Below are 70,497 nucleotides of genomic sequence, written 5' to 3' on the forward strand. Positions count from 1 at the left end.
TGAGCCCTTTGTATAGTATCAGCAGGGCCTTAATTAGAGTCAGGTGGTCACATTAACTGAATGGCCTCACCTGACTCTTTACAGCTTAATTAGAGTCAGGTGTTCTCATTAGCCTGGAGCAGCCCCTGCTCTAGTCAGTCAGAGAACAGAAAACTGTTAATCCAGTGGCCAGTATATCTGCCTTCTGCTATTCTGCTGTACCCACCTGGCCTGGGTCTATCACATATCCCTCCCCCCTGCTCAACACCAAGGGGTTGGGCAGCTTGGGACGCCAGACAGTGTACGCATGATAAGCCATCGGCATTGCCATGGCGACTCCCTGCTCTGTGCTCTATGAGGAACTGGAAAGGTTGGAGGGATAAGAACCACCTGGTTACCCTTGTGTTCTTTTCCTTGTTCCATTGCATCCATTGAAGAGGGGCATGATCAGTCACATGGATAAATCTGCGCCCCAGCAGGTAGTAACGCAACGTTTCCATGGCCCATTTTACAGCGAGGCACTCTCTCTCCACCACTGCATATTTTTGTTCCCTCGGAAGGAGTTTCCTACTGCGGTAGAGAACTGGGTGTTCCTCCTCCCCAACCATCTGCGACAGGATGGCCCCTAACCCTACCTCGGATGCATCTGTCTGTAGGATAAAGTCCTTGTTGAAATCTGGGGCTATCAATACGGGGTTACTGCAGAGGGCAGTCCGTAAGTCCACAAATTCCCTTTCTGCTGCATCGGACCATCTGACTGGATCAGGACCAAGGGCCTTCACTAAGTCCGTTAGGGGACTTGCTCTTGTAGCAAAATGGGGGATGAAACGCCGGTAATACCCCACCACCCCTAGGAATGCTTGGTCCTGCTTCTTACGACTCGGCCGAGGCCAATTTTGGATGGCCTCTAACTTATTCAGTTGGGGTTTTACCAGACCTTTTCCTACCACGTAGCCAAGATATTTGGCCTCCGTGAACCCTACAGCACACTTAACAGGGTTCGCCGTAAGGCCAGCTCGCCGGAAGGTATCAAGGACCGCCCCCACTTTTTCCAAGTGGGTCTCCCAGTCTGGGGTATGAATCACCACGTCATCCAAGTAGGCCACAGCATAACTGGTATGGGGGCGTAATAACTTGTCCATGAGGTGCTGAAAGGTAGCTGGAGCCCCATGTAGTCCAAAAGGAAGGACCGTATATTGGAAGAGACCCTCTGGTGTAGAAAACGCCATCTTTTCTTTTGCATCTTCAGCTAGGGGAATCTGCCAGTACCCCTTCGTCAAGACTAAGGTTGTCAAGTACCGGGCATTCCCCAGACGGTCCACTAGTTCATCTATGCGGGGTATAGGGTAGGCATCAAACTGGGATATTTCATTTAGTCGACGGAAGTCATTGCAGAACCTTCTGGTGCCATCAGGTTTGGGCACCAACACTATTGGGCTGGACCATTGACTGTGGGATTCTTCAATGACCCCCATCTCCAGCATTTTCCTGACTTCCGCTTTTATTTCCTCCCTTCTAGCTGCTGGCACCCGGTAGGGCCTCATAGTTACTCTGGCCCCAGGGTTTGTGATGATGTGGTGATATGTCCCAGTTGTGCAACCTGGCTTTGTCGAGAATACATCTTGATATTGGGCAATCATCTCAGTTACCTCTTTCTTCTGGGCTGTCGTTAGATAAGGAGACATCCTCACCTGTTCAGGATTTTTGTTCCCTGGGTGCAGCTCTTTTCTAATCACTGTGCATGCCTCTCGCGCATGCCATGGTTTCGGAAGGTTGACATGATATAGCTGCTCTACTTTTCGACGTCCTGGTTGTCGCACCTTGTAATTTACTTTCCCTACGGGTTCAACTATTTCATAGGGCCCTTGCCACTGGGCCAACAGCTTACTTTCAGCCGTGGGTACCAGTACCATTATTCGGTCACCAGTTTGAAACTGACGAAGCTTGGCTTGGCAGTCATAGTAGGTTCTCTGGGCCTCTTGAGCCTTCTCTAGGTGTTCCCTCACTATGGGAGTGACCCGGGCTATCGGATCCCTCATCTGTAGTACATGTTCTATTACGTTCTTCACTCACTGGGTTCCTCCTCCCAAATTTCCTTGGCTATGTCCAGGATGCCTCGGGGGTTGCGTCCATACAACAGTTCAAAGGGGGAGAATCCGGTGGAAGCTTGGGGGACCTCACGGATGGCGAACATGAGGTACGGTAGTAGGTTGTCCCAATCTTTCCCATCCTTGCTTACCACCTTTCTTATCATGGACTTGAGGGTTCGGTTAAATCTTTCCACCAGACCATCGGTTTGTGGATGGTAAACCGAGGTCCGCAGCATCTGGACATGGAGCAGGGAACACAAATCCTTCATCAATTTGGACATGAATGGTGTTCCCTGGTCTGTGAGGATTTCTTTTGGTAGCCCTACCCAGGCAAAGATTGCCACTAATTCTTTGGCAATGCTCTTGGAAGCTGTATTTCGTAAGGGGACAGCTTCTGGGTACCTGGTTGCATAGTCTAGGATGACAAGCACATACTGGTGGCCTCGGGTCGTTTTCTCTAGCGGCCCCACAAGATCCATGGCGATCCTTTTGAATGGGACTTCGATGATCGGCAGGGGTACCAGAGGAGCTCTTAGATGTGGACGAGGGCTGTGCAGTTGACATTCAGGGCAAGAGGCACAGTACCACCGGACGTCTTCATGTACCCCCGACCAGAAGAACCTGCGTAAGATTCGCGCCTGGGTTTTCTCCACTCCCAAGTGTCCTCCAAAAAGGTGACTGTGAACGAGACTTAATATTGCCTTCTGGTGTTTCCGGGGGACTAGGGGCTGGTGTACCTCTTGCTCCTGCATTTGCACAACCTGGTATAGGAGATTCCTCTTGATCACAAAATAAGGCCCTGGCCCCCGGGCCTTTCCCTCTACGGGTACCCCATCTATCTCAGCCACCTTCTTCCTGGCGTTCTCGTACCTTGGGTCTTCCACCTGGTCCCGTCCAAAAGTCTCTCTCTCTGGGCTTAACAGCCTGAACTCTGGGGGATCTGTCTCTGCCCTCTCGGCTGGCTCCGTGAGGTTGGGGTTGGAAGTCGTCTCTGACCCCTCCTCTGTCTCAGGGCCCTCCCCTTCAGTTGCCCATGTACGTCTGCCTACACAGGCGACCCTCTGTCCTTGTATCAGGATTCGGGTACCCAAGGCCTTGGCCGCCCTTCTTTCTCTTTTGGTCTTCCTGCCTTTCCCTGGGACAGGGAATAGCTCCTGGGACATTTCCGCAAAAAATGGGAGGTGACATTTTGCCGCGGAAACCCCCTGAAGTTCGGGGAGCTCCTCTCCCTCCAATTCCTCTGGTGGGAGCAAGTTTCCAAACCCAGGGAAATCTCTACCTATGAGCACGGGGTATGGGAGATTTGGGACTACCCCTGCTTTCACACTGGTGACATTTCCCTGAATTTCAATTTTTACTGGTATGATGGCTGGTAGTAGCTAACAGTCCCATGGACACAGGTTACCCCCGTACGTTGGCCTGCATTAACTGGCTGCGCTTCACTAATTTACCTGAAATCAGGGTGATAGCACTCCCCGAGTCTACGAGTGCCATGGTTTCTACCCCATTCAACTTTACCTGCCTTGTATATTTATGTGGGGTGACTGTGACCCCTACAATATTGAGTAGGCTGCATGGGTCTGCCCCGTTCCCCAGGTTACACTGCCTTGGCTCTATGACATTGGGGCACTGGGCAGCTATGTGCCCCAACTCCCCGCACCCATAACACCTATAATTGCTTCTAGTCATTCCCCTATCACGTGGGTTAGGGGATTTAGTCCCAGGGTTCCCCCCACTCAGCCCTTCCCCTTCCTTCTGGTTCCCGACTGGTTTTCGACCTCCCTCTTCTTCCACCTAGGACTTCCTGGGGGTTTGGCCGCCTGACCCTCCATGGTCGGGGTCAAATGTTTGTTTCGTGAGGGCCCTTCCTTGGGTAGTTGGGTTAATTCCCTGGCTGTTATCCGTCTTTCTACCAATGTGATCATTTCGTCACAGGTGGACGGATCGTTCTGGCAGACCCATTTGCGGAGATCTGGCGGCAGTCCCCGCATGTAATGGTCCATGACCAAAGTCTCTAATATCTCCTCCGGTCTGCATGCCTCAGGCCGTAACCACTTCTGAGCAAGGTGTATGAGGTTGAATAGTTGGGACCTTGGAGGTTTGTTCTCCCTGTATTTCCACTCCTGGAACCTCTGGGCCCGTACCGCTGCTGTCACCCCGGATCGTGCTAGGATCTCTGCCCTCAGCCGGGAATAGTCAGCGGCATCCTGAGTGGGCAGATCAAAGTAGGCCTTCTGGGCCTCTCCGCACAAGAAAGGGGTGAGAATGCTGGCCCACTACTCCAGGGGCCACACCTCACGCTGTGCAGTCCTTTCAAATGAGAGGAGATATGTCTCTACATCATCGTCTGCTGTCATCTTTGGCAGACAATCGTTGGCCCTCAGGGTTCGCGTCCCATCAGACACATGGGCTGGGTGGTGAGGATCTTCAGCTGGTCTACAACCTCGCACAGGAGGGCTCGATCTTGGGTCGCCTGGCTCATTAATAATTGGTTGGTTTCCTGCTGTAACCTCATGGACTCCTGTTGTGCCATCGCCTGAGCCCGGGTTGCCTCCTGCTGGGACGCTGTGGCTTGCACCAGTGCTCTCACCACCTCCTCCATGGTGGTACAAACATCAACAACAAAAACCCACAACCAAAAACCCCCGTGCATTTTTTTTGTTTTGTTTTTTGTTTTGGGTTTTTTGGGGGGGGTGTTGGTTGTTTTTTTGGTTTTTTTTTTTTAGTAAACACCTCTTTGTTCCGCCACGCTGTGAACAATCACGATCCCACTTTTGACACCAGTTGTGGCAGAGCTCTGACCTTGCTCCTGTGGGTCCTGTGCTTCTAGGCGGTTTATGCTAGCCTCAGTGGCTCACTGTGACCCTCCACATAGCCCTTCTCTCTCTAGGGCCAGGGTTACAGTCTACTGAGCCCTTTTCATCATAGGCTGCAAGGAGGTTGGTGAGAGAACTCCCACAGTCTCTGTTCAGCCTCCTGTCCTGACAGGGACCTGACTTCCCCTTCCAGGAGATGTTCCTGTAGTGGTGGGTTGGGGGGAACCCGGGCCCGCCCTCTACTCCGGGTTCCAGCCCAGGGACCCTAATGGTAACAGTTGTTGGCAGCCAACCTTTCACTGCCAGAGTTGCTACATTTCCCTGGGCCACTTCCCCACAGCTCTCCTGCTTCTCCCTTTTTCATCCTTACCTTAGGGTTCCTTTAATTATGGTTTTAGGGTGTCTTCAGTAACCAGCCCTTCAGCCGCACTTCCTCTCCTCTGGCTCCCTGAGTCCCCTGCCTGACTGGAGTGAGCCCTTTGTATAGTATCAGCAGGGCCTTAATTAGAGTCAGGTGGTCACATTAACTGAATGGCCTCACCTGACTCTTTACAGCTTAATTAGAGTCAGGTGTTCTCATTAGCCTGGAGCAGCCCCTGCTCTAGTCAGTCAGAGAACAGAAAACTGTTAATCCAGTGGCCAGTATATCTGCCTTCTGCTATTCTGCTGTACCCACCTGGCCTGGGTCTATCACAGAGGGTACTGGGCATGGGGGTTTGTGGGAGTCTCTGGGTGGTGTGGCACTGGGCGTAGGGAGTCAGAGGGGTGCTGGGCAGGGGCCTAGCATGGTGCAGCATGGGCCCACCCCCAAGGGGAAGAAGCACGATGGCAGCAAAGGGCAGGCTGGGCAGTGTGCGTCTGGCAGCTCCCGGTTCGTAAACAGTGCTCTTGTCCTGGGCTGGGTGAAGTGGGGCTGTCCCTGCCATGCCACGACTCATCTCCCATTGCCCCCAGCCAGCCCCTCACTCTGAGGACTGTGCCCCCCTGTCCCATGTCTCCATTTCCCCCATGGGGAGCCAGAAATATGTTTAGCACTGGGCCCACAAAAGGTTAATCCGGCCCTTTTTGGGGTGCAGGCTCTGGGATGGAGTTGTGGGGCAGAAGGGTTGCAGGCTATGGGGAGTTTGAGTGAAGGGTACAGGCTCTGACCTGGGGCAGGGAATTGAGGTACAGGATGGGGTTCAGACATGTGGGCTCTGGGATGGAGTTCGCAACTCAGCACATTATAGAAGAGAAAGAAGCTGCAGTGATTTCACATAGATATAGAAACTGATAGAAGACTCTTACATATTCAAAATGTGAGATGCATAGTTTGAGGGATGGAGTGTTTGTACAACAGTTGTTTAAGACTTAGGGCTTGGCTACACTTGAGAGTTGCAGCGCTGGTGGTGGCTTTACAACGCTGCAACTCACTCACCGTCCACAATGGCAAGGCACATACTGCGCTGTATCTCCCTGGCTACAGCGCTGGTTGTACTCCACCTCGACAAGAGGAATAAAGACTATAGCGCTGCTGATGCAGCATTGCCCCACCAGTGTGACCACCAAAAGCGCTGTTACTGGCCTCCGGAAGTGTTCGGCAGTATCCCAGAATACCTGTTCTAGCCACTCTGCTCATCAGTTCAAACTCTACTGCCCTGGCCTCAGATGACTAACCGTCAGACCCGCCCTTTAAATTCCCCAGGAATTTGAAAAATCCCCTTCCTGTTTGCTCAGCCAGGTGTGGAGTGCAATCAGTGAATCTTTCCAGGTGACCATGCCTCCACGTGCCAAACGAGCCCCAGTATGGAGCAATGGCGAGTTGCTGGACCACATCAGTGTTTGGGGGGAGGAAGTTGTGCAGTCCCAGCTGCGCTCCAGCCGTAGGAATTACGATACCTATGGGCAGATATCAAGGGCCATGATGGAATGGGGCCATGACCGGGACGTGCTGCAGTGCAGGGTTAAAGTGAAGGAGCTGTGGAGTGCCTACTGCAAAGCCCACGAGGGAAACTGCCGCTCCGGTGCTGCCCCCACGGCCTGCTGTTTTTACAAAGAGCTGGATGCGATACTTGGGGGTGACCCCACCTCCACTCCGAGGACAACCATGGACACTTCAAAGTGGGGGGAGGAGGAGGAGGAAAGCGAGAGTGAGGGTACTGGGGTGGGGGGAGACACCCTGGAGTCCCTGGAGGCATGCCGCCAGGAGCTCTTCTCAAGCCAGGAGGAAGGTAGCCAATCGCAGCAGCCGGGACTTGGTGGAGGACAAACAGAGGAGCAGGTTCCCGGTAAGCGGCTTTTATTTTCCTGATGGAAATTTTTCAGGAGAGGAGGGTTAGGGATGCATGCATGCCTAGATGCGGAATAGCGCATTGATCTGGTCTATCATGTTACGGTAATTGACCTCAGTAATCTCTTCAAAAGTCTCATCCAGAGCATGGGCAATGCGCTTGCACAGGTTTATTGGGAGAGCCACTGTGGTCCTTGTCCCAGTCAGACTAACGTGTCTGCACCACTGTGCCGCGAGGGGTGGGGGGACCATTGCTGCACACAGGCAAGCTGCATAGGGGCCAGGGCGGAATCCGCATTGCAGTAGAAGACCCTCCCGTGCTTCCTAGGTGACCCACAGCAGCGAGGTATCTTCCAGGATAAACTCCTGTGGAAAATGTTGGGAGAGTGTTCAGTGTAGGTGCCCCCTGCAGCTGTTGGCTCTCCCCAATGCACAGAAATCCAGAGGACAGTACAGCCCTGAAACAATCAGTCCCCCTTACTCACCGTTTCGGGGCTCCCGTGGGTTATGTGCGCTCTCTTTGAGATGGGAAAATTATGCTTTTGTGAAGACCGTATGTGCCCTCATTAAGTGCGGGGGAATTACTCTGTCTGGTATAAACAATGATGCCTCTGTTAAGTGTTGTATTTTGCCTTTACAGATGCAACCTTGAGATCTTGGCTGTCTGTGTTATCACCAGCTGAGAGACTACAAAACCTCAGGAAGAGGCCGCGAAAAAGCAAAGACAACATGCTGCAAGAAGTGATGCACCAATCTCTCACAGAGAATCAAAAAGCGCAGGAGTGGAGGGAGAAGGAAAGCAGGATCCGCAAGGAAAACACAGCGCACAGGAAGCAAAGCACGGAGTGGCTGATAAGCATCCTGGAGCGGCAAGCGGACTCTATCCAGGCGCTCGTAGCCATGCAGGCGGAGCACTACCACCCCGCCCCCCTCAGCACCCCTTGTCCCAAAGCTCTTTCCCTTGTGCCCCCATGTCAGCTCCAAACTTCCTTCTTCAACATCCGGGTTTTTACCACCACCAGCTGCCTCCAGCACCTGTATGTTCACCAACCAGCCCTGAGAACTACGACCCTTACCCTCTGCACTCAACATCCATCACCATGCAGTATAGCCATCCTGAAGTGCAGCACTCATTGCACAGCACTCCAGACAGGACATATGCAAATCTGTGATTGTACAGTTCTACACCCCACCCCCTTGCCCTTTCAGATTCCAAAAAAGTTGTGTTTCTTTCAATAAAGTAATTTTCTTTTCAATAAATGAATTTTTGGCTTTGAAAACAGTCTTTATTATTGCATAAAGTTAAAGATACCTTAGCCCAGGAAAGAAACAGGCACTGCAAATCAGCTTAGCAAACACAGATTCTTACTAACATTGTAACCACTGCACTTCACTCCCATGCAAGGCACCAAACATTACTGTTGGTTTTCAGCCTCAAATTCCTCCCTCAAGGCATCCCTAATCCTTGCAGCCCTGTGCTGGGCCTCTCTAGTAGCCCTGCTCTCTGGCTGTGCAAATTCAGCCTCCAGGCGTTGAACCTCGGAGGTCCATGCCTGACTGAATCTTTCACCCTTCCCTTCACAAATATTATGGAGGGTACAGCACGCGGATATAACCGCGGGGATGCTGCTTTCCCTCAAGTCCAGCTTCCCATACAGCGATTGCCAGTGGCCCTTTAAACGGCCAAAAGCACACTTCACAGTCATTCGGCACCAGCTCAGCCTGTAGCTGAACCATTTCTTGCTGCTGTCAAGGCTCCCTGTGTACGGTTTCATGAGCCACGGCATTAACGGGTAAGCGGGGTCTCCAAGGATCACAATGGGCATTTCGATGTCCCCTACTGTGATCTTCCGCTTTGGGAAAAAAGTCCAGGCCTGCAGCTTCCTGAAGAGGCCAGTGTTCCGAAAGATGCGTGCATCATGCACCTTTCCGGGCCAGCCCACATTAATGTCAATGAAATGCCCACGGTGATCCACAAGCACCCGGAGAACCATAGAGAAATACCCCTTCTGAATAACGTACTTGGATGCTAGGTGGGATGGTGCCAGAATAGGAATATGCGTCCCATCTATCGCCCCTCCACAGTTAGGGAAACCCATTTGTGCAAAGCCATCCACAATATCCTACACGTTCCCCAGAGTCATGGTTCTTCTTAGCAGGATGCGATTAATGGCCCTGCAAACTTGAATCAACACGATTCCAACTGTCAACTTTCCCACTCCAAACTGGTTTGCGACCATTCGGTAGCTGTCTGGAGTTGCCAGCTTCCAGATTGCAATAGCCACCCGCTTCTCCATCGGCAGGGCAGCTCTCAATCTCGTGTCCTTGCGCCGCAGGGTGGGGGCGAGCTCCTCACAGTCCCATGAAAGTGGCTTTTCTCATCCGAAAGTTCTGAAGCCACAGCTCATCATCCCAGATTTCCATGATCCCACCACTCAGTGCTTGTTTCCCGAGCCCAAAAGCGGTGTTCCACGGTGCTGAGCATGTCTGTGAATGCCACAAGCAATTTCGTGTCATACGCATTACACGACTCGCTATCATCGTCGGACTCCTCACTCACTTTGGATCTTAAGGAATAGCTCAACTGCCAAACGTGATGCGCTGGCGAGACTCGTCAGCATACTCCTCAGCAGTTAGGGCTCCATTTCGTGCAGACCGAAATGGAACACAGAATCGCGCTGCACAGAAACCGTGGAAAGATGGCGCCAAATGTGGATGGAAACACAGGGATTGCTGGGATGTGAAGCGATGCATCACGGGGCGTTGGGACAGGAACCAGAATGACCCGCCTCCTTCCCACAACCCATGGCACCAGAATAGGAAGAGGTGGTCTGTGGGATAGCTGCCCATAATGCACCACTCCCAACACCGCTGCAAATGCTGCAAATGTGGCCACACTGCAGCGCTGTCCCCACACAGCTGTACGAAGACAGGTTTAATTCCCAGTGCTGTACAGCTGCAAGTGTAGCCAAACCCTGAGAGGAGCTGCAGTGTCTAAGCTTTGACAGTCTAGGAATTGGGCTGCCTGTGCCTTTAAGAACCCAGCCCCAGGAACCCGCCCTCTGCTCCCGCACTGACATGCAGCCTCCTGTGAGGAGAACAAAAAAAGCCTCTGTACCCCCCCAGGGGCTGCTCCAGGCACCAGCGCAAGAAGCAGGTGCCTGGAGCGGTAATTCGGTGGCAGTACGCCAAAGGTGCAGGACTGGTGGACCGAGGGATGGCTCCAGGCCCCAAGCAGCCAAAAAAAAAAAAGCTGCGATCGCGATCTGTGGCAATTCAGCGGGAGGTCCTTCGCTCCAAGCGGGAGTGAGGGACCCTCCGCCAAATTGCTGATGAATCCCTGAAAGTGCCGCCCCACTCCCGAGTTGCCACCCCAAGCACCTGCTTGATAAGCTGGTGCCTGGAGCCGGCCCTGGGTGGACCTCCCGCAGGTGCGCCGCCAAAAGCCACCTGCCTGCCCAGCTTGGGGTGGCAAAATACATAGAGCCGCCCCTGGCACCCCCTACATGCCTAGATTTGCGAGCACAGCAGGTGGCTCATCCCACGAGGTCACTGTTCCCCCCTCCCCCTCCCTAAATGGGGGTTTTGTCCCCGCACAGGATCTGACAGCATCTCCCCCCCGGCTTAACCCCAGCTCCCACCCCTGATTCCCCCCCTTCAGCCCCTCTCCTGCCACTACCTACAGGACCTTGATTCCCCTCCGCGGCCAGTAAATTTCTGCCCCCTGCTCAGATCCTGACAGCTCCCCTCCCCGCGCTGCGATTTGCCCCCCTTGAGCCTTTTAAACCCCTCCAAAGAGGAGGCAGCAAATCATAAGGAGACGTGAGGGCAGAGAGCGGGCAGTGGCAACAGCGAAGGCTACTGGGCATGCGCAGTTCGGGTGAGCCTGCTCAGTGCACCCAACGTAGGGACTGGGGAGCGGCACCAGGAAGTGACTCGCTCTCGCTGCAGTGACTCTGGGGCGCTGTGGGGAGCCCCGGCGGCGGCTGCTGGGACCCCGGAACGGGGAATCTCCAGCACTGACAGTCCCGCTGCTCCCAGGAGCCTCTCCCAGGGCAGAGCCCCCAGCCCGGCCAGGACCCCCCTTCCCGCCCCCAGCCCCTGCTCCCAGGGCGGGCACCGCTTGGAGGGAAGGTAAGAGAGACCTGCCCATCCCCCACCCGCAGGGAGCGGTGCCCCCGGTGCCACCCGGGCTGCAGGGGGAGGGTTTGGCCCCAGGCTGCTCCCAGCGGAGCTGGCTGCGATTCCTGCCCTGTGCCCAGGGAAGCTGCCGCCAGCTCCCATTGTTTGCAGGGCGGGTGGAGCCAGCGCGCGCCCCGGGGGAGGGGGGGCCTGGGACAGCGACACGTGGGGGCACAGAGGGGAGGGGCAGCCGGAAGGGGCTGAAGATGGGCGGGGGGCTCTGAGTGCCAGAGGGCATTGCGGGGTGATGGTGAACAGAGATGTGCGAGTGGGCAGGAGGGGGGAACACGGATGCAGGGGGCGGGATGGGGATGTGGGGCCGCTGAGGGAATACCCAGGAATCAGGGGGCAGGGGGAGAATTGTGGGGCTCAGGCGAACAGAGCTGGAACAGAGGGAAACTGTGAGTGGGGGGAGAAAGAGAAGAAAAGGATGTGTGTGTGTGGGGGGGGGGGCTGTGGGGAGCCTGAAGGGAGAATATGAGAGCAAGCGAGACTGGCGGGGGGGGGGGGGGCGAGGAGAGAGAACCAGAAGGTAGGAGAAGGGAGAGGGATGGTGAGAGATACAATGGCAGCTCCCCCAGCCCATGGGGGAGGAGAGGGGCAGGGGGCTACCGCACCCAGCAGGCAGTGGGGAATTCCCCCCCCCCCAAATGGTCAAACAAGCATTGGCGGTGGGAGGGCAGGGGACTTCCCACTAAGGGCTCAGAATGTACAGGGCAAATATCCTTTCCTCCACCCCCTCCCCACATCCTGCTCCCAATTTAGTCTTTTTGTTTTTTAAGACAGTCTCATTATTTGTGGGTCTGACTCCTGCGTGTTAAATGTTTGCGGTTGACAGGACTAAAGAGGGCCCTGCTCTGATTTCTGTGCAGGATTCTGTGTTAAACCCGAGTAACTGCTAGCAATAGCAGTCAGCGAGTCCAACTGGTATTTATTTTGGTTGGTTCAGGTTTGGGTTCAGTTCCATTCAGTCTGTTCAGTTTCATTTCTGGTTGTAGTCACCCAAAGAAATGAAAATAAAAGTTCAGATACCAGTTTAAATCCTATTTCAATCTTAGTGGAGGTAAATTCAAAAAAGAGAGCTGCAACTTAAAATGTAAAATATTTGATTATTGGCTGTTTGTTTTTTAACTTTACCATTACTTGAGTTTTCCTAGTGCTTTTGTGTTGTGAAATGAACAAAAAAAATTTTCATGCACAATTTGTTTGAGCAACATAAGTCTTTGCTTGGCCATATTGGACCTCTGCAGTGAAAGGATACATCTGTGGCCTGGAAATTTTCTTTCAATGCTTACTTGTGTTAGTGGAACTGCCAGTACAATTTTTGCTAGTTGTTTCAGCTTGGGCATGACATTTTTTAGATGTTCCCAGTAGTCTGGTATGTTTTCTTTCTTATGGAGATGTGGCCCATCTGTGAATGAATCAGAAATTGGCCCATTCCTTTTTTAGGCTTTTCTTTGTCCAGATATTGCTTCCTTTTTAGAGATTTCAAAAGCTTTCAGAAGATGTTCCAATTCATCTTTCAATTTCAGATGTGTTGGACAGTCATTCTATGACATCTTTATTTCTGACTCAAACATTTCCATCTTAGAATATCAGGGTTGGAAGGGACCTCAGGAGGTCATCTAGTCCAACCCCCTGCTTAAAGCAGGGCCAATCCCCTGACAGATTTTTGCCCAAGATCCCTAAATGGCCCCCTCAAGGATTGAACTCACAACCCTGGGTTTAGCAGGCCAATGCTCAAACCACTGAGCTATCTGTCCCTCCCTCCTGTTATGGTGTAATGAAATTTTGCCTTGACTTTGTTCTCTGCTGAAATAAGGGTTGATACCTAGGATCAAGATATACATATGAGAGAAACATACCTATCTGGGGTGGGGGATTGGAGGTGGGTATCAGACAGTGTCCTTGGGAGTGGGCCATGTGGGCAGCTTCAGTGGGGAAGGGAGTTTGGAGCATGAACCCTGCCTCAAGTGGAGCAACTGGAGGTAGAAGCAGCCCCAGGGGCTGGGGAAGGTGGGAGGAGGCCTGTCTAAGGGGAGAAGGTTGGGGAGCTATTACCTTTGTCCTTGGGCTTGAAGAGTTATTATGAACTTCAGGGCCCAGGGAGCATCCCCCCTCTTCTCTCCCCAGGGTGGGCATCTCAGAGATGGTTCCTCTACCTCTGGGGCCCCCTTCTGCCTTCCATGTTGTGCCAGTAGCTCCCAAGCTTCCCCTCTCACTAACTGCGCTGGTGGGATGCCCCCCTTCTCTTCTCACTATCCTGTGGCTGGCCGTTCTGGGAGCCATCGCCAGCCCATTGTCTAGTTTCTTTTCTGCTCTTAAAATGAAAATAAGATCACTGTAGGTTTTTTTAAATATATTGAGCTTAAAAAATGCTGAGTATCTATTTTAACTGGTAATAGTCCCCACCCAACCACACCTCCTTTTTTTGTTCAGTTCAGGTTCAATCAGTAAAACAAAATTATGGTTCACTTTTGGTTCCGGTTCCAGTATGTAATACTGGCCTGGGGACAATGTCAGGGGGGATCCCCCTGTGATGGAGTAGGGAGTGAGGTGCATTGACCTGGGAATGTTGTGTGGGAGTTTTACTGGGACTGTCTGCATTGGTGATGGGATATCAGGGTGTGACTTCACTTGAGGGACAATACCTGAGCATGTAAGCTGAGCCCAGGAGGGGGGTTGGGGCCAGATGACACCTTTGCCTGGGAAACTGGACAAAGGCTGGAGGAGAAGCCGGGGGGAGGTTGGATGAGACTGCTGGAGGGGGTTTCAGTTGGGAGTTGACTGGGGAAACGGAGGGATTCCCCAGGCTGGGGTCTAAGCTCCCTGCCCCCCAGATGGACCTGACTGAGGGGGTCCTGTTGTCTGCACCTACAACTCTGATTTGGACTGTGTTCCTGTCGTCTGATAAACCTTCTGTTTTACTAGCTGGCTGAGAGTCGCGGTGAATTGCAGGAAGTGTGGTGGTGCAGGGCCCTAACTCCCCCACACTCCGTGACAACTGGTGGTAGCGGTGGGATGTACTGCACCCAGTGGACGGCACTTTCTGCAGAAAGTGACTGGGGAGCAGTAAAACGAAGGGGGAATGATGAGGACCAGGTGTGCTGAAGATTCAGAGAGGAGTGGTTTCGGGGAGCGGAGGAGCTACGCTTAGCCCCTGGGAGTGTTCGGCCAGCGAGAAGGACTGTTGCAGTAACGGGGTCCCCCTGGGGACTGCAGTGAGCAGGTTTGGGGCGGAGGAGTCTGCGGCTTGACCCTGGGAGAGAGGTGGTGATCTGGAGAAGGGCTGGCACACTAGAGGTTCCTCCTGGAAACTGTGGGGAACTGAGAGCACCCAGGCCTACGAGTGGCCAGCGGAAAGATGTATAACCATCTCCTTAAGAGGGACTTGGTCGAGCTGTGCAAGCAGATGGGGCTGCGCATTGGGAAGCTCACCAAAGAACAGCTGATTGCCCAGCTAGAGGAGGAAGATCGCTTGGAGGAGCCGGTCCCTGTCTCTGAGGGAAGCAGTCCGGCAGATGCAAGGCGGGCACCAGTGTCAGTCCCAGCTGGGAGTGGTCAGATGGCTGGTGAGGACACCCCAGGACCCCTCCTACCTATAGCTAGGGGAGGGGCTGGGAGGAGCCCAGCGAATACTGAGGGCACTGTGTCCCTTGCTGCCAGCAGGGGATCCTCCCGTCGGAGCTCCCCCTCCCTGGAGCTGAGATGGCTGGAATGGGAGAGGGAGATAAAATTGAAAGAGCTGAAATTGAGGCAGCAGGAACTGGTGGAGAAAGAGAAGCAGAGACAGCATGAGCTGGAAGAGAAGGAGAAGCACAGGCAGTATGAGCTGGAGTTGGCAAGGCTGACTATCAGCGAGCCCCCAGCTGCGGTGAGTGAGGGGGGACCCAGGACTGCATGGAGCTTTGATAAGTGCATCCTGTCCCAACGTAAGGAAGGGGAGGACATAGATGACTTCCTGATTACCTTCGAGAAGGCCTGCAAGCTGCACCAGGTTGACCTGGCAGACAGGCTCTGGTTTCTCACCCCCTTACAGGACCTCAAAGCCATGGGGATGTACAGCCAAATGGAAGGGGTGGAGGCAGGGGACTATGAACTGTTCAAAAAGGCCCTGCTACACGAGTTTGGGTTGACTCCCGAGACATACTGGAAAACCCCTGAGATGACATATCTAGAATTGGCCCTCCGAATGCAGGGATATGCCCACAAGTGGGCAGATGGGGCCCAGGTAAGGAGGACGTACTTAACCTGATTGTACTGGAGCAACTGTATGAAGAGTGCCCATCCGACCTGAGGCTGTGGTTGGTGATCAAAAAGCCAGAAGACCCGCAACGCGCAGGACAGCTGGCCGATGAGTTTGTGAACAGCCGGTCAGGGGGTGGCAGGGAGGAGTCCCAAAGGAACAGGACCGCCATGATGCAGAGAGAGAGTCACCATGGGACCTCCCAAAGGGGAAGTATGAGAACCCACCCCCCTCCCCAAGGGGAACATCTGGCGTTAGGACCAACCGACCGGCTCGAAGGGACCAATGGGACATGAGCTGCTATTACTGTGGCCAGAGAGGCCACATATGGACCCAGTGCCCCAAGCTCAAGGACAGACTGAACAGACCGAACCCACACCGAACTGGGTAGAGACACAGCTGGAGGAGGGGCAGGCTTCCCAGGCAAGGGGGGCTGTCAGCTTACCAACTGCTCAGGAGGGAGGAGTTTCCCAGACCAGCTCCCTTGGGATCTGGATGCTCCGGACTCAAGGTTCTCAGTTTACAGGGTGGGCGCGGGGCTGTCCTGTGGAGCAAGTGCCTTGTTCCCCTAGTGGTGGATGGGAGGAAGGTCAGTGGGTACTGGGACACGGGCGTTGAGGTGACACTGGCCCAGCCCGAGGTGGTGTCCCCAGATCGGGTGGTTCCCAACACCTACCTGACCCTGACAGGGGTGGGCAGGACCCCATTAAAAGTGCCCATGGTGAGGGTACATCTGAAATGGGGGGCCAAGAAGGGCCCCAAGGAAGTGGGGGTGCACCACCATTTGCTCACTGAGGTGTTGATGGGGTGAAGGGACCTAGAGGATTGGCCAAGCAACCTCCAGAACACCCTGGTTGTGATCCGTAGCCAGAGTTGGCAAGGGGTACTACACCCTGACCTCGGAGAGGGTACATCACCGGAAGCGCAGGACCCTATCCTGGAGGAGTGCCCAGGGACAAAGCTCCGGGGGGCGGCAGCTTCAGACCCAGCTGGCGAGAAGGAGCAGGTCCCTATCCCTTCCCCAGCCGCCGGGTTCCAGGGTGAGTTGCAGAAAGATCCCTCCTTGCGGAAGCTAAGGGACCTGGCCAACCTCAGTGTGACACAGACCATGGGGAGAGGCTGCCAGGAGAGGTTCCTGTGGGAGAAGGGATTCCTGTACTGAGAATGGGCTCCCCCCGGGGAAGTGGAATCATGGGGAATCCGCAGGCAGCTGGTGGTCCCCCTTAAGTATTACCGCAAGCTACTGTACTTGGCCCATGGCACCCCTCTTGGGGCACCAGGGAATCCGGCACACCAGGCAGAGGCTGCTACAGAACATTTACTGGCCTGGAGTCTTTACTACTGTCCAACAGTATTGCCGATCCTGTGAGAGTGGGGAAGGCCCAAGACAAGGGGAAAGCGGCTTTAAGACCTTTTGCCCATCAGAGAGGAGCCTTTCCAGAAGGTGGCTATGGACATAGTGGGGCTTCTCAGCAAGACGACTCAGTCAGGAAAGAAATACATTCTCGTGGTGGTAGATTTCACTACCTGCTACCCTGAGGCAGTGCCCTTCCATTGAAGCAGACACCATGGCAGATGCACTGCTGACCATTTTCAGCAGAGTGGGGTTCCCCAAGGAAGTCTTGACAGACCAAGGATCCAACTTCATGTCATCCCTGCTCCGGTGCTTATGGGAGAAGTGTGGTGTCCGGCACAGCTGGGCCTCAGCATATCACCCCCAGTCCAATGGGCTGGTGGAGAGGTTCAATGGAACGCTAAAAAATGATGCTGAAAACCTTTATGAACCAGCATCCACAGGACTGGGACAACTACTTACCTCACCTGCTGTTCGTGTACAGGGAGGTACCCCAGGAGTCTACCGGATTTTCGCCTTTTGAACTGTTATATTGAAGGAGGGTAAGGGGGCCCCTGGACCTGATGAGAGACGAATGGAAGGGGAAGGCCACTCCCGATGGAGAATCGGTGGTGGAGTATGTCTTGACCTTCCGCAAGAGAGAGACTTGCGGAGCTCATGGGCCTGGCCAAGGAGAATCTGGCCAGAGCCCAGAAGAAGCAGAAGGTCTGATATGACCGCATGGCACGGGCCTGCGCCTACACCACCGGAGACCAGGTGATGGTGCTCATCCCTATGAGAAAAAACAAAGTACAAGCCACCTGGGAAGGCCCTTTCAAGGTTGTCAAGCAATTAAATGAGGTAAACTATGTGGTGGAGCTGTCTAACCGGGTGCATCACCGCTGGGTGTACCATGTGTGGACGCTGGGAGAAGCAGGGAGATGACCCTTTAGTAGATCTATTCCCTGAGGCAGGAGCTGGCTCCCCCCAGAAACAATTCCCCTCTCTGATTGGTTAACCCCGGCCCAACAAGCGGAGATCAGAGAGGTGCTGCATCTGTACTGACAGCTGTTTTCCAACCAGCCTGGACTCACTAATCTGACTGTCCACTAGGTGGAGACAGGATTGCATCCTCCTATAAGATGCTCCCCCTTTCAAGTCACAGAGAAAACTGCTCAGGACCTGGAAAGAGAGATCAGTGACATGCTGGCTTTGGGGGTGATCCAGCCATCTTCCAGCCCTTGGGCCTCACCTGTGGTGCTGGTCCCCAAAAAGGATGGGTTGATACGGTTCTGTGTGGACCATCGGAAGCTCAATGCCATCACTGTATCTGATGCCTACCCCATGCCCCGGCCTGATGAGCACCTAGACAAATTGGGAGGAGCTCGTTACCTTACCACTATGAATCTTACAAAGGGCTAATGGCATGTGCTGCTGAATGCAGATACCAGGCTGAAATCAGCCTTTATTACCCCTCTGGGACTCTGTGAGTTCCTGACCCTGCCTTTCGGCCTCAAGGGGGCGCCAGCCACCTTCCAGTGCCTGGTGGATCAACTACTGCGGGGGAGGGAGAGTTTTGCCGTGGCGTATAGCGATGACATCTGTGTCTTTAGCCAGACCTGGGAGGACCATGTGTCCCAGGTTAAACAGGTGCTGGACCAACTCTAGGAGGCTGGGCTGACCATAAAAGCTGAGAAGTGCAAGGTGGGGATGGCTGAAGTATCCTACCTGGGCCACCGGGTGGGGAGCGGCTGCCTAAAGCCGGAACCAGCCAAGGTGGAGGTGATCAGAGACTGTTCCCCAAACCAAAAAGCAGATCCAAGCCTTTATTGGGATGGTGGGGTACTATCGAAGATTTGTACCCCACTTTAGCTCCATAGCCTCCGCCATCACAGAACTGTGTAAGAATCATAGAATCTTGGGGTTGAAAGGGACCTCAGGAGGTCATCTAGTCTAACCCTCTGCTCAAAGCAGGACTAATCCCCAACTAAATCAAGAAGGGGAAGCCAGACAAGGTGGTCTGGACCAAGCAGTGCCAGAGGGCTCTCTGCACGCTGAAGGAAGCTCTGATCAGCAGCCCAGTTCTGGCAAACCCAGACTTTGACAAGCACTTTATGGTGTTCACTGACACCTCAGATATGGAGCTGGGTGCGGTGTTAATGCAGGATGATTAGAACGGGGAGAGACACCCCATTGTGTACTTGAACAAGAAGTTGTTACCCCAGGAGCAAAACTACGCAGCCATCGAGAAGGAATGCCTGGCCATGGTGTGGGCCCTTAAGAAACTAGAGCCATATCTCTTTGGGCAACACTTCACTGTGTACACCGAACACTCCCCCCTGACTTGGCTACACCAGATGAAAGGAGCCAATGCCAAGCTCCTTATGTGGAGCCTGCTCCTGCAGGATTATAATATGGAGGTGGTCCATGTGAAGGGAAGTGCCAATATGATAGCTGATGCGTTGTCCCAGAGAGGGGGGCCTGAACTTCCCCAGGTCACTGGTTAGAGTGACCCTGCTCAGTTCAGTCTCGAAGCGGGGAGAGGTGTGACGGAGTAGGGTGTGGGGCGGATTGACCTGGGGCAATACCTGAGCATGTAACCTGAGCCCAGGAGGGGGGTTGGGGCCAGGTGACACCTTTGCCTGGGAAACTGGACAAAGGCTGGAGGAGGAGCCGGGGGGCGGCTGAGTGAGACGGCTGGAGGGGGTTTCAGTTGGGAGTTGACTGGGGAAAAGGAGGGAGCCCCCGGGCTGGGGTCTAAACTCCCTGCCCCCTCCTCCCCCCAGATGGACCTGACCGGGGGGGGTCTGTTTTACTAGCTGGCTGAGAGTCATGTAAATCGCAGGAAGTGTGGTAGTGCAGGGCCCTGACTCCCCCACACTCCGTGACACCCCCAAAATGACTCCTTTGATTCTGCTCTTTTCTAGGGTTTGACTCAGAGACTGTGTTCCTGGGAGGGTTTAAAAGTGTCTCATGGGTTTAGTCCCAGTGGGAGGGGTCAGGTCTGTGTTGTAATAATGTAACTGAGGGTTTTCCAAGGATGGCAGAGTCCAGAGCCTCTGTCTGCAAGGAAAGAGCCTGGGAGGAATCAGGGTGTGAAATGGACTAACACGAATTCAGAAACCTCCCCAGTTGCCCTTCTCACCCTGACAGGCTGCAGAATGACAACTACGTTTTGCTCCAGATCATCCCATCTTCCTAGGGAACGGGTCAGGGAAATGACTGTGGTGGATCCAGCTCAGGTAGGGGAGCTGCTGGGAAGGATTGTTGTAGAGGGGGAGGGGCAGGAAATACACAGGGTGAGGCAGGGATGAGGACAAGGTGTGATAATCCTGCTGGGACATGCTCAGCCTAGGGCCTGATTTATGAACAGGCCCATTGGGGGTGGGGTGAATATTCGCCCATTTCTGAAACAGGAGACAGCCCCCCTGGACAAGGCTGGGAAAACAGACCAGAGTGCTGAACCCACTAGGCAGAGACTGTGGTGAAATATAAAGGGAAGGTGCTGGAATTTCTGTCCCTGTCCCCTGCACGGAGCTCTGCTTTCCACATCAGCCTGTGCCTAGTAGGTGTGTGGTCAATGAAGAGACCCTGCCCTTCATCCTCTGCTGGGAGGGTCAACAAGCTCTCACCTTCTGTGTGTTTCTTGGAAACTCATGGTCACTCTTGAGTGGGGTGGGGCTAGAATTCTGCTCCTCCAGGCCTCCCAGAGCTGTTATATTTTGGTGCTACTTTCCCCACAAACAGTGGGATTGTGGCTGGGGCAGCAGGTACTGAGTGGGGGGCACCTGTTTTTTCAGATGCCAGTGACCTTTGAGGAGGTGGCTGTGTATTTCACCGAGAGGCAGGGGGCTCTGCTGGACCCCGGTCAGAGAGCCCTCTACAGGGATGTCATGCAGGAAAATTATGAGACTGTGACCTCACTGGGTAAGTATTCCTGTTCCCTCATGGGACCTGCATTTCTGCATCTGGTCAGGTTCTTCCCTGGTCAGTTAGATTAGAGGGAAATGGGTCTCATTGTTCACAGCTCCAGTTTGAGAGAGCCATTCGCCCCCATACCCCCTCCAACGGGATAGGGGAGTCATTAACGTAATGGACATGCTAGTTCATCTGCATCCCTCCAGCTTTCCCGGGGGCAGAAGCAGTGTATTATCCTTTGTGCATTCATTTTTACTCACACACAGGATCTCTGTGCACTTCCCTTCCTGGGACTGGCTCCTGGGACACTCTTTATCTCGGGAGAGCTCTCTATAGCCCCCATATTCCTCAACTGTATATAATTGTGATATTGCATAGAAAGCATGCCATGTGAGGTATTAGGGAAAAGGTTATGATCTATCTAAATATGTGTATCTTTAGTGCATATGAAGTTAAAGAGATTGTGTTATATGGTTGTCACTAAAATATGCTGTGGGTTCGGGAATTGCCCAGATACTGGCTCAACAGAGATAATGAAAAGGGAGGTAACCAACACCCGGGTGGGAGCTATTGAGCAGAAATCACCAGCCATTGTCCAGCAAGAGAGTTACAATTCAATGACTCACCTGCATGAGGCCACATCAGGGGAATTGTTCAGCCTGGCCCTGGAGACTCAGCAAGGCCCCCAGACATGCCTGGACTTGCGCTCCTCAAGTCTGAGGGTATAAAACAGGGTCTGAGGGTATAAAACAGAACACAGTGGCCACATGCTGGGCCTTTCTCCTTCACCCACCTACACTGCAAGCAACAAGGATGCTGAAGACTTGAGACTCCAACTGAGGGGACTGGCCCAGATTTCAAAGGTGAAATCTGTATACTGTGGACTGCAATATCCACTGGGGTGAGAAGAACGGCTTAATCTAGATGTTGCCCAGTCTTATAGGGTCGAAAGTTTAGCCTGCATGCTTATATTTTATTTCTTTTGGTAACTAACGCTGACTTTTTGCCTATCGCTTAATACCACTTAAAATCTATCTTTTATAGTCAATAAACTTGTTTAACTGTTTAACTTTACCAGTGAGTTTTCCTGAAGTTAATGGTACATTGCTCAGGTATCAAAAGCTGGAGTATATCCACTTGCCATTGATGAAGTGGCAAACCAATTAATAAATTTAGATGGTATATTCCCAAGGTGCAGTGCTGGGAGCTGAGGTGATTTGGCTCTGGTGCCTTTCTCTCTGTGATTCATGAGTGGCTCTGGGAGCATTCATGCAATCTAGCTGGGTGTGGGGGCTCCACATGTGGTTTTGCTGAGTGACAACAGCACGTGGAAGGGTTCCTGCTGGTCACTAGCAAGGCATTGTAAGAGACAGCCCAGGCTGGAGAGAGTTCAGGGGGGCACAGCGGTCCCACGGTCCCAGGCTACACCCAATGGGGGTCCCATCACAGATCCATCTGTGGGGAGGGCTCTGGAGGTTTACACTAGAACTGTGTGTGCCTCAGCAAGTGCCCCAGAGCACACAGATCCTGAACACTCCTAGTGAGGGTGTGACAATTCCCCCTCCCCCAGATATCGGTCTCTCCCAAGGGGGCTCAGTGACCATGTTCCCATCTGTTCAGACCCCACAAACCCCCCGAAAATCATGGGCTCAGTTTAAACTCAATGTGTGTCCTTTGTGACAAATACTTCACTGATCCTCAGTGCACTCACATCATGCCTGATTTCGCCCCCGAGCAGGATTCCCCATTCCTAAACCTGACCTGATTGCCCAGCTGGAAGCAGGGGAAGAGCCGTGGGTCTCGGATCTCCAGGTCTCTGAGGAAAGGAAGATCCCAAGAGGAACCCACCAAGGTGAGAAGTCAGTGATATTGACACACAAACTATATGGCACATGAAGGAAAAAGCTACAGGGGCTGCTAACAGGGAGTCTCGCAAGGGAGTTCTCCAGGTGAAGGAGGAGCAAATACAGCATCTGTGGGGTAAGTGACTGTCTGTAGTGTGTGTTTGTTTGTGTTTGGGGGTTACTTGCTGTGTGCTGAGCTTGTGTTTGTCAGTCTGGTTGGTTGGTTGGTTGATTGTTTGAAGGACCGTGTGCTGTGGCTGGCAGTTGGAGGCCGTGAGCTTCAAAGGAAGGTTTGAAAGCTCGAAGCCTCTGGTAATTGGCTGAGCCTTAATCAGTGGACGGGGTATTCACTCAGGCCAGAGCTTTATAAAGCCGCGCACAAGTGACCACAGAGCTTTGCGAACAGGGGCTGCTAACACGGAGTTTCGCAAGGGAGTTTGGGAAGGGAGCGGGAGTCCCTTGTCGGTCCTAACCCTTCCCCTGTAGTCCCCTTAAAACCTATAAACCAAACCACATTTCAAAACCTCTTTCTGTAAACCACCCTTCCATTAACTAAGAGACAATGGAGGCAGAAGCCCAGCAGCAGAGTGGGGGCTATCCAGTTTATTGCGCTGAGTGTTGCATGTATGATTACCTGCCCTGTGGGTGGGTGGCATATGTGTGCAGTCGGTGCAAGGAGCTCCTGGCCCTCAGAGACCATGTACGGACTTTGGAGGCCAGAGTGGCGGAACTGGAGGAGCTAAGAGAGGCAGAGAGGTATGCTGATGAGGCTTTCTGGGACACTGTAGAATTGTTCCACCTCCGCTCAGACAGCCCCTGCGTTGTTCAGGAGGAAGAATGGCCCAGGGAAGCAGAGCAGTCAATGGGAGCAGAAGGAAACCTTCCCTTAGTTGGGACTCTCCTTCCAGATGGTGCTGGGGTTGCCTCTCGCACAGAGGTTACCTCTCCGGGGGAGGGAACTCCAGTTTCTAGGAAAAGGCAGGTGTTAGTAATGGGAGATTCGATTATTAGAAACGTAGATAGCTGAGTTTGTGATGACCAAGAGAACCGTATGATGACTTGCCTGCCTGGTGCGAAGGTTGCGGATCTCTCGAGGCATCTAGACAGACTTATGTGTAGTGCTGGGGAGGAGCCGGTGGTCGTGGTACATGTAGGTACCAATGACATAGGGAAGGGTAGGAGAGATGTCCTGGAAGCCAAATTTAGGCTGCTAGGGAAGAGACTGAAATCCAGGACCTCTATGGTGGCATTCTCAGAAATGCTCCCAGTTCCACGCGCAGGGCCAGGTAGGCAGGGAGAGCTTCAGAGTCTCAATGCGTGGATGAGACGATGGTGTAGAGAGGAGGGGTTCACGTTCATTAGGAACTGGGGAAACTTCTGGGATGGGAGGAGCCTATACAGGAGAGATGGGCTCCACCTAAACCAAAGTGGAACCAGACTGCTGGCACTAAACATTACAAAGGTTGTAGAGCAGTTTTTAAACTAGGAGATGGGGGAAAGCCGACTGCTGCAGAGGAGCATGTGGATTGGACACAGACTTCTCTTAGGGGAGTCTGATGATAGAGAATCTCCAGGTTATAGTCAGGAGCAGAGGACTGAAGAGGATAATGTAAGGGCCGGATCAGATGATAAACAGTCACATAAAAAGAATCTGGCACATCAGAAAAGGGCAGACAAATAAACAGGGACAAGTTTTTAAAGTGCTTGTACACAAATGCTAGAAGTCTAAATAATAAGATGGGTGAACTAGAGTGCCTTGTGATGAAGGAGGATAGGCATCACAGAAACCTGGTGGACTGAGAGCAATCAATGGGACACAATCATTCCGGGGTACAAAATATATCGGAAGGACAGAACGGGTCGTGCAGGGGGAGGAGTGGCACTATATGTGAAAGAAAATGAAGATTCAAATGAAGTAAAAATCTTAAGCGAATCCACATGTTCCATAGAATCTCTATGGATAGAAATTTCATGTTCTAATAAAAATATAACATTAGGGATCTATTATCGACCACCTGACCAGGACAGTAATAGTGATGATGAAATGCTAAGGGAAATTAGAGAGGCTATCAAAATTAAGAACCCAATAATAGTGGGGGATTTCAATTATCCCCATACTGACTGGGAACATTTCACTTCAGGATGAAATGCAGAGATAAAATTTCTCGATACTTTAAATGACTGCTTCATGGAGCATCTGGTACGGGAACCCACAAGGGGAGAGGCAACTCTAGATTTAATCCTGAGTGGAGCGCAGGAGCTGGTCCAAGAGGTAACTATAGCAGGACCGCTTGGAAATAATAACCATAATACAATAGCATTCAACATCCCTGTGGTGGGAAGAACACCTCAACAGCCCAACACTGTGGCATTTAATTTCAAAAGGGGGAACTATACAAAAATGAGGGGGTTAGTTAAATAGAAGTTAAAAGGTACAGTGACTAAAGTGAAATTCCTGCAAGTTGCATGGGAGCTTTTTAAAGACACCATAATAGAGGCCCAACTTCAATGTATACCCCAAATTAAGAAACCCAGTAAAAGAACTAGAAAAGAGCCACCATGGCTTAACAACCATGTAAAAGAAGCAGTGAGAGATAAAAAGACTTCCTTTAAAAAGTGGAAGTCAAATCCTAGTGAGGCAAATAGAAAGGAGCACAAACACTGCCAACTTAAGTGCAAGAGTGTAATAAGAAAAGCCAAAGAGGAGTTTGAAGAACGGCTAGCCAAAAACTCCAAAGGTAATAACAAAATGTTTTTTGAGTACATCAGAAGCAGGAAGCCTTCTAAACAACCAGCGGGGCCCCTTGATGATCGAAATACAAAAGGAGCGCTTGAAGACGATAAAGTCATTGTGGAGAAACTAAATGGATTCTTTGCTTCAGTCTTCACGGCTGAGGATGTTAGGGAGATTCCCAAACCTGAGCTGGCTTTTGTAGGTGACAAATCTGAGGAACTGTCATAGATTGAAGTGTCACTAGAGGAGGTTTTGGAATTAATTGATAAACTCAACATTAACAAGTCACCGAGACCAGATGGCATTCACCCAAGAGTTCTGAAAGAACTCAAATGTGAAGTTGCGGAACTATTAACTAAGGTTTGTAACCTGTCCTTTAAATGGGCATCGGTACCCAATGACTGGAAGTTAGCTAATGTAACACCAATATTTTAAAAGGGCTCTAGAGGTGATCCCGGCAATTACAGTCCGGTAAGTCTAACGTCGGTACTGGGCAAATTAGTCGAAACAATAGTTAAGAATAAAATTGTCACACACATAGAAAAACATAAACTGTTAAGTAATAGTCAACATGATTTCTGTAAAGGGAAATCGTGTCTTACTAATCTATTAGAGTTCTTTGAAGGGGTCAACAAACATGTGGACAAGGGGGATCCGGTGGACATAGTGTACTTAGATTTCCAGAAAGCCTTTGACAAGGTCCCTCAGCAAAGGCTCTTATGTAAATTAAGCTGTCATGGGATAAAAGGGAAGGTCCTTTCATGGATTGAGAACTGGTTAAAAGACAGGGAACAAAGGGTAGGAATTAATGGTAAATTCTCAGAATGGAGAGGGGTAACTAGTGGTGTTCCCCAAGGGTCAGTCCTAGGACCAATCCTATTCAATTTATTCATAAATGATCTGGAGAAAGGGGTAAACAGTGAGGTGGCAAAGTTTGCAGATGATACTAAACTACTCAAGATAGTTAAGACCAAAGCAGATTGTGAAGAACTTCAAAAAGATCTCACAAAGCCAAGTGACTGGGCAACAAAATGGCAAATGAAATGTTATGTGGATAAATGTAAAGTAATGCACATTGGAAAAAATAACCCCAACTATACATGCAATATGATGGGGGGCTAATTTAGCTACAACGAGTCAGGAAAAAGATCTTGGAGTCATCGTGGATAGTTCTCTGAAGATGTCCACGCAGTGTGCAGAGGCGGTCAAAAAAGCAAACAGGATGTTCAGAATCATTAAAAAGGGGATAGAAAATAAGACTGAATATATTATTGCCCTTATAGAAATCCATGGTACTCCCACATCTCGAATACTGTGTACAGATGTGGTCTCCTCCCCTCAAAAAAGATATTCTAGCACTAGAAAAAGTTCAGAGAAGGGCAACTAAAATGATTAGGGGTTTGGAAAGGGTCCCATATGAGGAAAGATTAAAGAGGCTAGGACTCTTCAGCTGGAAAAGAGGAGACTAAGGGGGGATATGATAGAGGTATATAAAATCATGAGTGATGTTGAGAAAGTGGATAAGGAAAAGTTATTTACTTATTCCCATAATACAAGAACTAGGGGTCACCAAATGAAATTAATAGGCAGCAGGTTTAAAACAAATAAAGGGAAGTTCTTCTTCACGCAGCGCACAGTCAACTTGTGGAACTCCTTACCTGAGGAGGTTGTGAAGGCTAGGACTATAACAATGTTTAAAAGGGAACTGGATAAATTCATGGTGGCTAAGTCCATAAATGGCTATTAGCCAGGATGGGTAAGAATGGTGTCCCTAGCCTCTGTTTGTCAGAGGATGGAGATGGATGTTAGTAGAGAGATCACTTGATCATTGCCTGTTAGGTTCACTCCCTCTGGGGCACCTGCCATTGGCCACTGTCGGTAGACAGATACTGGGCTAGATGGACCTTTGGTCTGACCCGGTACGGCCGTTCTTATGTTCTTATTATGTTCTTAAGCTGATAATCCCCAAAATGTTGTGTGAGCCCCCTCAGTTCTCCTCATCCCACCCAGGTCAGGCTGTGCTCAGCAGGTGTCATATCATCATGGTAGATATCGCTCATGGCTTCCCACTCACCATGTTAGCTGTCAGGAGTTTTCTCCCCTGACTTCACTTCCCTGTGAGTGTTTGGATGGGATGTTGAAGCAGAATCCAATTTCATAGGCTCTCCAACAGTTTTTGTGTTGTGTTTTCCTTCTTTGTGCTAGCCCAGGCAATGACTCCTGCTCAGACACTCTCTCTTCCCTAGCAGGTGATGAAACAATGAGTGAGAACGAGGAGGGGGATCCACAGCAGGAAGGACTTGAGCAAATGGCACTCCAGGGGACCTTTCTGAGAAAAGCTGGAGGGAAGTTCTTCCAGTCCTTGGAACAGAGAAAAGTCTGGAGTAATTGGCACAGATCAGAAAGGAATCGGGGAAAATGCCCATGGAAGAAAATGGAGGAATCCATTGAATGTGGGAGAGGAGGCAAGGATCCCAAGGAATCTGCAGCCCAGCAGACAAATCAGAAGGAAAAGAAACCATATACATGCTTGGACTGTGGGAAAAGCTTCAGTCAGTGCTCAGGCCTTATTTGTCACAAGAGAATCCACACAGGAGAGAGGCCATACAAATGCCTTCAGTGTGGGAAAAGTTTCAATGCACCATCAGCCCTTACTGTACATCAGCGAACCCACACAGGAGAGAAACCCTTTAAATGCTTGGACTGTGGGAAAAGTTTCAGTCGGCGCTCAGCCCTTAATAGCCATGGGACAATCCACACAGGAGAGGGACGATATACGTGCCTTGAGTGTGGGAAAAGTTTCAGTGTACCCTCGGCCCTTATTACACATCAGAGAATCCACATGAAAGATAAACCCTTTAAATGCTTGGACTGTGGGAAAAGCTTCAGTCAGCGCTCAGGACTTATTAACCACAGGAGAATCCACACAGGAGAGAGGCCATATAAATGCCTTCAGTGTGGGAAAAGTTTCATTGTAACATCAGCCCTTATTACACATCAGAGAACCCACACGGGGGAGAGACCCTATAAATGCCTTCAGTGTGGGAAAAGTTTCAATGAATCATCAACCCTTATTGTACATCAGAGAACCCACGCTGGAGAGAGACCCTATAAATGCTTGGACTGTGGGAAAAGCTTCAATCGGAGCTCAAATCTTACTACCCATCGGAGACTGCACACGGGAGAGAGACCCTATAAATGCTTGGACTGTGGGAAAAGCTTCAATCGGAGCTCAAATCTTACTACCCATCGGAGACTGCACACAGGAGAGAGACCCTATAAATGCTTGGACTGTGGGAAAAGCTTCAATCGGAGCTCAAATCTTACTACCCATCGGAGACTGCACACTGGAGAGAGACCCTATAAATGTTTGGACTGTGGGAAAAGCTTCAGTCGGCGCTCAATCCTTATTAGACATGGGAGAATCCACACAGGGGAGAAACCCTATAAATGCTTGGACTGTGGGAAAAGCTTCAATCGGAGCTCAAATCTTACTACCCATTGGAGACTGCACATGGGAGAGAGACCCTATAAATGCTTGGACTGTGGGAAAAGTTACAGTGGATCATCAGCCCTTATTGTACATCAGAGGATACACACGGGAGAGAGACCCTATAAATGTTTGGACTGTGGGAAAAGCTTCAGTCGGCGCTCAATCCTTATTAGACATGGGAGAATCCACACAAGGGAAAATTGTGAAAATGCCTCCGCTGTAGAAAAAGCTTCAGTCAGAACTCACACCTTATTAGACATCTGACAATCCACATAAGAGAGAATCCCCATAAATACTTGAATGGTGGGAATGGCTTCAATCCCAGTCCAAATCTTCCTAAACATCAGAGAATTCACAAGGGACAAAATCTATAAGTGCCTCAACTCTGGAAAAAGTTTCATTTGAATATCAAACCTTGCTTCACATTAGATGATCCACACAAGAGAGAGAGCCCATAAATACTTGGATTGTGGGAAAATCTTCAATAATTGCAGGGAAAGATTCAATCTAAACTCACACATTATTCCCCATGAGATAATTCACAGAAGAAAGAGCTTGAATGTGGGGGTACCTTCTTTTGGTGCTCACACAGCATCAAGCATCAGCAAATCCAAACAGGGAGGACCCCTCTCAGATGTCCTTAGCATGGAAAAAGGTTCAGTTGGAGCTAACACCACACTGAACATCAGAGACTCCTCCATACAGGAGAGAAATTCTCTCAGTGCCTAACTAGGGCTAGTCTTAGTAAAAACTCCATTTCCTAATTCCCACACACATCATTGGCATTTGGCTCCTAGGTATCCAGCTGCCCATGTCTGGGGGGCAGGTTCCAGCAGCAGCTAACCCTGAGCTGATCATCCCCTCCTCCCTGCTGATGGGCTTTCCTGCCTCCTGGTAACCTGCTGAGGCATGGGAGAGAGAAATTCCTCCAGAAGCTCCCTGTGCCTGGATGAAGTTCTCTTTTCTCTCCTTTCCCTTCCCAGTCAGGATGCCCCTTCCATAGAGACTAGGAAATGGATACTTGGGCAAGGCTCCACGTTCACTCTGGACACCTGTCCCCACCCCCCATTTTCCAGTAGCCTGTGGGCTGGGCTCCCCCACTTACCTTGCGCTAATCCCTGCAGGGTGAGTGTCCTGAGTGCTGGAACTCTTCCCCTCCCTACATACCCTAAGGTGCTGGGTTCTGGGAGATCAAATGTGAAGGGACCAGGAGAGATGGGTTTTGGGGAAGACAGTGGGTGACTGAATGGTTGGTTCTGGTGGATGTGGGGAGCATAGGGTACTCGGTGCTGGGGAAATCAAGTGTTAGGGATCGTGGGATAAGAGAGGAGAGTCCAGGGAAGAGAGGTGCTGCTGCTTATCACGCACCCCCTCTGCCCCTTTTCCCTGCCCCCTCTTTATTCAGAAAGCTCCACTGAGAGGGGCTGATTTCCACAGGGACTTTTGTGGGATCCCACCTCTGCCTCCTCCTCCTCAGCCTCCGAGGGTCCATCTGTGTTGGGAAAGGTTGTGGAGATTAGCTAGCAAATCTCCCCTGAACACCCCCCCCCCGGTCCTAGTTTAGACTGACCCCAAACATCTTATATGTTCTCTTCCCACCCCCCACCCCCCACCCCGCATTAGCAGAGTGATTGTTAGAGTCCCTGAGTTCCCCCTTTGGGGAGAGATTGTCTCATTCCCACATAGTCTCACGTTGCTCCAGGTTATGCAAAAAAAAAAAATTTTACTTTTTGTACATTGACTCCCTTAGAGGCCAGAATTAGATTCTAAATTCTGGAGCAGGGATAGGAAAATGTGGTGTTTAGGTTCTGTGTTATTTGAGAGTGATGGGGTGAATTGAAAGGATCCCCCCCACACACACACACAGAGTTCATTGCCACACTCCTCTTGACACAGCAGCCTCTGTCCGAGCCCTGGAGAGTTTATCCTCTCCTCATTCTACCCCACACCTCCCAGCGTGGCACTTACCACAATGTTCTTTGCTCTCCATGCTTGGGAATCACTTTATTTCTTTGATCCTGACTCAGAGTCGTGAGGGCTAGAGATGAAAGTGTCCCAGACCTGGAGGGGGAATTCAGATGAACCCCAAAGCTCTGTTTGAGCTTTCTGAGCTTAAATCCCTGTTTCTATCTATTGGTAAAGTGGCTTCTGAGCTTTTTCCAGCCAAGTCCGGAACATTTGGAGATGGGCAGATTTGGACTTTGGTTTCTTTTTTTCTTTCTTACATTATGAGGCTGCTAAAACTTTTGTAAATGACAGAACCAAATAATGAGGAGGTGCTGAGTGCAGCAGGTTTAGCCAGTTCAGAAGAAAATGGATATATTTGTTTTCCTTCCTTGGGGAGTTACAATTCTGTGGGATTTCACTTTATGAACCTGAAAGTGTTTTGTAGCCCATCTCGTAGTGTTGATTTTTCTCTCATCCTGAAGGACATTTGGTCACCTACTTTGATATTAGTTTAGTTTGACAGGATCTAGCATAGCTTTTTTGAGGATTTTACGAGAGAAATGGTTGTTTCCCAGAAGAGTCCTTTTTATTTATTTTAACCTTTCTTTACCCGTTGTCATGAGATGTTTGTGTGTTTGAACAATGAACATTATCACTCTCTCTCTCTCAGCACGAACGCTGAGGGTGAGTGCTAGACTCGCACTCAGAGAGGCTGAGACTGAATGGGGCATGGAGTTACTGCCTGATCCCTCCAGAGATGTGAGATGCAGTGTGAAGGGGCAGAGGATGGGCGGTGAGGGGAACAGAGCTGGGAAACTACAAACTTTCCTCTTGAGAGCCAGACAGTGGAGGCTGAGAACTGTGAACTTGCTTCATCAATGCCAGAGAGACACAGGAATTGCCCTGTGAGTGCTGGGTGAAGCCATTCCTGAAATCTAAAATGCTACAAATGATGCCGCAAAAGGAATGAAGAGGGGAGGTGACAGCATCTCCCGATTGCTGAGAGGATGGGACTGGGCAGAGACAAAAAGGAAGCTGGAGAAGACAGCAGGCCACCAACCTTGGAGCCAGACTGACCCCCATCCTTGAGCCAGAGGGGGCTAAGGAGCCTGACAGCCCAGCTGGTCACCCCTCCCCATCTACCAGAGTGTCCTGTGTGGGGATGACAAAGACTCTCTGCCTTACTCACCTCACCCTGCATCCCACTAATCTCATCTGCTTGGATTCCCTGCTCTTGGAGTGTTTGCTCTGTGACTGGGTCCCATATCTCTCCTGGATTCTCTGCACTTTTCTACCAGTTTGTAAATGTTGCTGGTGCATGCGGGATTTGGATAAAGCAATGGGGATGAGGAACGGAGTCTCTCTTTGTTCGTCCTTTGGAATAATAAAGTAGAATTTAGTTTTTCACAATCCTTTTATTTTCACAGTCCTTTTATTTTGCATCAAATACACATCAGATTCAGAGTGGAGGTTAAATGTAAAAGCAATGCAAACATGGTCTGATACGAAAATGCACAGTGAGGTCACCCATATAACCTCACCTCTACCCTGTCATAGGCTCAATTGCAGGCAGTATACTCATAATTCTTAAGTGATTCTGATCTCTGAGCTGGGTTTCAGCCCAGGACTCCCACTCTCTCATCTTTACCACCTGCCTAATTCTAGCTCAGACCCTTTCCAGTCAATGGGGCTATTGGCAGTAGTAAAATTAAGCAGACACTGCCATGGAGTGATACCAAAGCCCCATACTCTTCTGATTAAGGTATTTTAGTGCTTGTGGGCCCAGACTATATTAAACTCATTTTTAAAGCCTATTAGATTTTGGGTAAGTTTTTCAAAAGCATCTTTTCCAAAATGATGTAGGGCTGGGTTTTTAAAGGTATCAGGCACTTGACGATGCAGATAAGGGCCCAGTGGGGTGTTCAAAGCAAGCTAGGCACCAGGGGCTAGATCCAAAAAAAGATTTAGGTGCATGGTCACTACTTTCACTTTAGGTACCTGAATGTGATGATTAGATGCTACCGATCCACAAAACACCACTCAGTGGCTGCCTAGCTGTGTAGGTGTCTAAAGCCCCTACACACCTAACTTTCTGAGGTTGAAATCACCCCGATGCCTAACGATCTGCTACTGGGCATGCTCACTGCTGCCTCACTCTAGGCAGCCAGACCCCTATTTCATACCTCAGCCCCAGCATACTCCTCAAATTAAGTGTTCCCTGGCCTATCTCACATGTGGGGCCTAGTTTGATAGGCCATTGAGTACTGGCCCAGCAGAAATTGTCTGCAGTCTATGGACAGCAGGACTTTAACTCCAGACAGATGGGACAATGAGTTTCTTCCTGCAGACTCAGTTGGATTGGCAGCAGTCATGGCTCCTCAGGAGAGGAGCTGCCCTTGGATTTCCTTCTGAGCCTCAGCCTGGAGCAACAGTTGGATGGTCCCCTCCCTGATACAGACTGGAGCTTGCTGAACTGAAGTGGGGCTCTAGGCAGTGGTACAGCTCCTGGGGGCTGGGATGAGTCTCGCACACTCTAGCTAAGAACTAAAGGAACTAAGGCCTGGAGCCATAAAGGGACCTCACAGCACCAAACTTTTAGGCAGCAAGAAAATCACTAGAACCCACAAAGCCTGAGTTAGGCACCCAGGCTCCCTGTACAATGAATGGGGAGAAGGAGGTGCCTGAGAATGGGATCCACAAAAACCAGCAAGCTGGGCAGCGCCACACCAAAGCTAGCCAATGGGAAATGCCAATGCGAGGGGTGTGTCTTAAGCCCCACCCCTCTCTGGAACTTAGTCTTAGTCTGGCCTGGAGGAAGATGCGTGTGTCGTCTTGGGATCCAGAGCTGGGAACCCCTCTCTTGGAGTTAGGTGCTTAGGTTATTCTGCACAAAAACAAGGCACCAGAGGAGGAAGAGGTCATGGTATTTACTGTATTTAAAATACTCGACCAGGATGTGGGAGTCCAGGATTCAATGTCCCCTTTCTCTCTCTCATGGGGAGAAAAGATCTGAACAAGGGTCTCCCATGTCTCAGGAGAGAGTTCTAAACCCTGAGCTATGAATAGGCTTGGTAAAAGTCACTTGTTATGTTTTAAAATAATTTTGATGGATAACATTGATGTTTAATTTTGCAGGTTTTTAATTTTTTTTGTCAGTTTAAATTTTCACAATTTCCTCAGTTCCGGGTTAATAGAGTCCAACAAAATGTACACAGTCCAATGTCCCCACAAAATAAAGGGTCTTCAACCCACCTCTGGTTGCCTGTGAGTGGCACTCCCTTGGCTCAGGGCTTATAATGTTTCTATCCTCTCCAAGGGAGGGAAAAGGGGTCAGTGTCCCCTCTATGAAAAAAGGTGGTTAATATGGGAGCCCGGACCCTCCCTTGCCATGGGGCACATGGTCAAATGCCTCTCCCATGATCCTCCAGATCCTCTCAGGCCTGGGGAGCTGCTGCTAGCAGAATCTCTCCTGCAGTCTGGACTGCTGAACCCTTATCCAGGATCTCCCAAGGTAAGTCTCTCCCCCTTCTGAGCTGTCTGGTTCTGGAAGGTGATTCATCAGTGCAAAGGTAATTCCTCTAGACAACCTGGGGGGCATGGGCGTGGCTGTGGCTCACTCAGCTCAGCACGGCTGTCAATCCACTTGTGGAGTCCAGTAATCTGGACATCTCTGTTCTAATGTCCAGCGGGGGGGATGTTAGGGGAACCCAGGCCTACCCCCTCCACTGGGTTCCAGCTCAGGGCTCTCAAGCTAGACAAGGAGAGTCAGAGTTTGCTGACTAACTGTGCCCTAATCTCCTTCCTACCTTCCCTAGGCCTCTGCAGGCATCCTACCCACAGCTGCTGGTCTCCTCTAGGCCAGGAGTCTCTCTCCCCAGGAGATGCTGGGGGAGAGGAGCTAGGGCTAGACCAGGGTAGGCAACCTATGGCACATGTGCTGAAGGCGGCACGTGAGCTGATTTTCAGTGGCACTCACACTGCCCGGGTCCTGGCCACCAGTCCAGGGAGCTCTGCATTTTAATTTACTTTTAAATGAAGCTTCTTAAACATTTTAAAACCCTTATTTACTTTACACACAACAATGGTTTAGTTATATATTATAGACTTATAGAAAGAGACCTTCTAAAACCATTAAAATGTATTTACCGGCACGTGAAACCTTAAATTAGAGTGAATAAATGAAGACTTGGCACAGCACTTCTGAAAGGTTACCAACCCCTGAGCTAGACCCTTAGTTCTCTCTGCCCCCAAGGGAGCCTGGAGCAAAGGGAAGTGGGCAGGGCCCTCCATGAGGACTTGCATTCCCAGCTGCTCCAGGGTGACAAGAAGGGACCCAAAGCCTGGCATGACCCTGGCTGGAGCAGAGGCTGGACCATGGCCTCATTAAAGGCCCAGGGTCACCACTGAACCAGGAAAAGAAGAACTTGACTCAAGCCTATTTCATTCCCTGCTCTGACTCTCCCTCCCCACAGGGAACACACCCAACCCAAAGCTCTTGGAGCAGCAGATCCTACAGCCTGTTGGAGCCAGCCCACCTACGTCTGAAGCTGCGGTCAGAGGTCGCTTATGTCAAATTCAGGGAGAGTGATGGTGAATCAGAGCAGGGCTGTGCTCTTCCTTATGGTTCTAGCTCTTTCCTGGGATACTGTGGAGTTGATGTGCTGTGGGGGAAGGAGGCAGTTCAGGATCAATGGGTAGGCACAGATGCTGGGCAAATGACCCCATCCCCATGGGGCTGAGACATTGTGCCCAAGGAGGAATATCTGATTAATTGATCACAGAGCTTTAGAAGGGAATTGTTGCACCCAGGACAATGCTTATATGCTGCAGGTCACAACTTGTCATTGTCTCTCTAGACTTGGAGAAGGTTCAGTGTCAGGGCTGGTCCCATCCTCTCTGAACCCAATATTCATGAACAGCTCATCAGGAAGGAGAGACACACACCCCCTCCCAGGCTCTAAAGTCCTTGGTCAGATGAAGAGAGTGACTGTGAGGATAGTCCCCGCCACAGGAATCTAGTGCCCATAGGACTCCCTTGGGATTCTCCTGTTTCTCTAGGAAGGAGCCGGTGATTCTTGTGCGAGGACCATCTCCTGGATCTCATGAAGGGACGAGGGCACTGAGGTTCTCATTCCCCAAGCCTGTCGGGTCCCTGTAGTTACCGCTCAGTAGAACCAGGCAGAGCCCTGGCTTCAAATCCGAGCTTCTTCCCCTGTCCCTGAAGGAGGAAGGGCCCAACACTGCATTTCATTGACTGCCCTGACCAAGGATGGCCCAGTGGGGTGTAGGCTAGGAGGACAGATTGGAAAATTGATCTTCCAGTCCTCCCGAGCGCTAAGATAAAATTGCTCCCATTCCTCATTATTGGGCTCAGCTCCAAGATGTATTGGAGCCTGTCTGTGTCTGGGGACTCTGCCTGCAGGTTTCTGAGCATGGCATTCAGGCGGTCTGCCAAGACCTTATGCAGAGCCTGCAAAGGAAGGGAGAGCCATGGGTCAGAGTTAGGGAAACTGGGGCCACACCCACCGCAGGATGGTAAGATGGTCCTCTGTGAAGCACTGGTGAGACCTCAAACACGTATCCTGGCCGCTCTCATTCATATCCCACTGAATGCAAGTAGCCAGGGTTCGTGGTAGGATGACAGCTGGTTCTTCAATCCGTGCCCTTAGTAGGCCTCTGCGGAGGACCTTGCAGGCAGCACAGTATGGAACAGCCCAGCTGCTATGGATGGAAGCTGGGCAAAACATGGCATATGGAAGGAAGGAAGGAAGGAATCCCCCCATTGGAGGGGTAATGTAATCGCCCCTGGAGGGGAGGCTCCAACCATGCAGACTTTTTCCATCTCTGCCCACCCCACCTCAATCTCTGTAGCTCCAGTAAATCAAGGGAGCAGGAGCCAGGGGTCACTCCTGCTCCTGGCATGGAGGAGCAGGAGGATGATCTACCAGGACGTGAGTGGTGTCCTCCATGCCCAGGGTGAAGACACCATGCAGGGCAGCTCAGAGGAGGTGAGTCTCCAGCTCTGTGTCCAGGTCAGGTTTCATTGTGCTGGCGAGAGAGAGGAGCCGGTATTAGACCATGCAGTGACAACATGGGCATGAAACTGCAGAGAAAAAGGCTCATACGGTGAGAATGGAAATGGAGGCACCGAGCCAGGGAACGACAAGGCCAAGGCCTCACAGACAGTCAGTGGCAGAGTTGGAATAATGCCTGTTCCCTGGATCCTGCTGCTCCTTCTGTACATAGGCACCAACCCCATGGGTACTCCAGGGCTCAACCACCCACAGAAAAATAATAGGGAGTGGTCAGCACCGACTAGTCGCAGTGGTTCTGCGGCCCCAGGGCTGGCCACTGATCAGCTGCTGGGTGGCCCCCAAGGCTGGCTGCCGAACAGCTGTTTGGTGGCTCCAGGGCTGGCCACCAATCAGCTGTTCAGCTGACCCTGGGGCTGGCCGTGGATCAGTGAGTGGCTGGCAGGAGGCACGCCGAGGGGGTGGAGAGGAGCGAGTGGTGGGAGTCTTGGGGGGGAGGGTGGAGTGGGGACAGGAAGAGGCGGAGGGAGGGCAGGGCCTTGGGGGAGGAGGCTGAGCAGGAGCGGGGACTTGGAGTGGAGCACCCACTGGGAAAAATAAAATCAGCACCTGTGTTCCTGAGCATGACCCCAGGAGGGAGCCTCTCCCCAAGGACATTGTAACATTACTAGAGTTAAACTAATAGCCCAGCCCTGGGTGGCGTGTGAACTGCCTACTGGGGGAGGCTAGCCCCTGCCCTGCCCATTCTGCCTGAGGCCCTGCCCCCGGCTGGAGCCCTGGGCCCCCCACCGCATCTGCTAGCCTCTGCCCCAGGCTAGCGCCCCCAGCCTGGCATGCGTGGCCCCAGTCTCCCCAGCCCCGGAGCGCCAGGAGGGTGGGCTGCACAGCTCCAGCTGCAACCGGGGCCACCGCATAGGTGGATCCGCAGAGGGAGGCCTGTGCATGGAGTGTGGGCAGGGCCTCCCCCGGCCTACAATACTCACTGCCCATGAGCCCAGCCAGGAGAGGGCGAATACTCCTGCCTTCTCTGCCAGAGGAGCCACTCTTGGGACGTGGCCTGGGAGTGGGAGAGGCAGTGACTCCCAGCCTAGGTCTGAGCAGCACTGGGGTTAGGGGAGCCAGGACGGAGGGTCTTGGTACCTGAGGCTGTGCCCAGAGATTGGGCAGTTGGCAAGGACGGCGCTGGGTGCACAGTTACCGGGCAGCTCTTCAATCGGCTCCTGTGAGCCCCAAAGGAGTGTGTGCGAGTCAGGCCCCACTGACACGTCCCAGCGAGGAGGAGATTTCACTGTGCCCCACACAGCCACCAGGATCCCCCCCCCAACTGCCTCCCGCTCCTCCAATTCCTTCCTGCCCATCAAACGTGGCCCCTTCCAAGGATTCCCTCCCAGCTTGGTCCCCTTCCCCTTATTCCCTCCTCCCTGTGCAAACTGCCCCCATCCAACACCATCCCAGCTACTGAGCTGGGACCAGAGGCAGGGCACGGCGGGGCATGTGGGGTCAAGGGTCCCCCAGACTGACCTGTCTCTGTCCTCCCACTGCACCTGCCCCGGCACACTCAGCCCTGTTCCCTGGCATCTGGGCCTGGCCAGGGAGTGGCTGCTTCTCACACTAACCACTGAGGGTCACTGCTCTGGGCAGTGCAGGAGCTGTCTGAGAGAGCCTGGCTGGGGAGGCAGCAGGCCACGCCCAGCCCAAGCCTGGCTGCTGGGGACAGGGCCCGAGGGAGCCGAAGCCCCCGTCCCCCCTGCACGTTTCCAGCTTGCTCGCTGCCTGTCTCCAGCAGCCGGGCCAGGCAGGGAGTCGGCTGCCACCTCCAGGGTCTCTGAGACAGCTGCTGCACTGCACAAAGCAGCAACCCGGAGCAGCCAGCATGAGCTGCATGCAGGGGTGGCTCTAGGATTTGCGCCTCCCCAGGCAGGGCGGCACGCCGCCGGGGGGGGGGGCTCTGGCGGTCGCTGGTCCCGCGGCTCCGGTGGACCTCCTGCAGACGTGCCTGCGGAGGGTCCGCTAGTCCCGTGGCTCCGGTGGACCTCCCACAGGCACGCCTGCGGATGCTCCACCGAAGCCGCAGGACCAGCGGACCCTCCGCAGGCACGTCTGCGGGTGGTCCACCGGAGCCGCCTGCCGCCCTCCCGCGGGACGCCGCCCCAAGCGCGTGCTTGGCATGCTGGGGTCTGAAGCCAGCCCTGGCTGCATGAGAAGCAGCAGCTCCCTCCCCTTCCCCACCCGGCTGCCACGGAGAGCAGCCAAATGTGCTGGGGGTGGGGGGGGCAGCAGGAGAAGGACTGAGCCCCCTCACCTCCCCGCAGGTAAGATTGGCTGGTAGAGCATGGCAGCCCCAGGCTGCACCTAGGGCAGGGGTGGGGGGTGGGGTCACTGGGAAGAGGAGATAGGAGGGGTGGGCATGTGTCCTCCCCTTTAGATCGTGCCCCCCAAGTATGGGGAGGCACAAGTCAACTGTGCCCCAGCCTCAGCTGTCCTTTCAGTCCACAGTTCCCCCACTGCCCACTAATGACCAGTCTCAGAATTTCTCCATTCTCTTCTCCCCAATCCTCAGCCTCAGTAATCCCTGCCCTCTGCAGCCTCCTCCAGCTCCATCCATCCCCCATCCATTGGCCCAAAGGAGGCCCCTGCCCATTCCATGTCTCTCTCCTCCCTCCAGCTGCTGCGCACTTTGTCTCACTCACCACAATCCTCTCCACCACAGCTGCTTTGGAGCAGGTAGACTCCAGCATGTCCTGCCCCATCTGCTATGCAGTGAGGAGACACTTTGAGCTAGAAAATTTGATAAGATGCTTCAGTCTGTGCTAAGTAGTTGCTGTTTTTAACAATTTTAAAGTAATAAAATACAAATGCAATAGAGTATTTCAGATAGTAGCTTATGTCATAATCCGATATAGCTCAATGTGATAGGACACCTCACATTATGCACTATTGCTCCTACTGACCCTCCCAAATGGATCGTCCCAGCTCATCATTTTCCAACCACCATGAGGTAGGCAGGAGAGGATTGTTTTCCTTATCTGAGAGAGGGAGAAACTCAGGTTGAGAAAGGTGAAGTGACTTGTCTTAGGTCACACAGCCAGTCAGTGGCAGAGTTGGGAATAGGACCCAGGAGTTCTGACTTTCAAACGAACCATCACATCTTGAATTTCATACATTGACTGATCAGAGTAAAGTGCTCTCAAATGAACTATGACCCACAATTGTTCATAGTAATTATTCAGCATGAATTCTAGAAGACCTAGAACAATACAGAGAATCATGACCTGCTCAGAGACAATTAATGGGGAGAAGCAGCAAGATTAATCCAATACGTGATCGGTTGTGACTCATTTGTCTGGTCTGAAAAGAGAACAAAACAATCTGAGATTCCTCCCTGTCAATAGCCCTCTGCTTGGCCAATCAGCATTGAGACTCTGAGAGGTGAGAGGCTGAGGGGTCTCGCTAGATGTCCCAAAGCATGGCCCAGGTCACCACCAGAGGGGAACACTCTCAGAGCACTATTCCAGCCCACATCTTTGTGAGGGCCTCCCACAATGAGAGCAACCCCCCTCCCCCCTCTCACACTCCTCCTTGGTGAAGGGAGGGAAGCAGGGAAAAGGGAGAAAAAAAAGAAGCAAGAGAAGAAGAGGAAGAAGAGAGGGAATGAGGAAAAGGGAAACAAAAAGGACAAACTCCAATGTCCCCAGTGATTCTAAGGGACAAAGTCCCAGGTAAGAAATCAAATTCTGCCACCTTAACCTAGCGTTTTTTGTGCCTAGAATTCCTCCTGCACCAGCTGGATCAGACTGAACAGGTTGCAAACCTCTCTACAGTCCTGTATTGTAGAGAGGCCCCCAACTGTGTCTGTTTCCCACTCTGTAAAATGGGGATAATAAAACCTTCATTTTATAGTTGGGGAAACAGAGGCACACAGAGGTGAAGGGACTTGCTCATGATCACAAAGCCAGGAATAGAAAATGACTGGTCTTCTGATTGCCACTCCTGGGCCCGAGCTCTGATTATCCTGGCCTCTCTGCTCTAACTTTAATCACAGCCCAGCTAAAAGTTGTCTTCTTCTCCATGTCCCTTAACTCCACATCACAGTGGAAGAAGGATTTCCTGTTGGCCATCTGGCTCTAATGCATGTGGCTCTCGTTCCAAAAGACATTCTCTAGCTCAGTCACATGTTATGGGTTTGATGGGGGAACCACTTGGTGACATTCTACGGCCTGTGTTATACTGCAGGTCAGACTAGATGGACATAATGGTTTTTTATTGGACCAACCTGTGTTGGTGAGAGAGACAAGCTTTCAAGCCAGACAGAGCTCTTCAGGTCTGGGAAAGGCATTCTGTACAGTCACAGCTAAATACCAGATGGGAACCGATTGGTTAGCATACGTAGTTAGTACATATAGTAAGGGACCATTCAAGGTAGAGTGGCTACAACTACAGTGCATGGACTCGGGGACAGGCAGCTGTGTTCCTTCCTTTAGCCAGAGGGGAAGGTTTAACCCCTGCATATGGACTTGGCCCTTCACAGATTCAAACACAGTTCGTTGGTGCTCCACTGCATGAAATCTCCCGACATGCCGGTCTGAATGGTCTCCCATCACTGGCGGCACAAATACGAGGCTTGGGGAGGCTAAGTCCCCTTTTGGGAGCTTCCTGTGCTCCAGTGCACAAAGGCAGCGGGCTGGCACTCCTCCAAATGAAGTTGATCAGCGCTGCACTGGGCATTTGCCCCCTGCATAGGCTGCTTTTTTTTATTTTGGGGAAACAGCCTCCCCAAGCATCTTATACGCGCTGCCCATGGTCTCTCTTACCTTCCCTCCAAGCGGAGCGCTCCCTGGGAGCAGGGGCTGGGGCACGGGAAGGGGGATCCTGGCCAGGCTGGGGTCTCTGCACTGGGAGAGGCTCCTGGGAGCAGCGGGAATGTTACTGCTCGAGATTCACCTCTCCCGGCTGCAGCCAGGACTCGGGGGTCCCAGTAGCAGCCGCCGGGGCTTGGGGATCTTGCAAGAAGCACGGGCTCCTCATAGCACCCCAGAGTCACTGCAGGGTGAGCGATTCACTTCCTGCTGCCTGGAGTGAGTGACCCCAGCGATCGCTCCCAGAGCCGCATCCCAGCTGCTCCTGGGTCCTAGCGATCAAAGTATTGCACTGCAGCCCCCTGCCCCAGAGCCTGCCTCCCGGGGCCCCAGTTCCCCCAGACAGGGGCAGCTCCTCTCAGCATTAAGGGGGCATCATGCATAGAAGCCACCATGTCAATGATGGGCATAAAAGAGACATCCAGATACCAGGCAAGGAGGAAAAGGGGAGTTTCTATGGAGACTGGGGATTGTTCCAGAGAGTCCCCAATATCAATGGGGACAAGGGGTGATGGCTCCTGATCCTAGTGAGGCAGTCCAGAGATGCAGAGAATACAGTTCTCAGTGACACAGACTCCGACAGGGTAATGGTGAGGTTTTATGGGTGACCTCACTGTGCATTTCTTTACCAGACCATGTTTGCATTGCTTTTACTATTAACCTGCCTCTGAATTTGGTGCACAACAAAGGACACAGAGTGTGAGAAAATAAATTTTACTTTATTATTCCAAAGGACAAACAAAGACAGACTCCTTTCCTCATCCAGCTCAGCACGGTACTTTTCATCCCCAGGCCAGCACATTGTTGCACCCAAATCCCTCATACACCAGCAGTAGAGCAACATTTACAAACTGGCAGAAAAGTGCAGAGAATCCAGGAGAGATGCTGGGACCCAGGTAATCCACTCCGAGAGCAGGGAATCCAAGGAGCTGAGATTAGAGGGGTACAGTGTGGGGAAGACAACATCTCAGTCATCACCACACAGGATACACTGATAGATGGGGAGAGAGTGACCAGCTGGGCTGTCATGCTCCTTGTCTCCCTCTGGCCTCTATGATGGGGGTTAGCCTGGCTTCAAGGCTGGCCCAGGCCTGTTTACTTTTCTCCTTCTTGTCTCTGCCCAGCCCCATCCTCTCAGTAATCTGGAGATGTTGCATCCTCCCCTCATCACTCCTCTTGGGGCATCATTTGTAATGCTTTAGATTTCAGGGATGACTTCACCCAGCACTCACAGGGCAATTCCTGTCTCTCTCTGGTAATGGTGCAGCAAGTTCACAGTTCTCAGCCTCAGCTCTCTGACTCTCAAGAGAAAAGTCTGCGGTTTCCCAGCTCTGTTCCCCTCACCCCCTCCTGGCTCTATCTCACATCCCTGAAGAGACCAGGTAGCAACTCCATGCCCTGTTCAGTCTCGGTCTCTCGGTGTTTGTGCTGAGAGATATTGATAGTTTTCATTGTTCACACAACACAAAAATTTCATGACAAAGGGAAAAGAAAGGTTAAATAAAATAAAAAAGGACTCTTCTGGCAAAAGATCTTTTGTCTCCTTAAGTCCTCAATAAAGCTGTGCTATATCCTGTCAAAGGAAGCTACTGGTGCTTTCTAAATTCAAAGGGGGCAGGGAAAAGGGGCAGAGGGGGTGAGTGATAAGAGGCAGCACCTCTCTTCCCGGATTCTCCTCTCTTGTCCCATGATCCCTAACATACGATCTTCCTGGCACCCAAACACCTTCTGCTTCCCACATCCACCAGACCCAACCACTGAATCCCCCAGTTTCCTCCCCAAAACCCATCCCTCCTGGTCCCTTCACATTTGATTCCCTGGAACCCAGCACCTTTGGGGATTTAGGGAGAGGAAGAGAGTTGTCAGCCCCAGTGTTACTCACTCTGCAAGTACCAGCTCCAGGTAAGTGGGGGAAACCAGCTCAGGGGCTGCAGGAAAATGGGGGTGGGGACAGGTGTCCAGAGTGAATGTGGGGCCTGGCCTAAGTATCCCTCTCCTAGTCTCCATGGGCGAGGCATCACGTTGGGGAAGGGAAGAGAGAAGGTGTAACTTAATTCAGGAAGAGGGAGCTTCTGGAGGAGTTTCTCTCTCCCTTCCCACAGCAGGTGAGCAGGAGGCAGGAAGGTCCATCAGTTCAGCAGCCAGGACTGCAGCAGGGAAGGGCTGATAAGGACTTCTCCTCCGCCTCTGCCTGGAGTTTTCTTAGACCAGGCAAAGCCAGAGGGTCCCGGAACAGCTCAGGGTCAGCGACTGCTGGGCAGCTGGTTACCTGGGAGCCAAATGCCATTGCTGCATGTGGGAATTAGGAAATGGAGTTTTTACTATAGCCAGGCCTCTTCCTTCTGTGAATTTGCTGATGCTTGATGCTGTGTGAGCATGAAATGAAGCTTCCCCACACATTCAAGTCTTTCTTCTGTGAATTATTGGATGGAGTTCATATGACTCTTTTGCTGAAGTTATGGAAGCTAGTTCCACAGTCCAAGTATTTATGGATTTTCTCTCCCATGTGGATTGTCTGATGTGAAGTAAGGTTTGATCTTCAAATTAATTTCTTTCCATAGTCAAGGCATTTATAGATACTGTGCCATGTGGATTCTGAAATGTTTAGTAAGGTATGATCTAGGACTGAAGCTTTTCCCATCATCTAAGCATTTATGGGATTTCTCTCATGTGGATTGTCTGATGTATAAGAAGATTTGAGCTCATTGAAGCTTTTCCCACAGTACAGGCACTTACAGGTTTTATCTCCTGTGTGGGTTCTCAGACATGAAATGATTAAAGCTTTTCCCACAATCCAAGTATTTATAGGGATTTACTCTCATGTGGGTTCTCTGATGCATAATAAGGGCTGATGGTGCACTGAAAGTTTTCTCACACTGCAGGCATTTTTAGGGTCTCTCCCCCATGTGGATTCTCCCATGGTTAATAAGGCCTGAGCGCTGAATGAAGCTTTTACCTCAGTCCAAGCATTTATAGGGTCTCTCTCCTGTATGGTTTCTCTCATGGTTAATTAAGACTTGAGCAATAACTGAAGCTCTTCCTGAAGTACAGGCATTTATAGCAGGTTTTCTCAAACTGGGGTCCAGGGGTCCGCAAGGGTACTCCAGTGGGTCAACGAGTCATGTCCGGGGCCGCTGGCCCCGCTGATCAACTCCTCCCGCTCCCACCCAGTGCCTCCTGCACACCGCTGAACAGCTGTTCAGCGGTGTACAGGAGGCACTGGGCAGGAGAGGGAGGAGTGGGGATGGGGAGTGTTTGGGGGAGAGGGCAAAAAGAGGCAGGGAAGAGGAGGGGCAGAGGTGGGGGGTTGGAAGAAGGGGTAGAGCGGGGCGGGGCCTGTGGCTGAGTCGTGGCTGGGGGGGGGGGGGCGATGTCCATGCAAATTTTTAAATCAAAAGGGGTGACCTCGGGTTGTTAAAGTTTGAGAACCATGGATTTATAGGGTTTCTCACCAGTGTGGAGTCTCCCATGTCTAATAAGATGTGCCCTCCGACTGAAGCTTTTCCCACAGTCCAAACACTTATAGGGTCTCTCTCCCGTGTGCAGTCTCCTATGAACAGTAAGATTTGAGCTCCGACTGAAGCTTTTCCCACAGTCCAAGCATTTATAGGGTCTCTCTTCTGTGTGGGTTCTCTCATGGCTAATAAGGCCTGAGCACTGACTGATGCTCTTCCCACAGTCGTGTTTATAGGAGTTCTTGCTCGTGTGGATTCTGCCATGGTTAATAAGGCCTGAGCGCTGACTGAAGCTCTTCCCACAGTCCAAGCATTTATAGGGTTTCTCTCCAGTGTGGATTATCCTATGGCTAATGAGATTTGAGCTTCGACTGAAGCTTTTCCCACAGTCTAAGCATTTATAAGGGTTCTCTCCCATGTGGATTCTGCCATGGCTAATGAGGCCTGAGCGCTGACTGAAGCTCTTCCCACAGTCCAAGCATTTAAAGGGTTTCTCTCCAGTGTGGATTATCCTATGGCTAATAAGATTTGAGCTCCGACTGAAGCTCTTCCCACAGTCTAAGCATGTATAGGGTTTCTCTCCAGTGTGGATTATCCTATGGCTAATAAGATTTGCACTCCGACTGAAGCTTTTCCCACAGTCCAAGCATTTATAAAGTCTCTCGCCCATGTGGAGTCTCCCATGTCTAATAAGATTTGAGCGATGACTGAAGCTTTTCCCACAGTCCAAGCATTTATAGGGGTTCTCTCCAGTGTGGATTCTGCCATGGTTAATAAGGCCTGAGCGCTGACTGAAGCTCTTCCCACAGTCCAAGCATTTATAGGGTTTTTCTCCTGTGTGGATTATCCTATGGCTAATAAGATTTGAGCTCCGACTGAAGCTTTTCCCACAGTCTAAGCATTTATAAAGTCTCTCTCCAGTATGGATTCTCCCATGTCTAGTCAGATTTGAGCGATGACTGAAGCTTTTCCCACAGTCCAAGCATGTATAGGGGTTCTTTTCGTTCTCATTTGTCTGCTGAACTGTGGTTTCTTTGGAATCCTTGCCTCCTCCCCCACATCCAATAGATTCAGACACTTTATTCCTTTGGCAGTTTCCCAGCTTCCTCTCTGACCCATGCCAATTACTCCAGCCTTTCCTCTGTTCCAAGCACTGGGAAAAATTCCCTTCAGCTTCTTTCAGTAATGTCCCCTGCAGTTCCACTTGTTCAGGACATTCCTGCAGTAGATTCCCGTCCTCATTCTCACTCATTGTCTCATCACCTGATGGGGGAGAGAGAGAATATAGGCAGGAGTCATTGCCTTGGTCAGTACAATGGACAGAAATGAGAATAGCAAAGAGGGAAAACACAACTCAGTAACTGTTGGGGAGACTGAGAATTTGGATTCTGCTCCCAAATCCCATCCAAACATTCACAGAGAAATGAAATCATGGAAAAAACTCCGACAGCTAACAAGGTGGGTGGGAATCCGAGCTATATCTGCCATGATGACCTGACACCAGCAGACCACAGCCTGACCTGGGTGAGATGAGGCAGAACTGAGGGGGCTTGGATTTTCAGCTTTTTCCTTCACTTACCATATAGTTGTATAGACTTCTCACCTGTGCAAGTGCCTCTTGAGAACTTCCTTTCCTCGGAGGCCGGAAGATCTGGGACCCACGGCTCTTCCCCAGCTTCCAGCCGGACAATCAGGTCAGGTTTGGGAATGGGGAGTCCTGCTCGGGGGGTGAAATCAAGTATGATCAGAGTGCACTGAGGAATGGTGGAGTATTTGTCACAAAGGGCACATCTTGAGTTTAAACTGCCCCCATGATTTCCTGGCGGGCTGTGGGGTCTGAACAGATGAGAACATGATCACTGAGCCTCCTTGGGAGAGGCCGATGTCTGGGGGAGGGAGAGTTGTCACACCCTCATTAGGAGTTTTCAGGATGTGTGGTCTGGGGGACATGCTGAGGCACACACAGAGCTCCGGTGTAATACCCTAAGCATACAGAGGCCAGAGCCCTCCCCACAGATGGAGCTAGTCCCAGGAAGGGAGGTGTATAGAGATCTTGTGTGTGAGTGAGAATTAATGCAGATAGGTTAACACATTGTTCCTGCCTCTGTGAAAGCTGGAGGGATGGGGATGAATTAACATATCCATCAGGTTCCTGTTGCAAGGGGTTTGGAGGGGAACAGCTCTCTCACACACTGGAGCTGTGGACTCTGTGACCCATTCCTGTCTAATGTAACTGACCAGGGAAGAACCTGACCAGGTGCAGAAATGCAGGCCCCAGGGCTTCAAACAGCTGAGGGAACAGGAATACTTACCCAGTGAGGTCACAATCTCATAATTCGCCTGCATGACGTCCCTGTAGAGGGCTCTCTGACCAGGGTCCAGCAGAGCCCCCTGCCCCTTGGTGAAATACACAGCCACCTCCTCGAAGGTCACCGACATCTGAAAAAACAGGTGCTCCCCACTCAGTACCTGCTGCCCCAGCCACTATCCCACTATTCATGGGGGAAGAAGCACAATAAGATGACAGCTCTGGGAGCACGAGAGGAAAATACCACCCCCACCCTGCTCATAGTGGCCAGGAGGCTGCAGGGAACAGAGAAAAGGTGAGAGCTCCTTGTCCGTCCCAGCAGAGGAGGGCAGGGTTTTCTCATTTGCCACACACTTACTGGGCATAGGCTGACATGGGAAGCAGAGCTCCGTGCAGGGGACAGGAATCCCAGCACCTTCTCTTTGTATTTCATTGCAATCTCTGCCGATGGGTTCAGGCTCCAGCACTCTGGCCTGTTTTCCCAGCCCTGTCCAGGGGGTTGTTTCCTGTTTCAGAAATGGGGGACTCTTCATGCCCCCCCACCCCACCCTAGGCTGAGCATGTCCCAGCAGGATTATCACACCCTGTCCCTCTCCCTGCCTCACCCTGTGTATTTCCTGCCCCTCCCCCTCTAAAACAACCCTTCCCAACAGCTCCCCACAAAATCCCCTACCTGAGCTGGATCCACCACAGCCATTTCCCTTCCCCGGCCCCTAGGAAGATGGGATGATCTGGAGCAAAATGGGGTTGTTGTTCTGCAGCCTGTCAGGGTGAGAAGGGCAATTGGGGAGTTTCCTGAATTAGCATTAGTCCATTTCACGCCCCGATTCCCTCCAGGCTCTTTCCCTGCAGACAGACACTCTGGACTCCGCCATGCTGGGAAAACCCTCAGTTACATTAATACAACACAGACCTGACTCCTCCCACCAGGACTAAATCCACAAGACACTTTAAAAAAACCCCAAGGAACAGAGTCTCTGAGCCAAATGCTAGAAAAGAGCAGAATCAAAAGCTCCAGTTTGGGGGATTTCCCCCAACACTGTCCCTGAGGGCAGCAGATTCCCCCAGCAGCACGGGAACTAGGCAGAGGCAGGAACTGGCTTTTCCTCTCTCTGCTCCTCACCTTCTCCCCAGGAAAGTCAAGCTGGGTTGGAACCTCCCTCCTCACTTATTGCTCCTGCTGCCCCTGCCAGTCTCTCCACTCCCCCTTTGGCATGAAAGAGCTGGTTACTGTCCTGCCACTCCTGTGGGTGTTTCCTCTCCAGTAGCTATTGCCACTGCTAACAGGAGTGTGAGCCTGGGTGTGTTGGAGGCAGCAGCTCTGGGACTCACAGACACCCGGGAGCAGAGATGGGGCGACGAGGGGCCATTTGCGCAGTCACTTTCCTGCCTGCCCCCTGCACTCACCCCCAGAGGTCAATTTCATCACCTGCAGGCTCAGCAGATGATGCCAGCAAAGCCCTGGGCTGCCCCAGGGTGATAGTTCCAGTCGCAGGAGAAAGTCCCCTCTCGGGTGGGCACAGAGGGGGCCTTAGTGATGGGTGTTCCAGCATAGATCCCGTTTGGCGGCAGCAGCAGCTGCTCAGCTTGGGCTCCCAGATCACAATGGAGGCAACAGCATCTGCCCCAGGAAGCCCAGCTAGCTCTAGGGTTCCAGTATCCTGAGCACAAAGAGAGACTGACACTGACCTCTCTGGCCTTAGCAATTACCAGAGCCACCCTGTGCTGCCCCTGCAGCCCCCAGGAACAGTCAGGCCAATGCTGATCTCATATGCCCATTGGGACTCAGGGGGAGGGCTAGTTCAGTAGTTTGAGCATTGGCCTGCTAAACCCAGGGTTGTGAGCTCAATCCTTGAGGGGGATCTGGGACAAAAAATCTGTCCGGGGATTGGTCCTGCTTTGAGCAGGAGGTTGGACTAGATGACCTCCTGAGGTCCTTTCCAACCCTGATATTCTATGACTCATAGTGGAACTGGAGAACCAGTTCAAACCAGTATTTCATACATTAACTGGAACCAAATCTCAACCATAAATTTGTTTTACCAACTCAACCTCAATGGAACTGAACAAAAAGAAGTGGTGTTACCAGTTAAAATAAAGATTCAGCATTTTTAAGCTCATTATTAAAAAAAAACACACACACACACACCTACAGAGAACACAACAAACTAATCAATAGGCTGGTGATTGCAGAATGGCCTGCCACAGGACAGTGAGAAGAGAATAAGAAGAGAAAGGGGACAGACCACCAGAGCATGGAGGGAGAGGGGAAGCTTGGGAGCTGCCTGCACACCAAGGGAGGCAGAAGAGAGGCCATAGGTAGATGAGCCACCTAGGAGAAGCCTCCCTGGGGAGAGAAGAGGTGGGATGCTCTCTGGGCCCTGAAGTTCATAACTGCTCAAGTCCAAGGGCAAAGGTAATGGCTCCCCAACCTTCTCACCTTAGACAGGTCTCCTTCCACCATCCTCAGCTCCTGGGGCAGCTCCTCCCTCCAGTTGCTCCACTTGAGGTAGGGTTCATGCTCGAAACTCCCTTCCTCACTGAAGACAGCTGCAGGGCCCACTCCCAGCCTCCCAGGGCACTGTCTGATACGCGCCTCCAGCCCCCCACCCCAGATAGATACGTTTCTCTCATACATATATCTTGATACTAGATATCAATCCCCACTGTCAGCACAGGACAAAGTCAAGGCAAAATTTAATTACACCATAACATGGATGAAGATGGAAATGTTTGAGTCACAAATAATGATTTCACAGAATCAATGTCAGACACGTCTGAAAATGAAAGATGAATTGGAACTTCTGAAAGCTTGTGAAATCTCCAAAAAAGGAAGCGATATCTGGATGAAGGAAAGCCCCCAAAAAGGATTGGGCCAATTCCTGATTCATTTGCAGATGGACCATATCTCAATAAGAAAGATAACATAGTAAACTACTGGGAACATCCGAAAAATGTCATGCCTATGCTAAATCAACTAGCAAAAATTGTGTTGCTGGAACTGCCAGTACATAGACTCATAGACTTTAAGGTCAGAAGGGACCATTATGATCATCTAGTCTGACCTGCACGATGCAGGCCACAGAATCTCACCCATCCACTTCTATAACAAACCCCTAACCTATGTCTGAGTTATTGAAGTCCTCAAATTGTGGTTTGAAGACCTCAAGCTGCAGAGACTCCACCAACAAGTGACCCGTACCCCATGCTGCAGAGGAAGGTGAAAAACCTCCAGGGCCTCTGCCAATCTGTCCTGGAGGAAAATTCCTTCCCAACCCCAAATATGGTGATCAGTTAAACCCTGAGCATGTGGGCAAGACTCACCAGCCAGCACCCAGGAAAGAATTCTCTGTAGTAACTCAGATCCCATCTAACATCCCATCACAGACCACTGGGCATACTTACCTGCTGATAATCAAAGATAAATTGCCAAATTAATTGCCAAAATTAGGCTATCCCATCATACCATCCCCTCCATAAACTTATCAAGCTTAGTCTTAAAGCCAGATATGTCTTTTGCCCCCACTACTCCCCTTGGAAGGCTGTTCCAGAACTTCACTCCTCTAATGGTTAGAAACTTTCGTCTAATTTCAAGTCTAAACTTCCTAGTGTCCAGTTTGTATCCATTTGTTATTGTGTCTACATTGGTACTAAGCTTAAATAATTCCTCTCCCTCCCTAATATTAATCCCTCTGATATATTTATAAAGAGCAATCATATCCCCCCTCAACCTTCTTTTGGTTAGGCTAAACAAGCCAGGCTCTTTGAGTCTCCTTTCATAAGACAGGTTTTCCATTCCTCGGATCATCCTAGTAGCCCGTCTCTGAACCTGTTCCAGTTTGAATTCATCCTTCTTAAACATGGGAGACCAGAACTGCACACACTATTCCAGATGAGGTCTCACCAGTGCCTTATATAATGGTACTAACACTTCCTTATCTTTGCTGGAAATACCTCACCTGATGCATCCTAAAATTGCATTAGCCTTTTTAACGGCCATATCACATCGGCGGCTCATAGTCATCCTGTGATCAACCAATACTCCAAGGTCCTTCTCCTCCTCTGTTACTTATATGAGCATCAAAAGAAAATTTCCAGATCTCAAATGTATCCTTTCACTGCAGAGATCCAATATGACAAAGCAAATGTTTAAATGTGTTATTTTGGGATTCTCAAATACATTGCTTAGGAAAAAAATAATCATGTATATTTGACAACACAAAAATGCTAGGAAACCCCATGTAAAGTTAAAATTACAAAATAAATAAATAAATAAATAATAAAAAATCAAAAGAATTTCCATTTTAAGATGCAGCTCTCTTTCATAGATTTACCTCCACTGAGATTGAAATAGGATTTAATCTGGTAACTGAACTTCTATTTTTGTTTATTTGGGTGGCTTGAACCAGAAAAGAAACCGAACCTATTGAATGGAACTGAACCTGAATAAAACCAAAACAAATACCAGTTGGATTCCCTGCCTGTTGTTGCTAGCAGTGACTCTGGTTTGACACAGAAATCAGAGCAGGGCAGTGTTCAGTCCTGTCAGCTCCAAACATTTATCATTCAGGAGTCAGACTCCCAAACAATAAGATTGTTTTAAAAAAACAAAGACTAAATTAGGAGCAAAGGGGGTGTGGGGAGGAGGGGGGGGGTATTTGCCTTGTAAATTCTGAGCCCTTAGCCGAAAGTCCGCTGCCCCCACCGCCACCCATTGTTTGACCATGTCTAGAGAAAAAGGTTCCCCACTGGCTGCTGGGTGGGGCAGCCTCCTACCCTATGGGCTGGGGAAGCTGCCATTGTCTCTCTCACCATCCCTCTCTCTCCTCCTACTTTCCGGCTCTCCCTTCCCCAGCCAGTCTCTGCTTCCTCTCATATTTATTCTCCCTCCAGCCTCCCCACTGCCCCCCTTTTCCTTCTCTTTACCCCCCCCCCCACTCACTTTCCCTCTATTCCAGCTCTGTTCCCCTGCGCCCCAGAATTCTCCCTCTGCCCCCTGATTCCGGTGTATTCCCTCAGCCTCCCTCCAGCAGCCCCACATCCCCATCCCGCCCCCTGTTCACCCCACTCCTGTCACCTCACACACACCCCTGTTCTCCCCACTCCTGCCCCACACGCATCGCTGTTCTCCTCTCAGTGCCCTCTGGCTCTCAGAGCCCCCTGCCCCTCTGCAGCCCCCTTCCCGCTCCCACCCCCAATCGATCCCTCCCACTCCCTGCAAACCATGGGAGCTGGCAGCCAGCTCTCCTCTGCCCAACGCAGGGAATCGCGGCCAGCCCAGCTGGGAGCAGCCTGGGGCATCCCCCTGCCCCTGCAGACAGGCTGCCCCGGGAGCAGCGCTCCGGGGGGAGGGGGGCAGGTCTCACCGTCTCTCCACGCGGGGCTCTGCCTGGGAGCAGGGCTCTGGGTCCCAGTAAGGGCGGGCGGGACAGGCTGGGGTCTCTGCACGGGGAGCGTCTCTCGGGGAGCAGCGGGAATGTTCCTCCCCGCCTGCAGCCAGGGCTCTGGGTCCCCAGCGGCAGCAGCCGAGGCCCCGGGGTCTTGCTAGGGACGTGGGTTTCACCGCCACAGAGTCACTGCAGCGACCGCAATTCACTTCCTGCTGCCAGGCTGAGTGACCCCGGGAATCGCTCCGCCCGGCGCCTCCTGGGTCCTAGCGACAGCGACACTACTGGGTTTGGCCTGTGTGTGTCTGTCTGTTATTGTTATTATTTATTGTATCCTCATCCCCAGGCCCGCCGACACGCTTGGGGGAGGGGGGAGGGGCAGGGCAAAGGGTCAGTTGTCCAGGGGCCCGGAGATTTAAAAGGCGGATGGGAGAGAGATGTATTTTTTAAATAAAAATTAAGATAAAGAAAGTTAACTAGATGAGGCAATGCCATAACTTGCATAGTGGGTACTAATGTGTTAGCCGAAGGATAAAAAGTAGCATCATCAACCTCAGCCATCCCTTTCCAGGGGTGCAGTGACTGTTCTGCCCTGGGGCCCGGAATTGCCATTGTGGGGCCTGGTTACCCCCAGCATGTTCTGCTTCTGTCTGTGTGTAATAGTGTCTGATTTTGCCTGGTCTAATTTGGCCACTTTGAAAAGTTGTGAAGTTGTGTGAGTGAATAATGTTATTGGCTGTCCTGTGAGACGTGTGGTGTTTGGTAACTCAGTCATGCTGTCAGTCATTTCCCTTTTTATATTTTTATTGTATTTCTGTTTCTTTCTTTATGCACATTAATCAATCAAATAAATAAATAAACAGGATTATTGTTTCTTTCTTTATGAAAATTAATCAAATAAATAAAAATGATTGCATTGCAGCCTGCTGCCCCAGACCCTCCCTCTCCGGGGAACCACATTCCCTAGGAGCAGACAGCTCCTCTCAGCATTAAGGAGGCATTATGCATAGAAGGCACCATGTCAATGAGTGGACAAAGAGGAGACATCCAGATTGAATGTCTGTAGAGACTTGGGACATGGCAGTGATGGGTTTGTGGTCCTACATAGGCTGCCCAGAACGCAGAGAGGCAGGGGACATGTTTCCCGGTGACACTGACTGTGGGTGGGATTCACTCTGGTAAGAGATTGACCCAGGGAGCAGTTTGTAAGATGTGTTCTCTTTTCTCCACATCATGTTCACTGTCTACTAGGCCTGAGCTGAGCTGCAAGGTCTCCTCCTTTGGTTTGGGCCATGGAGTTGTCATTACTATGCCACCAGGTTCCTCTGGTTATTTGTAGAGTCAATTTAACCCATCACTGGGCTGTAGGAAAAAATCCTCCAGTTGTCCCCCCGTTTCCTCACAGGGCTACCTGCTGCTCCTTACCCTGCCAGTGTAACTTTGCCTGCACAATTTGCCTCTGGTACCGGTTATTAACATCTGTGTATCCTCTCCTTTGCTGCCCTGTCACAATTTGCTGTTTCTGCTTTTCCTCATCCTACAGTCCAAGGGCAGTAAATTGTGATGGATGGAGGCATTTCCACCACAATCTGGTACCTTTCACCTTTCCCCACTTTCTGGTCCAGGGATAACAGACTGTGATGGATGGGGTTCATTTATCATAGTTTTCCCACCTCTGCTTTCCTCCATCCTTTAGTCCAGGGCTGGTAAATTCTGATGGATGGAGGCATTCCTACCACAATTTGGTACCTCTCACCTTTCCCCACCCTCTGCCTTTCCCTATCTCCTACTGGGTATTATAGCCTGTAGGGCTAGCCCACTTGCTTGCCATATATATTTTCTTATGGGTTTCTTATTTTCTTATGGGTTTGACTGTTTTACTATAACAAGTTATAATAGGTTTATAGATTTATATTAGAGTATTTTTGGCAGTAACGCAAGGGACCTACAGGCCACATCCTGTATGTTGAACTAAGGCAAAGTTAGTGTACATATGTTTGGGACCTTTCCCCTAGATAGGTGGTGATGAGCTAAAGCATAAGATCCATATATGGTTGCAACCTTTAACATAGTGTGACTGGGCAAGGCCGGATGGCTATAGAAAATTACTTTTTGGGGAGATAGATATATTATCCCCAGGTTAAACAAATCCCTGGTACCAGGATAAGTAAATGGCAGCTGCTCCAGGTCAATTAAGATACCTGGGGCCAATTAAGAGCTTTCCATAAGGCAGGGAGGATGCTAGGTTGATTGGGACACCTGAAGCCAATGAGGGGTTGGCTGAAACTAGTTAAAAACCTCCAGTTAGGTGGGGGCACATGCCAGGAGCTGTGAGAAGTTGTGCTGTTGGAGAGACCCTGAGCTGTACACACCATATTAGGCACAAGGAAGGAGGCCCTGCGGTAAGGGTGAAGTGGAGCTTGAGGAAGTGGGGGCTGCTGTAGGGAAGTAGCCTGGGGAATTGCATGTGTCCTGTTCCTAAAAGGTCAGCTACCATAGCTGATACTATTAGGGTCCCTGGGCTGGAGCCTGGAGTAGAGGGTGGGTCTGGGCTCCATTCCTTTGCCCCCCTGATTAATCAGTGAGACTAGGAGACAACAGAGACTGTGCAAGGGAGGATAGCTTCTCCTCACATCCTTTGCTGGCTTATGATGAAAATGGCTCAGTAGATGGTAACCCTTGTCTCTAGAGAGAGATGAGTTAAGTGGAGGGTCACAGTGAGCCTCTGAGGCTAGCAAAATCTGTCAGGAAATGCAGGACCCATGGAGACAAGGGCAGAGCTTTGTCACAATAGATTCATAAAGAATGTGTTGAAGCAGGGTGGTATGGGGGGGCTACCTAAGTGCTACCTCTTTAAACTTAACAGGTACACCACAACTTGGAACTCCCAAATAACTGAAATAATTGAGTAAGACAGAAATAACAAATGTGAGAGTGAGCTAATGTCATTTAATGTGTGTATATATCTCATCAATATGTACAAACATACCAGCCTATGGAGTAAGGCACCCCAACATATGTGGATGAGGAAACTAAGTGTGGACATAGAAGGAGGGCTCAGGTGCTCAAGCTCTAAGAGGGGTGACTCACCATGCCAAGGAGGCATCTTCATGCTTAGTTTATTACCTGAGTCTATAATCTGTTCTGAATTGTAAGTTTTAAGTTAGTCAGTTAAGTAAAACTCTAAGTTAGCTTCTTCAGTCTTCTATAGCTCTTCAGCTTCTCCTAAGCTCTGCTCTTCTCACTCAGGAATTGAGGAACCAGGATCTGAGCTCTTAGCATGCCAGAGACTAGGCTCGTCCTTGTTCTCTTACCACCAGGTTATAAGGAAGGGTGTGAGTATATTAATCAAAAGCTTTATAGTGCATAATATCACATGCATCTCTAGAACAATAATATTGCCTTTGTAACTCTGATTATTTTACCATTTAATTACTGTGTGATTACTATTTCATTTATCTCCAGTCTTTGAGACAAATGTAGCCTTAATGTGAGTGTCCTTGTTGTACATTCCAAGGGTCCTTGCAAACTCTGTGTAGCCTGATTCTGGGATGAAAACCTTATCTTCTGATCAGACCAATTGGTGAGCTTATTACTCACATTACCTAAAATAATATTAATCCCTTAAAATCAGGCAACAGTATGCCTGTCACAATTTGCTACCTCTACCTTTGCCCATCAAAGCAGTATTGCCAACTTCGGGAGATCAAAAATCATGAGATTTTAATAAAGTTTATATTGTGTTTTTAGGTCAGTCATGTGGTGGTTGAACTCCTCCCCCTGCCCATCTGGGTCCCTCTGTATCCTATCCCTACCCTCCAGTGTATCTACCACTCCTCCCAGTTTAGTGTCATCTGCAAACTTGCTGAGGGTGCAGTTCGTGCCATCCTCCAGATAATAGTGAAGATATTGAACAAAACCGGCCCCAGACCTTTGAGGCACTCCGCTTGATACCGGCTGCCAACTAGACATGGAGCCATTGATTGCTACCCGTTGAGCCCAACGATCTAGCCAGCTTTCTATCCACCTTATGGTCCATTTATCCAGCCCATACTTTAACTTTCTGACAAGAATACTGTGGGAGACTGTATCAAAAGCTCTGCTAAAGTCAAGGAATAATGCGTCCACAGCTTCCCCTCATCCACAGAGCCAGTTATCACCTCATAGAAGGCAGTTAGGTTAGACAGGTACAACTTGCCTTTGGTGAATCCATGCTGACTGTTCCTGATCACTTTCCTCTCCTCTGAGTGCATCAGAATTGATTCCTTGAGGATCTGATCCATGATTTTTCCAAGGACTGATCATGTATGATTCTAATCATACATGAGTCTTATATGATCTTGGAATCAGTCATATATGTGCCCTGATGCTTTACTCTAGGCTGCTGGATGCCTGCCTCTTGTCGAAGCCCCAGTATCCCTCTCAAACTAGGGAATGATGGGGAGGTGAATGCTTTGCTTATCTTGCTTGTGTAGCCAAGTCCTGTAGCCATGCTGCCTATTTGATTGGGTCATGCTCAATCTCCTCAGAGGAGGAGAACATGGTGACACCCCACCCTTTGTAACTTCTGACCCAATGGTTAGTGCACTCACCTGGGAAATGGAGGATTGAGCCTGGGTCTCCCATCAGGCAGAGGAAAAGAAAGGAGTTGAAAAGGGATCTCCCACATCCTAGGGGCTAACCAGTGAGCTGTAGTTTCTATGGTGGGCCTTCTCGTCCGCTAACCATTTTGCGTGGAGTTAGGCTCCTGCCTAGCTCATTCTCATAAGGAACAACTGGTCCTTAAGCCACCTGACTCAGACTCCAGGAGAGGGGTTCCTATTAATGAATTGCTAGACAGACCTAGGGGTCTATCTGCAGTGGGGAACTAGGCACCAAACTCTGAGAGGCAGGCAGGGCTTAGGACACATGCTCTGTTTGTATCTCCCATTGGGTAGTTTAGGTGGCTCCCTGCCTAGCATGCTGGCTTTTGTGGATCACACTCAGGTGCATATCTCTTCCCCTTCATTGTACAGGGAGCCTAAGTGCCTAATTCAGGTTTTGTGGATCACATAATTAACCCTGTTACTTTCTAAGCACTTAAAAGTTAGGTGTTCTGGCAATCAGTATCACAGCATCTAAATGCCTTGGTGGATGTAGCCACTGGGCCCTTTCCTCACTGCTGAAAAGTGTGAGTGTTTTCTTTTTTAACCTTTGGATAACTAAGGTGTGGGAGCTATTCTGAAGTAACGCAGTGAGGCACTTCCATTTTAACAGTGAGGAAAAGGCTGGAGAAAATCTTTCTAAAATTACACCAGCGTGCCAAAGTACAGAAACTTTGTGTTGAAAATGTGTCACTGTTACACATATTAAACAATGGAGGGGAGTCTGAATAAGGAACAATAGGAGATTTTCTGCCTAATAGCTTGTGTTTTAAAAGGTATTCATAAGTCTTTCCAGTGCTGTTTACAATGCTTCACATTACTGTCAGTGTCATGTGTGCATTAAATGTTTGTTTACTACACAAACAGTGTGTCCTGTGTGATGCTGGCAGACTAGGTGCCAGCATCAGCCACAGCCCTGTGGCCTCACTGAATACAGACAAATGCATGGCTGGGAATCAATCTGGCTCACCTGTGTGATGGTGGTTAAAATAGGCATTAGATTTATAGAGATGTGTTCAGTGTTTGGACTTTGATACAGGCAGTTACTGACAAGCATTTCATAATCTCACTTAACACCTTCATCCTATTTTTATAGTTACCATGCAGATACTTAAATGTGTATAAAAGTGTTTGTGAAAGTGGGGAAAACCCTACAGTCAGGAAGGCAGCATTACCAAGTGTGAAATACTAGTGTATCACAGGAGTTGTCATCTTCTGCCTGACACAAGCAGGTTTACAGCCATCAGACAAGCTATTGTGGACAAAAGTCTCAGTTGATTGGGCCACCAGCTCCTCTTCATGGGTGTGTGGGGAAGCAAACACTCATTCTATCAGTTTGAACTCTGCTGAGAGGGAATAACAATGCCTGGCCAGAACGATTTCTATGCTGGTGGGGACCAGGCCAGCTTTAGGAAGTGTGGGGCCCAATTCAAATAGTTTTGATGGGGCCGTGGCAGGGATGACTTAAAAAAACACATGGGGCTTGTACTCACCGGGCGGTGCTCAGAGTCTTTGGCGGCGGGTCCTTCACTCACTTCAGGTCTTCGGCAGCACTGAAGGACCTGCCACCGAAGACCCAGAGCGCTGCCAGGTGAGTAAAAATTAAAAAGGCGTCTTTAGCCAGGGACGGGATTCTCACTGGGTGCAGGGCCCTCTTAGGCACGGGGCCCGATTTGGGGGAATTGGTGGAATAGGCCTAAAGCTGGCCCTGGGTGGGGAGGGAAGATGGTTTTTTTAGGCACAAAGTGAGGGAGCCACAGCTGCTCAGCTTGGGCTAGTCCTAAAGCAGTGCTTCCCAAGCTATCTGATGTGGGGGACCAGCAATCTTTTTTCCAATGTGCCAGGGACCGGTGCCATATTATCCTATTCAAATGTCTTATGAGGAAACTTGCTGCAGAGCAGCAGCCGATGGCTCATGGACCGGCACGGTCCACGGATCACCACTTTGAGAAGCACTGTCCAAAAGGACATACAGAGCTTTCTTATCATAGTAAATTGTCAAAAGGTAATAGAAGCTTCTATTAACTCATTTGTGTGTGTACATTTGCCTGATTTAACCTTTTAAAATAACTCTCATTTCCTTCTCTTAGCCAATAATTCCTTAGTTAATTTATTATAGGATTGGCTACAAGTGTTGTCTTTGGTATGAGATCTGACATGTAAATGACTGGTCTTTGGACTGGGAGAAACTAGAATATTATTATAATTTTTCACATACCCTTTGTGACAGATGGTCTGTTATGTCTATACTACAGGATTATTCCAGTTTTACAGAAACTGGTTTTTGAAACACTTTGTATAAAGTCAAGTGCACGTGGCCACACTAAGCACATTAATTCGGTGGTGTGTGTCTATGTACCGAGGCTAGCATCAATTATCGGAGTGTTGCACTGTGGGTAGCTATCCCATAGTTCCCGCAGTCTCCCCTGCCCATTGGAATTATAGGTTGAGATCTCAGTGCCTGATGGGGCAAAAAACGTTGCTGCTGGTGGTTCTGGGTACAGCCTCACCTCTCCCTCCATGAAAGCAGCGGCAGCCAACTGTTTTGCACCTTTTATCCTGGGTGAACTGTGCAGATGCCATGCCATGGCAAGCATGGAGCCTGCTCAGCTCCAGATAGCAATCATGGACGTTGTAAACACCTCACGCATTCTTGTGTAGTCTATGCTGAACCAGGACCTGCAAAACCAGGCGAGGAGGCGGCGGCTACAGCAGAGCGGCGATGAGAGTGATGAGAACATAGACACAGAATTCTCTCAAACTGCAGGCCCCGGCACATTGGAGATCATGCTGGTAATGGGGCAGGTTCTAGCCATGGAACGCCGATTTTTGGGGCCGGGAAACAAGCACAGACTGGTGGGACCGCATAGTGTTGCAGGTCTGGGATGATTCCCAGTAGCTGCAAAACTTTTGCATGCGTAAAGGCACTTCCATGGAACTTTGACTTGCTTTCCCCTGTCCTGAAACGCCAGAATACCAAGATGAGAGCAGCCCTCACAGTTGAGAAGTGAGTGGCAATAGCCCTCTGGAAGCTTGCAATGCCAGACAGCTACTGGTTAGTCGGGGAATCAATTTGGAGTAGGCAAATCTACTGTGGGGGCTGCTGTGATGCAAGTAGCCAAAGGAATCACTAAGCTGCTGCTATGAAAGGTAGTGACTCTGGGAAATGTGCAGGTCATAGTGGATGGCTTTGCTGCAATGGGATTCCCTAACTGTGGTGGGGCGATAGATGGAATCCATATCCCTATCTTGGCACCGGAGCACCAGGGCACCCAGTACATAAACCGCAAGGGGTATTTTTTCAATGGTGCTGCAAGCACTGGTGGATCACAAGGGACGTTTCACCGACATCAATGTGGGATGTCCGGGAAGGGTTCATGACGCTCGCGTCTTCAGGAACACTACTCTGTTTAAATGGCTGCAGCAAGGGAATTACTTCCCAGACCAGAAAATAACAGTTATCCTGGGGGACCCAGCCTACCCCTTGATGCCATGGCTCATGAAGCCATACACAGGCAGCCTGGACAGTAGTCAGGAGCTGTTCAACTACAGGCTGAGCAAGTGCAGAATTGTGGTAGAATGTGCATTTGGATGTTTAAAGGGACGCTGGCGCACATTACTGACTCGCTCAGACCTCAGCCAAACCAATATCCCCATTGTTATTGCTGCTTGCTGTGTGCTCCACCATCTGAGAGTAAGGGGGAGACCTTTATGGCAGGGTGGGAGGCAAATCATCTGGCTGCTGATTACGCACAGCCAGACACCCGGGTGATTAGAAGAGCACACCAGGAAGTGGTGTGCATCAGAGAAGCTTTGAAAACCAGTTTCATCACTGGCCAGGGTACAGTGTGATTGTGTGTTTCTCCTTGATGAAAACCATCCCCCTTGATTGACTCATTCCCTGTAAGCAACCCACTCCCCCCCCCTTCAATTACAGCTTGCTTTCTAAGACAATAAAATCACTCTCATTTTATAATTTAATAAAGAATACATGATTTTTAAAAGAGGGAAAGAACTGACAAGGTAGCCTGGGTGCGGTTTGGGAGGAGGATAGGAGGGAAGGAAAGGCCACTAAAAGTCAAAATAACGACAGCCTTTTGGCTGGGCTGTTCACTGGGGTGGAGTGGGCGGGTGCATGGAGCCTCCCCCCACGCGTTCTTACATGTCTGGGTGAGGAGGTTATGGAATTTGGGGAGGGAGGAGGGCAGTTATACAGAGTGCCACTACAGCCCCTGTGACCCTGCTGCCATTCCTGAAGCTTCACCAGATGCCGGAGCATGTCAGTTTGATCACGCAGCAGCCCCAGCACTGTATCCCACCACCACTGATCTTCCTGCTGCCACCTGTCCTCACATTCGTCCCTCCTGTCCTCACGGTCACTGGCATCTTTCCTGTACTCCGATACCATGTCCTTCCACTCATTCAGATGAGCTCTTTCATTGCAGGTCACTTCCCTGATTTCTGAGAACATTTAGTCTCGAGTCCTCTTTCTTTCGCCGCCTTATCTGAGAGGAGGAAGGCTTGAAAAAGTTGCAGCTGCAGGAGGGAGGGGGAAAAAGGGAGAGAAGTATTTAAAAAGATACATTTTACAGAACAATGGTTATACTCTTTCATGGCAAACAACACTATTCACATTACATAGCACATGTGATTTCAGTACAAGGTCACATTTTGCATCTTAATATTGAGTGCCTGCGGCTTTGGTGTTAGAGATCACAGATGCAGGTCCAGGCAACAGAATTGGGCTTGTATGGGGCCATGGTAAGCCACTGTCTTTCAGGTTCTGCAGCCTTCATATATCCAGCGCCCTCCTTTCCCAAATACCAAGCAAAGCCCGTTGAGTGCTGTGGCTTTCCTGTTTAACATGTAGCAGCAGAAACCAAACTCCCCCCGCCCCCCACACACACATCCAATTCTCTGCGATGACCGCTTTACCCCTCCCCCACACCACGTGGCTGGTATCAGGGAAGATCCCTGCTAGCCAAACATGGAAAAAGCTCAGTGCCAATCACCCCCCCCCCACACCCCCACTTGGCTAACTGTAGGGAAGGATTTTTTCAGCCACAGGCAAACAGCCCAGTAGGAATGGCCACCTCTGTCCCCTTAATTAAATTCCTGTATTTCAACTAGGTTACCATGAACGATATCACTCTCCTGAGGATAACACAGCGAGATAAAGAATGGATGTTGCTTGACTGCCAGCAAACACCGGGACCATACGCTGCCAGGCTTTGTCATGCAATGATACCAGATTACTTGCTACATGCATGGCATGGTCAAGTGTCCTACCATGGAGGATGGAATAAGGCTGCACTGCCCAGAAACCTTCTGCAAAGGCTTTTGGAGTACCTCCAGGAGAGCTTCATGGAGATGTTCCTGGAGGATTTCCACTCCATCCCCAGACATGTTAACAGACTTTTTCAGTAGCTGTACTGGCCATGAATGCATCCCAAGTCCTCAGGGCAAATTAATCATTAAAAGCAAGCGTTTTTTAAACCATGTTTTATATTTACAAAGGTACACTCACCAGAGGTCGCTTCCATGGCTTCATTGTCTGGGATACTGCCTTGGGAGGGTAATTCCGTCAGGCTCAGAAAAAGGTCCTGGCTATTGGGGAGAATGGTGCTGTGTGCTCTCTGCAAGCTCGTCCTCTTCCTCCTCCTCATCTTCCCCATCCACAGAATCCTCAGGCATGGCTGAGATTACCCCTGCCTTGGAATCAACAGTCAGGACTGGGGTAGTGGGTGGTGGACCCCCCTAGAATTGCATGCAGCTCAGCGTAGAAGCAGCATGTTTGTGGCCCTGCCCCGGACCTTCCGTTTTGCTTCTTTGGTTTTCTGGTAGGCTTGTCTGAGCTCCTTAACTTTCACACAGCACTGTACTGAGTCCCTGGTGTGGCCTCTCTCCATCATGGCCTTGGAGATTTTTTTCCAAATGTTTTTTTTCATTTTGTCTTTTGGAATGGAGTTCTGTTAGCACGCAATCATCTCCTCATATAGCGATCAGATCCAGTACCTCCCATGCTGGAGCTCTTTTTCAATTCTCAGACTGCATGCTTACCTGTGCTGATCAGCTCTCCACGCTGGGCAAACAGGAAATGAAATTCAAAAGTTTGCGGGGCTTTTCCTGTCTACCTGGCCAGTGCATCTGAGTTCAGATTGCTGTCCAGAGCGGTCACAATGGTGCACTGTGGGATAGCCCCGGAGGCCAATACCATTGAATTGCAGCCACACTAACCCTAATCCAACATGGCAATACCAATATCAGTGCTACTCCCCTTGTCGGGGATGAGTACAGATACCGGTATTAAGAGCCCTTTATATCGATATAAAGGGCTTCGTTGTATGGATGGGTGCAGGGTTAATTTGGTTTAACACTGCTAAATTCGGTATAAACTCGTAGTGTAGACCAGGCGCCAGGTAGGCTTGCCTGGATGGCAAGACAGACATAGGGGACTGTCTAGAACTCCGTGGTAAAGCTGTTACAGTGCTTGAGGAGTTAATACTTGATATTTTGTTGGCAAAATCTAATTGCAGAACACACAACCAGTTTGGGGTTTGTGTCCTGGTTTGCAACAGTCAGTCCTCAAGTCAGTATTCATGTTCCTGAGCTACTCTTGGTAGCCTAATCTACAGTGGAAAGAGACTAATAAAGAAATAACACCTTTATTCAGGAGGTTACATACCATAGCCCTGCAGTGTAACTTTGTAGAATGCCTTTCCAAATAATAAAAATACCTTTCTTTGTGCTCAAATTTAAAATAGAGATTTCACAATGCTAACAAATTGTGGAAGTAAATTTGTTACATCTAGACCAAAGGATGGGGAAAGAGGGTGGGGAAAATAGCAAACTGACAGGTGTACCCCCCAATCATAGCAGATTGCTGCCCCTGGACCAGAGGATGGGGGAAGGTTACGGTAGCAAACTGTGACAGGCATACCTCTATCGGTCACAACTTGTGACCTCCGGACCAGGAATTGTGAAAGATAGAGGATGGGGAAAGCTGAGAGTCGGGACACTGGTAGGAATGTCCCAGTCCTTCTGAACTTGCTACCCTTCTCCTGAAGATGAGGAAAGCAAATCTGACAGGTGTACTCCCATCCATCACAATTTGTTACCCTGTATCAGGAATGGAGAAAGGTAAAAGAACCAAACTGTGATAGGCAGATCCTGATTCATCACAATGAGCTACACCTGAATCAGATGATACAGAAAGTTCTGGACCAGAGGCAGGGGTGAGGGATTCTTCCTAAAGTGGGGAGACCACTGAGGCCCCACCCTTTCTATGACCACACCCCTGCCCCTCCTCTTCCCCTTGAGGCCCTGTCCGGACAAAGCTGGAGTGGAGCTGGGCAGCCTGGGCCCCTCCACCTATTGGGGTGGGGGGCCAAGAGGCAGCCCCAGGCCCGTGTCCCTGCCCAGGGCAGGTGGAGGGTCTGTGGCTCCCTACAGCTGGCTGTGTGGCTCTTACCCCAACAAGGCAATGGTAAGAGCTACCCGGGAAGCTGTGGGGAGCCACAGACCCTCCATCTGTCCCGAGTGGAGGGTCTGTGGGACGGAGATGTCCCCGAGGGGCTGCTCGGGGTGGGGGTGGGGCATCCAAGGCAGGTGGAGGGTCTGTGGCTCCTCACAGCTACCTTGGCTCCCCGGGCCTCTTACCCAGGCAGGGCACCAGCTTGTGGCCTGGCCTCAGGAGATAGAGGAGGGGCAGGGGGCCGGGTCCTGTCCAGCCCTGTCCACTTTCAAAAGAGGGAGGGCCATGTCCCCTTGGCCTCCACCGCAATGCGTCTCGCTAGGACCCAGGAGGCGCCGGGCGGAGCGATTCCCGGGGTCACTCAGCCCGGCAGCAGGAAGTGAATTGACTCTGTTGTGGTGCGACCCACGTTCTTTGCGAGACCCCGGGGCCTCGGCTGCTGCCGCTGGGGACCCAGAGCCCTGGCTGCAGGCGGGGGAGGGACATTCTCGCTGCTCCCCGAGAGACTCTCCCCGTGCAGAGACCCCAGCCTGTCCCGCCCCCCCCCTACTGGGACCCAGAGCCCTGCTCCCAGGCAGAGCCCCGCGTGGAGAGACGGTGAGACCTGCCCCCCTCCCCCCGGAGCGCTGCTCCCGGGGCAGCCTGTCTGCAGGGGCAGGGGGATGCCCCAGGCTGCTCCCAGCTGGGCTGGCTCCGATTCCCGGCACTGGGCAGAGAAATCTGGCTGCCAGCTCCCATGGTTTGCAGGGAGTGTGAGGGATTGGGGGTGGGACAGCAACATGTGGGGAGCCAGAGGGGGGTGGGAGCCGGCGGGCACTGAGGGGTGAATGGGGATGTGTGGGGGAGCGGGGGGGGGGCATGGGGATGTGGGGCTGCTGAAGAGATACATACAGGAGGCAGGGGGAGAATTCTGGGGCTCAGGCAAACAGAGCTTGAATAAAGGGAAGGAAAAGGGGGCAGTGGGGAGAGGGGCTGTGGGGAGTCTGGAGGGAGAACATGAGAGCAAGGAGAGACTGGCTGGGGAAGGGAGAACCAAAGGCTCAGAGAAGGGAGGGGGATGGTGAGAGATACAATGGCTACCATGGGGTAGTAGATGGGGAGGGGACTGCTCCGCCCAGTACCCTGTGGGGAATCCTTTTCACTAGAAATGGTCAAACAAGCATTGGGGGTAAGTTGATAGGGGACTTCCCCCTAAGGGCTCAGCATTTACAAGGTAAATGTCCACAGACACACCCTGCTCTGAATTAAGTTCAGTTACTGTTTTAAATACTATTTCAGTATTAGTGGAGGTAAAGTCAGAAAAGGGAGCTGCAACTTAAAATGGAAACTTCATTTTTGGCTCTTTGGTTTTTAAACTTTACCTTTACATGAGTTATCCTAGTGTTTTTGTGTCATCAGATTAACACTATTTTTTATAGACTAACAAATTTATTTTAGCATGAGCTTTCGTGAGCATCCGAAGAAGTGAGCTTTAGCTCACGAAAGCTCATGCTAAAATAAATTTGTTAGTCTTTAAGGTGCCACAAGTACTCCTGTTTTTTTTGCGGATACAGACTAACACGGCTGCTACTCTGAAACCTATTTTTTATGCACAACTTATTTGCACAACCTAAAACAACATTTGTTTTGTTATACTGGTCATCTGCAGTGAAAGAATACATTAGAGCCCTGGGAATTTTCTTTTAACACTCTCTTGTGTTGCTGGAACTGCCAGTACAATTTTGGTTGAAACAGCTTGGACATGACCTTTTTCCGATGCTCCTAGTAGTTTGGTAGGTTTTTTTCTTATCGAGACGTGGCTCATCTGTGAAATGAATCAGGGATTGGGCCTTTCTTGGTCCAGTTATTGCTTTCTTTTTAGAGATTTAACAAGCTTTCAGAAGAAGTTCCAATTCATCTTTCAATTTCAGACGTGTCTGACATTGATTCTATGACCTCATTATTCTGAATTCTGACTGAAGAATTTCCATTTTCTTCCATGTTTTGGTGAATTAAATTTTTCCTGAACTTTGTGCTCTTCTGACAGCGGGAATTGCTATCGTGTGTGTAATGAGAAAGTTATTAGTTCAGACAGATTTTTTTTCCTTTATTTTTTCATTGATGGTAGTAAGGATTCAGTGAAGGGAGAAGAGACTTGATATTTCCAGCTGGCATTTTAACCAAGCAGCATAAAGTCACCCATGGTCAGTTGTTCATATTCAAGAATCTTTGTCCTTACTGTATCATACTTCAGTGCAATTGTGACACCTTCACCTCCATTCTTATTCTGTCAGGTGAAGCTCACGGCTTGAGATGGTCACATCCTGGCAGAAATCCCTGAGCTCCAAGAGTCGCTCGCAAGCTCAGTGCTCGCTGCGGCAGCAGGGCTGGGCCAGTGGCAGCACCAGGAACACACTTGGCTCTGAATCTGAGCCTGCCGTAGCCAGCCAGGATGAGTGAAGAGAAAACAGCTCTGGGGATGGGATGTGGGGGTTGGAGGAGGGTATCAGACAGTGCCCCAGGGAGGCTGAGAGTGGGCCCTACAACTGGCTTCAGTGGGGAAGGGAGTTTGGAGTCTGCCTCAAGTGGGGCAACTGGAGGGAGGAGCTGCCCCGGGGTTGGGGATGGTGGGCAGTGGCCTGTCTAAGGGGAGAAGGTTGGGGACACAGTTGCCAACTTTCACATAGTAGTTAAGCACCCTGACTTTTTCACAATAAGCTTAAAAAGAAACTAATCCCATTTCAAAACAAGCCAATCCCAAAGAACCCCAACGCTCTGTGACTAGATCCCCTGGCATGCAGGCTGGGCCCGCTGTGCACCTTTGACTCTCCTCTCCACCTTGCCCCTGATTGCCCCCCTTTGCCCCTGTTTGGGAGCTGATTTAAGAGAGAGGGGGGGAAAAAAAGCTACTAGCCAACAAGCCCAATTCCTGCATGGTGGGGTGTGTGTGGTGTTTTTTGCAGGTTTAGCATGTCTCGTTGGGGAACTGTTAGCTTTGTCCTTGGGCTTGAAGAGTTGTTATGAACTTCAGGGCCCAGGGAGCATCCCACATCTTCCCGCCCCAGGGGGGCACCTCAGAGATGGTTCCTCTACCTCTGGGCTCCCCTTCTGCCTCCCATGGTGTGCAGGCAGCTGCCAAGTTTCCCCTCCCTCACTGCTCCTGTGGGCTGCCCCCTTCTCTTCTCAGTAGCCTCAGGCAGCCATTTTGGGAGCCATCACCAGTCCATTGGCTAGTGGGTTTTTTTTTGTTTTTTTTTAGATAAATATTGACCTTAAAAGATGCTGATTCTTTAACTGGTAACAGGCCCTCCCCCTTCTTTTTTTGTTCATTTCAGTTCAAGTTCAGTTGGTAAAACAAAATTACTGTTCAGGTTCGGTTCCGGTTCAAGTACGAAATAGTGGTTTGAACTGGTTCTCCACTTCCAATGAGCGTCCAGAGGGGCAAATGAGACCAACGTTGGCCTGACTGCCCCTGGGAGCTGCAGGGGCAGCACGGGCGGCTCGATCATTAGCTGCCCCCAACAGAAAGGGCTCTGGTCATTGCTAAGGCAGAGAAGGCTGGTGTCAGTCTCTCTTTGTGCTCAGGATACTAGAGCCCTAGAGCAGGAGTTCTCCCAACAACACTTTTGGTGGCCTTAGACTGTGGCCACTAACTCTTGCTGGTGGCCACTTTGACAAATTTTCTTAAAACACTTAATTAACTTTAGGAAAAACAAATAAATATGCACATATACATGTCAAAACCATTGTAGTTTTTTGATGTGGGTTTTTTCTTTTGCAGACTCAATAATAAAAATAATGTGCAGTTGTACTGTGGTGTCCCTGGTCCCTGCTGCCTCCTCCTACCCCCCACCCATTGCCTCTGTCCCCTGCTGCCTACCCCAGTCCTCCACTGCCCTCCCAGGTTCCCCATTACCCCCCTGGGCCCCACTGCTTCCCCCAGGCTCCATTCTGCAGCATCACAACCCAGGCTTACGCTGCTTCTTGACCAGACTGGGAGCCCCACAGCTGGAGCAGGTGGGGTGGCAGGGGTTGAAGTTTGGAGCCCCGCCACCCCAGGGGACTGAAGGCCTGTCATCAGAGCCCCCAGGGCAAAGTGGGGGGAGTGCTGAAGCCCGCCCCTGGAGTCCTGTGGCTGAAGTCAGGGGACATGGGAGGGGGTAAAGCCCACCGCCAGAGCATCGGTTGAGGTGGGGGGGCGGGAGGCTTGGGTGAAGCCTGTTGTCTGAGTCTGTGGCTGAAGAAGAGCAACTGGGTGCTGCAGGAAAGGGCTGCAGCTTTCCCTCTCCCCAATCTCTGCCCAGGAGACTGTGGCTGCAGGAAAACCCCCTGGTGGTCACATGTGGCTGCATTTGAGAAACGCTGCCCTAGAGCTAGCTGGGCTTCCTGGGACAGATGCTGCTGCTGCCATTGAATTCTAGGAGCCCGGGCTGAGCAGCTGCTGCTCCTGGGGGGCTCTATGCTGGGACAGACCATCAATAAACCTCTCTCTGTGCCCAGCTGCGGGAGGACATTCTCCTGTGACTGGAACTGCCTCCCTAGGGCAGCCTAGCATTTTGCCACCATCAACTGCAGGTGATGAGAGAGACCTGGGGGGAAGTGCTGGGGACAGGCAGGAAACTGACTGCACAAATAGCCCCGCCTCACCCCATCTGGGCAGAGGGATAGCTCAGTGGTTTGAGCATTGGCCTGCTAAACCTAGGGTTGTGAGTTCAATCCTTGAGGGGGCCACTTGGGGATTGGTCCTTCTTTGAGCAGGGGGTTGGACTAAATGATCTCCTGAGGTCCCTTCCAACCCTAGTATTCTATGATCTCACCTCCATCCTGTCATAGGCTAAACTGCAGGCAGTAATACTCACAATTTTATATATGTATAATATGGCTAAAGTGATTCTGAGCTTGGTTTCAGCCCAAGATCCCCACTCTCTTAACTTTACCACCTGCCTAATTCTAGCTCAGACCCTTTAAATCAGTGGGGCTATTGGCAGTAGTAAAATTAAATGTGAATAAGGTTTTGCCGGACTGGGAGTTTAGATTGCTGGGTTTGGGAATCTCTCTCTGTTGATACTCGGCCTTTTCCTCATACCACAACTTTCCCCAAATTTGTTCTTCTCTGGCTATAAAATAATTGTGTCTCAGTTCCAGGGAAGCAGCAAAGAATCCTGTGGCACCTTATAGACTAACAGACGTTTTGCAGCATGAGCTTTCGTGGGTGAATACCCACTTCTTCGGATGCAAGAAGTGGGCAGCTTCAGTTCCAGGGGCAGCTCTAGCTTTTTTGCCGCCCCAAGCACGGCAGGCAGGCTGCCTTTGGTGGCTTGCCTGCGGGAGGTCCCCGGTCCCATGGATTCGGCGGCATGCCTGTGGGAGATCCGCCGGTCCCGTGGCTTCGGCGTACCTGCCGCCAAATTTCCACCGAATCCGTGGGACTGGAGGACCTCCCAGAGGCAAGCCATCGAAGGCTGCCTGATTGCTGCCCTTGCAGGGACCAGCAGGGCACCCCCCGAAGCTT

The 70,497-nt window shown here is 50.8% G+C and overlaps 2 protein-coding genes across 5 annotated transcripts; one reads left to right on the forward strand and one right to left on the reverse strand.

The window, feature by feature from the left end:
- Positions 1–11,041: 11,041 nt before the first annotated feature.
- LOC123345406 (zinc finger protein 501-like) lies at positions 11,042–32,258 on the forward strand. 4 transcript variants are annotated; one of them, XM_044982249.1, is made up of 3 exons: positions 11,042–11,288; positions 22,572–22,685; positions 27,661–32,258. In XM_044982249.1, the coding sequence occupies exon 3, from the start codon at positions 27,672–27,674 to the stop codon at positions 29,166–29,168; it is 1,497 nt and encodes a 498-aa protein (XP_044838184.1). In that variant the 5' UTR covers positions 11,042–11,288; positions 22,572–22,685; positions 27,661–27,671; the 3' UTR covers positions 29,169–32,258. The 4 variants fall into 4 exon arrangements, with proteins under 4 accessions (XP_044838184.1, XP_044838181.1, XP_044838182.1 ...); XM_044982246.1 differs by lacking the exon at positions 11,042–11,288 and adding an exon at positions 20,788–20,842 and having other exon boundaries at positions 27,658–32,258; XM_044982247.1 differs by lacking the exon at positions 11,042–11,288 and adding an exon at positions 20,788–20,842.
- Positions 32,259–45,014: 12,756 nt separating this feature from the next.
- Positions 45,015–47,560, reverse strand: LOC123345418 (zinc finger protein OZF-like). Its single transcript, XM_044982279.1, has 3 exons — positions 47,507–47,560; positions 46,798–46,911; positions 45,015–46,457 (listed from the first exon to the last, which is right to left on the reverse strand). Exons 1-3 carry the CDS (start codon positions 47,538–47,540, stop codon positions 45,154–45,156), a joined length of 1,452 nt encoding a protein of 483 aa, XP_044838214.1. The 5' UTR covers positions 47,541–47,560; the 3' UTR covers positions 45,015–45,153.
- Positions 47,561–70,497: the final 22,937 nt, after the last annotated feature.

The sequence above is a fragment of the Mauremys mutica genome, chromosome 12 (assembly GCF_020497125.1).
Source record: "Mauremys mutica isolate MM-2020 ecotype Southern chromosome 12, ASM2049712v1, whole genome shotgun sequence".
In the NCBI taxonomy this organism is placed as follows: domain Eukaryota; kingdom Metazoa; phylum Chordata; order Testudines; family Geoemydidae; genus Mauremys; species Mauremys mutica.

Bases quoted from the DNA above. Each gene is read 5' to 3' on its own strand.
- LOC123345418 (XM_044982279.1), bottom strand. From the start codon at position 47,540: ATGCAGGCGAATTATGAGATTGTGACCTCACTGG. The intron at 46,912-47,506 runs GTAAGTATTCCT...CCCCCCGAGCAG, and splicing joins TGAGATTGTGACCTCACTGG to GACTCCCCATTCCCAAACCT. The intron at 46,458-46,797 runs GTGAGAAGTCTA...CTCCCCCATCAG, and splicing joins CTCAAGAGGCACTTGCACAG to GTGATGAGACAATGAGTGAG.
- LOC123345406 (XM_044982246.1), top strand. From the start codon at position 20,809: ATGCAGGAAAATTATGAGACTGTGACCTCACTGG. The intron at 20,843-22,571 runs GTAAGTATTCCT...GCCCCCGAGCAG, and splicing joins TGAGACTGTGACCTCACTGG to GATTCCCCATTCCTAAACCT. The intron at 22,686-27,657 runs GTGAGAAGTCAG...TCTCTTCCCTAG, and splicing joins CCCAAGAGGAACCCACCAAG to CAGGTGATGAAACAATGAGT.